This window comes from Hyposmocoma kahamanoa, unplaced genomic scaffold, assembly GCF_003589595.1.
Source record: "Hyposmocoma kahamanoa isolate Upper Pololo Valley unplaced genomic scaffold, ASM358959v1 62, whole genome shotgun sequence".
Classification (NCBI taxonomy): Eukaryota; Metazoa; Arthropoda; class Insecta; order Lepidoptera; family Cosmopterigidae; genus Hyposmocoma; species Hyposmocoma kahamanoa.
The window spans coordinates 14,098,601-14,155,543 of record NW_020653850.1 but is presented as its reverse complement, the minus strand read 5'-3'; the positions used below and the strand labels follow the sequence as shown (position 1 = coordinate 14,155,543).

The window sequence follows — 56,943 nt, the reverse complement described above, 5'->3', positions numbered from 1 at the left end:
ATATATATATATAAAATATGAATGTACTTGCATCTTTACAATTAAACATGCGGCACCATTTCTGTCTCAAACATATCATATCGATCGACAGTAACGATAGCCAATGTCGATCAAATCTGTAGGCGCCCAATCGACATTAACGATCGACAATGTCGAGTAAACCTGTAGGCACCTAAGTGATTTGATTATAGAGGCGAACTTATTGCATGCGTGCAGCGCGCGTGCAATGCGTGCAGCGCGCGTGCAACGCGTGCGCAACGCACGTGCAGTGCATTCGCGGTGCAGATCTGTACGCACACTTAGATTGTTTTAATAACGAAATTTTATGTTTATGGCAGAGAGTGAACTAATTGAACTGCATTGATCTAGGAGGATTGTAAGTGTAAAAAAGTGAATAGCTTCAGCTTAGCCATTTCATAGTTTTGTTTAGTGATCGTGTAACTTGACCTACTTGATTTCACGATAATACTTGACAACCATGCGAAATTTCGTTTAGACAATTGTTTGTTAAAATTGTTTTCGTTTGTTGTGTTTGATAGAAATAGTTATTTCTTATATTGTGAACTTTGTAATCTTCTATCATGGAACTCGTATCAGATTTGATTGGTGATTTGGGAAAATATCAAATCTGGATAAGTTTTTTAATATTATTGAATAAATTTGGAGCAGGATTCCATTTAATGGCGTTCGTTTACTTAGCTCCTCCAGTGAAATACTCGTGTCCGGGCAAAGCCGTTTGTTGCGATAATCCCATCTACAATAAAGAAAACTTCACTCGAACTATTGTTATGGAATTTAACCTGATCTGTGATAGAGCTTGGCTCAGAGACCTTTCAAATATACTTTTCCAGGTCGGGGTTATAATTGGATGCCTCGTATGTGGTATATTATCTGACAGGTAAGTGAAAGAAATTAATTGTTGAAATTCGATTAGCTGAAAGTATGTTCGTAAAGGATGAAAGACGATCGGGATCAAGTCTTTAAACCTATGTCATTCGTATAGGACCATACGCCAACCGCCTCGAGCGATGGTTGATCGGAACAAAGTGATTATTATGTCATCCATTAGTGTTCATTAGACATCAATTTGAATATAGCTTAGGGAATAAACTACCTACCTGCCGAATCATCTGTTATATTTTCATCTCTTAAAATAAAGTGAGGTATGAAACCGATAAAGCTTCGGTGTCATTAACATATTTATAATAATAAAAAAGAACGAATTATTATTATTAATATTTGTATATAATAACAAATATAGGTAATAATATAAGTTAACATACCTATATTAACATATTACATACCTATGTAGTAATCTACATACCTAATTAAATATTATATAATTAAATGTTCTTATTAATATTATACACGTATGTTCTTAGCATTTTTTATGTAAAATAGACGAATGTTTGGCCACGATCTCAAGGCCCACGATGTTATGAATTTGTGTAGCAAATGCCTTGCTCTACTGTATAACATAAATTGTAGCTTTCGGAGAACACATTGTAAATGTTGGTGACGGGAAACAAACGCGGTGTATTCCATTCATTTATCCTACACATCTGAAAAGATGAAGCAAAGCGCTTCTTGAAAATGGATGGTCTGTTAATGATAAAAGTATGGAGTATTCCGAACTTTCTAGTAGACCAAAGGAGGAACCGCGAGAGTGGAAACAAATTGTAACGTTTCTGCGCGCACTCTCCGAAATTTATTCGAGATTCTTGTGCAAATGCAATCTGTAATTCTATTTAATTTTGACCTCAGATTCGGGAGAAAACCAATTTTGATCGCCTGCGTGATAATTGAAGTGCTCACTGGACTGATGACTTCCTTCCTTCCTGATTACTGGAGTTTCACCATAATTCGAATGATCTTAGGATTTTCTATTGGGGGTATTTTAGCTATCGGATATGTCCTGATGATAGAATACATCGGATTAAATATCAGGCACGTTGCTGCCGCTCTCTTCCACGTACCTTTTACAGTTGCTCATTTATTGCTCGCTTTATTGGGATACTGGATAATCAAAGACTACGTATATTTTCAATTAGGAATATCCCTATCAACTGCAATTTTGTTACTTTACATTTGCTTTCTGCCGGAATCGCCAAGATGGCTAATAGCCGTAAATAAAACCAATGATGCCATAAAACTTTTGGAGAAAATAGCAAAAATGTAAGTCATCTTGGAGTATTTTGTGCCCTTGTACCTTGTGTGTTGATTGGTTATAGACGAATCTTGTTTGTGTATCTTTTTCAGAAATAATCGACCAGTAGATTTAGTCCGTCACAGAATAGATTTATATCTACTGACACAGAGGAATCAGACCCCAGGATCGTTTAAAAATCTATTCACTGAATCTAATTTGAGGAAGAACATATTAATAATGATATTTATGTGGTTAATTCATAGCTACAGTTTCTATGGAGTATCTCAATACATTTTTTACTTGACTGGCAACGTAAATATTAACGTGCTAGTGAGTGGCCTTGTGTGTTTGTTAGCTACTCTCCTTGCTATACCACTTCTGAAATTCTTTAAGAGAAAGATAATTATCATGGCTGCGTGTCTTATCTGCAGCCTATGTCTGCTGATAATTACATTTGTGCCCGATGGTTATGGATTGGTTGCGCTCGGATGCATTGGCCTTTTATGTGACTTTACTACGTTCGTTGTAATTTACCTGTATTGCTGTGAAATGTTCCCGACTATAGTACGGAATACAGCATTAGGCTTGTCGTTGATGATGGCCCGTATTGGTGCTGCAACAGCACCTCTAGTATTAGAGATACGGCCTCATTGTAAATGGTGTGTTTCAATTGTGTTCTGCTGCTTTCCTTTGATAGCTGCACTGATGTGTGTTTTTCTGCCAGAAACAAAAGACCACGATCTAATGACAACCATTGAAGAAGGTGAAGCTTTTGGAAAAACACCTCGACAACTCTCGTCAGATAATGCGACAACCACGTAGTTGATATTAATTAATAAAATATGAAATGTATATTATAATGTTGTTCAGAATTTCAAGTAGATTAGTAAAAAAAAAATAATGTAGATTCCTTGAAATATATAACATGTTAAAATAAAGCCTGTGATCCTAATTGTAGTAAATAATAATAATTTAACCGCATCCCTTCATATTACTTACATAAATAATGAAGGAAATTATGTATACAAAAATAAACGTACCTACTTCAACAATTACAAAAATTTGTCTAGGTTTTACTTGAATTAATATAATTAATCAATAACCATAAGTAAAATAATCGTTACCTGCAAAAGTAATAAATTCTAACTGCATATTTTAATAAGTAATAACGATGACAAATTATAATGATCAATGAAACTTATCACAATATAAGTATCTATTGATGACCGCAGTGACGAAGAGCAGGCCCTGACTGCAACGAGAGTCTCGTGAAAGCTGGAACTGAGAAAAAACTGTTGGAAGTATTTAGATCTTGTGCACGATATCACGAAATGCGAGATGTGACCTCCATTGAAATAGTTACTATTGTTTTGTTTGCAAATTAGTTAATCCCCGCCAGACACGCTATCAATTTGAGGCGGTTGCATTTCTATGGCATGTCCTTAGAAAGCGGTACTGCGGCACGTATCACTCGTAGGTTTTTGAACATCATTGAATACGCTTTATCTCGGCCGATGGCGTCATTTCCGGGAATGCCGCCTCCCTCATTTAAAATTATAAATTCATCTCTTATGCCGAAGGAGATACGAAAATCTAAATTACTTATAATTATACCCAAAATAAAAATGACAAATTATAATATATTAATAAGTAAATTTTTATAGGTCTCTTTGTACTAGTAACAGTAAGGCTGTAAAATAGTGAAGGTTTCAAAGACAGGCGTTGATTATACAACTAGAATTAAGCTTATGAGTCGATCATATGGATTCGCCTGGAGCGGCGGCGAATGACGCAAGGCGCATTGGTTAATAAGGCTTCGTGCAGTGTGAAACCGGAGCGCCATGGCGGCGGGGTTCCTTCTCTGTGTAGCCTGGTATTTCACTATTCTTGCTGGTAAGTGAAACGTCAATGTTAAGTATGGCCAAAATGACGAAAAATCACAAATACATGTTTTTAGTTCTTTGTTGTTAATGATCGATTTAGTGCGTTCATTATTTGAGATTTCCATTTCAGCAAGTTGGAAGATTATTTTCAACTATTATTTTCTACTGCGCTTGCTGAGGAACGACTCACTAAGCATAATCACGGGAGAAATGTAGCGATATCATATTTTAGTGTATTTAATCCATTTTGATTACGAGCTATTAATTACTCAAAAATTTATAATTTTTAACTATGAAAGATTTAGTCACATGGTCTATTATCTTGACAATACGTCTAAAAGTATACATGCATAATACATATTTCTCTTCAAAATACAGATAGTATTTCGCGACGTATTTTTTTACTACATTATAATATAAACACGTATTATACTTCATCAAAGTGCGTAACTGTACAGATCAAGAGCACGCCATATAACTCTATGCCACTTGCGATAGAACAGTCCAAAATCCAAAGTGTCAAGCTTGACGTGCTCTTGACTGTATAAGTTATGGCAATCGTAAATGTTGTTAGTTTTTGCAGGTTTTTATATTTTGTATTGTCCTGTTATATACTTAATGTTCTTAAACTACAAGCTGTATAGAACAATTGTTGACTCACTGTTTGCTTTGTGGGAGCTGTACCCAGTGGTAAGATAATGTGCATTTAAATAACTTATTTGTTTGTATGAGGACTGTTATCCAATTTGTAGATGTTTCAGGCGTTATTCCAATGTTGTTTTAATACGCATCTACACCACTCAGGCGATTATGTTGATCCCGATGAAAGTACTATTATTATAATTAATCATCGTACACGTGTTGATTGGAATTATGTATGGATGGCTCTGTATCATGCTACTCAACAACCGGAAAAATGTATTTGCAAGGAAAAAGTCAACGGTAAACAACACAGAACAGAAAGGGGTTTATTGGATGTTGGAGGAAAGTCAAAGACAAAGTTTGTCCTGAAGGAGGAGATTAAGAACATTCCTGGAATGGGTAATGAAATAATAAATAATGCAAAAATAATAAAGTAAGCGTACTTAGCAAGCGATGTTAAAAGACAATTTTCAACATTTTATATGCAAGGTTTTCTTTGCATTAAGTCGTATTTGTTCTATTCAATTTGAATCCAAATAATATTGTACAATAAATGAAATACTTGAACATTATCTGCAATTATACTAAAAAGTGTAATTTCCAAATTTGTGTACCGATATCTATAGTCTGTGTAACCGTCGCCCATTTTTACCGTTATATGTTTTTACAGGTTGGATAATGCAGCTAAACTATTGTCTGTACGTCAAGCGGGCGTGGCAGGAGGATCAGCTTGGTCTCTTTCAATTCGTGGATTATTATTCTCGAATGCGGTATCCATGCAGGATTGTACTTTTTCCAGAGGGTACTGATCTCAGTGAAGATAATCGCCGTAAAAGCCATAAATTTGCTGCAGTTAATAACTTGCCGGTAAGAATACATATTTTTGTTCTAGGACTTGGGCATAAATTCAAAATGGTATTTATATTTGTATACCGATTATTGTAAATAATATATAACATAGGACAGGTAACGTCACGAAATTATTAATGTGGTCGAAGTAGGTACGGCCACGATAGTATTGTATAGTATTAAACTACGGTATATACACAAGACATTAACGACACTGCAATTAAGACTAACTAGGTGACTCCAACAAGGAATAGTGCAAGTTAGCATGTGGCCGCCAAAACCAACTTATAAAACGTTTATTTAGTTTTATTACATTTTTATGATTAACTTGGCAGGTTTTAAGTATATTGAAACTAAAAATGTATTGGTTGAAATAAGTTTTATTGATTAATGAATGTCTGATTAATGATTATTCAATAATCGTTTTGTTTTCAAATTTAGAATAATTTAACTGAAATGTTTAAAATTATCTTATCTTTTGAATATCTTTGAATCGACTTATTTTAGACATTGAAAATCTTCTTCGTTGGCAATTCAACTGACTAGGGTAAGATTATACTCGTATTTTAATGAAAAAACATGGATCTATGAAACTAAATAAACTTGTCATAACTAACAATTTGGGATTCGCTTGGGGATACCATTAACCGACCAACACCTATCAATGAACGGGTAGGTGTTGGTTGATTAATTGGAACCTACAAAAGGAAACTGAAGCACATGAGACTGAAGTTATATACACAAGAAGGTATATATACACACTTTTCACTCGTTGAACAGCGCAAACCGAAAATGGCGCGTAACACAATACTTCTTTGATAACCATTGACTTACAATTATATGGACGTCGGGTCCGCTCTAAAAAGTGTCCGAACTTATAGGGCGTTAAAATCGTATACAGAGCGTCATTCACGCTTTAGTCTTCGTTTGTTTCTTCTGACAGCAAAGCAAGCAAAATTAGACAGTACTGCGATGACATTACAATTTAAATTCAACGTTTTAGCTTTTTCATATTCCTTTACATGTCACTACGTTTAAATAGGTTGACTTGGGACATTTTTTTCGTGGTTTTTGTATTAGACCCGTCGTCCATTTATTTGTAAGTCAATGTTGATAACCGTCAATGTTATGTCACATTGACATCTAGAATTTTATTTATTAATAATTTTGGCTTGGATACAAGTCCTTTGAGCCATGTCTTCGTTTAATTATGTTTCTGTAAATAGGGCCGCCACAAAGAGGGTAGGCAATTTGTGGCGGCGTGCTTGGATTGTCTCGGGATTCCTTAGAACGGGCCGATACGGGTATTTTAGTTCGAGATTCGTATAAGTTTTAATCTTCGATTAAGGCACAATAGCACTATCCTATTACATTTTAAACTAGATTTCACAAAATAATTGAAAGTCAAAATAAAAACGACACTTTTCCCTCCAAAAGGCCCAGAGCGAATTTGACATCTAGAATATTTGGTCATTACAATTCACGCAGTTAACCATGTATTTGATACAAGGTTTTATAAGAAAAAAATATTTAAACCAGTTTTATTCAAAGTTACAAGGAAATTTACGTTTGACGGTACTTTTAATTAGTTTGATTTATTTCGGCCATTAGTATACATAGAATTTATTTTGTAAGTTTATGCTTTAGTTTCATATATTGGGTAATTACGGTACCTGTATTAGTCGTTCTTGTTAATATTTCTGTATAAGCACTCACTTTAAACTTTTTAAATCAGAAATACGAATTCGTCCTCCATCCTCGCACGAAGGGGTGGGCAGCGCTGTGTTCGAGCCTCCGCTCTAACCTCACATCGATTTATGACGTTACTGTGGCCTACGACACTCCCGCGCAGACGGAAGCTGATCTACTGCGTAATAAAATCCCGAAGCATGTGTACTTTCATTTTAAACGGTTTGTATCTGAAAAATAATTTCTCGGTTGGTTCTCGTTTGGTTACAGAACAAACAACCATGTAGTGTAGAAAATGTCGAAATATATATATAGGCTGCGTCTGCGTGAAAATAAGGTATTTATTGTAATTTTAGTAGCAGTAGAGCGCCTTGTAGCAATCTTGCTAAAAAGGAGTAAAAAAAAAGGTAAAAAGGAGTGGAGGAGGCTACACCGACAAGAGTCTGGTTCATAGATAAGATGATGAGAGCTCCTTGTGAAAGAGTTCGTCCAGGGCAGTACTGTCACCTTACCTATTTCTGCCGCCAAGCAATAATGTTAGCATTACTGTGTTCCGGCTGTGGAGGGTAAGAGTGTTGGTATGCTTGTAGTACATGGGACTTGTCAACTCATGTCTCAGGGTGACGGGCGCAGTGACAGTGGCCCTCAGGTCTTAGTGATTTAAAGCTCTGAGTGGTACTGCAACTGTTATGAACAGGAGTGTAACTTACCATCTGGCGCATGACTTGTTCGTCCCGTCACTTGATAATAAAAAAAAGAATGAGAGAGTGAGAAAAAGAGTGTCTTTTTCGGCATTAGATTGCAGCTGTCATCGACATCAGAACTGTTGTGCGATTTAACAATATGAAAGTTGAATACTTTTGTCGCCGCTTTGCCTTAAAAATTCACCAAGAAACATTGCCAGACTATATAAAATAATGGCGGTCAGTGCTTCTTGAAATGGTCTATGCTCAGTAGTTAATTATTACAGCTAGTATCTCTTTCCATCCCGAATAACAAATGCATGGTTGGAAAAGTGGATCGTCGGTTAACTAGGGAAATGCTAGACGGGTATTGCGTCGTCGCAACTGCGCTATACTACATAAGTATAAATCAGAACGACATGCCACACGGTGCGTTGAAACAGCGCGCGTCCACGGAACAGCTCATGTGGAACTCAGTCAGTTGCAATCAACGCAGTTGCGACGATGCAATGCCGATGCGACGCCCGTGTGGAATCTCCTTAATATCTTCGCGATTAAAGATCGCCTCAAATTGTCGCAGGCAGGTGGCGCTACGCTGCAATGCATTAAAACGAGCAATTTAACATAAATTGATTCTTCTACAAAAAAAAAGAAGTAGCAACTGTAGCAAGCGGCGCACGGGCAGGGACAACGCAACCGGTCAATACAAGGTGTAACTTAGCATCTCAACGATAAGGTTTATTTCTTTGAAAGACAGTATTGGTGAACGAAAATCCCGCGCTGCGTTGCTTGGGTTACTCTTTGTGAAAAGAAATATAGTGTCCGTCAGGATGACTGAACCAAACGAGATATACAAATCAAACTGTGCTCATTATTTACTACCTATTTTCTACTATTTAGTACTTTTGTTGACATATTTTCTATCTTTGTGCTAACGTAAATATTAAAGAAATAAAGTGGTCAGCCATTCTGACGTCAGGATGGCAGGACCACTTTACGGGTCGTATTCCAGAACTCTACTCAATGCTCAAGTCAGGATTTGAGCAGACTTGAGTATGATTTCAAGCACTGGAAATACGACCCTAATGGCAAGGACTTGAGTATGATTTTCAGTGCTCACTGCAATACTCAAGTCCTGACTTGAGTATTTAGTAGAGTTCTGGAATACGACCCTAAGTTTTTCATGGTTCTAGCAGTATATAATTTACTTTTTTATATACCTATTTACCACCTAATATCTACCTAAACATACTTTTTTTTCCCTATTTTAGGAAGCTTCTATAAAAAGTTATTCAAAAAATAATAATAAAACGCCTTTGGAAAAATTATCATCTAAAAATGACAGTTTGTCTTGTCCGTATAATTGCTAATAACAGTTTAGCAGTAGCTTAGTCTATGCCAAGTTTGGTTTCTGGATTATCTTTGCAAGCTATATTTTATAACAATTATTATATAAATTATTACTTGAATTCATCATTACAAATGTAAATTCCATTTGTAGGTATTAAGGAATAGGAACGAATTATAATCAGTTATTTAATAATCGTTTCGTTTGATAATAAATATTCGAAACTACCCAAAATATTCATAATGGTGAAAATAATTGTGCAAAGTCCGCTTCCATAACGGCATTAATAATTACTATTTAGAGGTACTAAATAGTAGAAAATAGGTAGTAAGTAATGAGCACAGTTGATTTATATATCTCGCTTGGTCCAGCCATTCTGACGGACACGAAAAAATGTATACTTTATATCGTAGAGAACATTTTATATTATATAGCATTTAACAAAATGTGCGCCTGGCGCAAATCGATGTCGTCCACCGCCGCTTGCTGCATCTTCTTTTACATAGTTTGTTTAATTATAACCTTATCTAGTAGAAGACAATTTTATGTCGCATTGCTCATTTTAGCAACCCAATTGGCAGTGTAAAACAATGAATTGATTGGGTTGAAATCATATATGGTTGTAATGTGTAAATTGCAGAGTGGACATTTTGGACGCAATTCAATAACATGTTAATTTGTAAATATGTAATCAATGCACCAATAAAGTGACCAAAGTAGTAATTAAAAATCTACGTATCACTATTTATCCAAAGACTTAAAGTTTATTATACGCACGCACGCACGCACGCACGCACGCACGCACGCACGCACGCAAGCACGCACGCACGCACGCACGCACGCACGCACGCACGCACGCCCGAAGCACGCACGCACGAACGCACGCACGCACGCACGCACGCACGCACGCGCGCACGCACGCACGCACGCACGCACGCACGCAAGCACGCACGCAAGCACGCACGCACGCACGCACGCACGCACACACTTTTGTAGTACTGTGTTCAGAAGTAAACATTTCTGTTATACTTTTAATAATATTAAAAATTTGTTACAGATATTCCATTGATAACTTACCATTAGAAGAAGAACACCTAAAAACTTGGCTCAACGAGAGATGGAGTGAAAAAGAAGTAAACCTTAAGAAATTTCATACCGACGGGAATTTCACAGATCTTTCATCTAACAAATCATGTGCGGATAGAGAACCAAGAGCGCTACACGCTGCAAAACTAGCTTTTATTTTTTGGACACTAGTTGACATTTTGTTTATGTACTTGTTAATTTATAGTGCAGTGTTTCAGTTTTGGGTAATCTACAATTGTCTCTTGTTTGTCTCAGTCACATGGTACTTAGGAGGATTTCATAACATTCAATATAAATTATTACAAAAAAATAAGACTAAACATTAGAACAGCATAGTGCTAGGTAACTTATCATCAGTCTGTGAATGATGCCTATAATACATAAATAAGTAATAGTTCTGTTATTATTGGTTTTATATTATGGGTACATTTGTAGTATTGCTGTGTTATTTTATGACCATATTAGTGCAACAACGTTGCATGGTACCGCAAATAAAAAAATTTAGACGTTTTGTGTTTTATTCAAAACAAGAATTGTTTTTTAAATTTTTAACTGACTTAAAAAAAGGAGGAGGTTATACGTTCGGCTGTGTGTATTTTTCCGATTTTGAAAATAGTTTTTTCGTTTGAAAGGGTGCTCTCACGTGGAAGTCCCATTATCACCAAGTCAGAATCTGATGAGGGGTCCCAATGAAATCGAGGAAAATCCTCAAATTTTATAGGCTGACATGCCTATAAAATTTGAGGATTTTCCTACTGATTTCTCCGTCAATTGTGAACCGATTTTGAAAATTCCTTTTTTATTTCAAAGGGTATACTATCGAGGTGGTCCCTGGTCCCGACGATGCTGTTCCGGATTCGTTTCGGCTATCACAAATAAAAAAAATATTTTCCATAAATAAAAGTCGATTTTCACTTGACACAAAACAATCAACAAATCGCCGTCACCATGGCAATCAGAAAACAAGTTCAAAATGTACAAACGAGTCCGTAATAGTTCCATTGTCTCCAAGAAGTTAGAATCTGATGAGGGGATCCTATGGAAATCGAAAAAAGCCGACAAGCAAATTTTTGAGATCGGTTTTTTTTCCAATGAAAAAGTTACTATTATTATTATTATTATGTTTAAACAGTTTTTTAGACAAGTTTATGGAAACATTCATAGGTACTATTTGCTGCTGGTATCTATAGTTGTATCTATAGCTGGTATCTATTCATAATAGATAAAAATTTGACATTTGAAGAACATATCAATGCTCTCACTTCCGAAATGACGAGGTCAGCTTATGTCTTCAGACAGTTGAGGAATGTTCTTGAGACAAATCTCCTGATAAACTTTTGTGTTGTGCTTTGTGAGTCTATTCTTTTTTACTGCATAACAGCTTGGGGTGGGGCGTCAATGTCACACTTACTTCAATTGGAAAGGGCGCAACGACTAATATTAAGAATTGGTCTTCACAAACCACGTTTGTTTCCTACGGTCGAATTATACAAATTAGGTGAGGTGTTAACTGTTTGTCAGCTGTACATTGTTTCGACAGTATTAAGACGACATTCCGAAATTATTTTTACACCGGATCACTCAAATGCACAAATACGACGTCATTGCATGGTTTGCCCAACTCTCAAGACTAGAACTTCATTTATGCGAAGATTTTTCAGGTACCAGGGGAAAAGTTGTTTAACAAGGTAAATAAAAGTATTTCCCTCTGCAAGAGAGAATAAGTAAATGGTTATTATTACTTCATTATGTTGAACTGACTGACGTGATTGAACTGAAGTTGACTGAAGGTTTGCTTTACGCACGCACGTACGGACGCACGCATGCACGCGCGCAGGCACTAACACACTCCAACACAATTTGTTCCTCAAAGGGAGACCTGGTGTCTCATAACACTGGGTTTACGAGTGAATTTCACTTTCCGAATTTTAATGGCATTTTTTGGGTCATTTTTGTAAAACCCTTTTTCTTTTGGTTTTAAGGTCTTAAACGTACAAATAAGTTCAAGCAATGTCAATAATTATAAAATCACAGAAATATTTTAGGTCACACGAATGATATTGCGGTAACACGAATGATTATCTCGTAAACATAAATGAGAAAGACGGCACAGTAATGAGAAATTATTATTACAACACACATTTTATCGTTCACAAAAGAACATTTAACATCATTTAACATGTAACAAATGTTTTGATATAACTTCTTGTATCGAAATCCTTCTCATCCGTGTAAGACCATATATCTATCTAAAAAGTATTTTGTTAATGTTATATAAACTTTGTTGTACATCAATATATCATCATCACCACCATCAACATCTTCATCATGATCACCATTATCATCAGCATCATTACCATTCACATCGTCATCACAATCATCGTCATCATCACTACAATCATCACCGTCATCATCACCAGCATCATCATCGTCACCACCGTCAACACCATCACTATCACTATCTCATTGTTATATTTCAAGTAAATGTTTGGCTTAAAGTAACTATTTGACTAAAAAGAAGACAAGAATGAGAGCGACAATAATGATATTTGGATACATTTTTAATTGTCGAGTGTGTAAAATATGCTGCTGGACCCTTATAAAAGTGCATGGATGCTTTGTCTGATTGATGTACAATAAAGTTTATAAAAATATTACTTAATTATTATTTAGATAGATTGCTTTACATGAATGAGTACGATTTAGTCACTAGCGCTGAAATTGGTATTTAAGTCGATTTTCGGCCACGAAACATGAACATGAAGTAACCTGTCGAGACAGGTTACTGAAGTTGACTGAAGGTTAGCTTTACGCATGCACGCACACACGCACGAACGCACGCGCGCTCGCTCGCACGCACGCACGCACGCACGCACGCATGCACGGACACACGCACGAACAACCGTAACCGTAACCAGACGACAGTAACCTATCGAGACAGGTTACTTCACTGTGTACACTCCAATCCGACAGGAGCCCCCTCTCACGTGTGCAAAGGGCTTTTATTTGAAGTGACACTAATGATAAGAAAAATTGGAACACATTTTGTATTCCCAAGAAAAAATGTTTGTTTATAATAAATTGGAAAGTTAAGGTATGTATTCGACGTGAAAGCTATTAGAGTTTATCCTCGATGGGAAATATATCGTTTTCCACGAGTATTTAATTTTTTTCTTCTTTTCTTAAAATTAGGGCGGCGTAAATTAGGGGATTTTGATGATTCAGATTTTGATTATTTTGTGAACCGATTTCATTCATAAAGATTCATTTTTATAAATAGAACCTAAATTTTATTATAAGGAGCAATTATTTTAATGGTTGATTTTGCTATTCTCCAATTGAAGGCGTTTTTCTCTCTCAATATACTTTGACTAGTGAGAACCGAGATTTATTATCTTCTGTGTCAAGTTCCATATAGTGGCGAACCAGGGGATGAATCCGGGCAAAATTTGAGGTCGGTTTTTCAGTACTCTGTACTGAGATTATATTTCATGTACCTACTTGCATATAAGTTTCAATGTGGAAGAGAATAAATACATTATTAATAATATTATTATTATAGTTGCAAGTACTTTTAATTAACATGACAAGCAATCTTAAACATAATAAAATATAATATGAAAGTTAACCACAATTATAAAATTAAAGGCAAAGATTATCACGTATATCTACAGGGTGTAACAGCAAGGTGTAGTCATATTTGAAGGTCGGATTCAGTTAATGGTATGAAACTATTTAGCAAAGTTGTTTTAGTACAAACTACGTTATTTATGGAAATTTCGCCATGAACAGTTTCGATCAGCTGATGTCATTTAACGAAAATAAATAGTCACATCACATCTCTATTGAGTATCATAATACAACCAAATTACGTAACTTGAAAAAATTGTGAAATTCAGGCATGTTATTGTAAATGATAAAGTACTTAATGCCATATTCTTATTACTATGTTATAATTTACTAAATTTATTATTATTTTATTCATGTAATATGCGTGTGAACATTTAATGAAAAATAAATATTATCGATTACTTTGCCAAAATACACTAGTTCATAATAAAACTATTATTTAAAACTTAGTACATAATAACGTAATATGGTTTCGTTAACTTCATATCTTCAAACATACAAAATACACAAATTTCCATTTAATATCCATTAATAAAACTAATGTCCTCTAAAAAACACATATTTAAAGTTATCTCTGTTTCTTTTTAACATACGCATTCATCTATTATATTTTAATGAATGAAATTTGTCTCTTTCCATCCGTCGGTACTGTTCTAACGCATTATAGCGAATCAGTCGGTAGGTTTCTTCTAACGCATGACGCAATATGACGCAATTATCCGACTAATACTTCGCACCCTTACAATGAAAGCGACCCAAATCAAAAAATTAAAAAATGAGTTTATACCGTAAAACCATCTTAAAAAAATATTTTGTTACATTAGTCACACTGTGGTGAAGATGAAATTGTGCAATTAAAGCTCGAATAGCACTGATTCATAAAGGTCCCTTTCATTTTGTTCTTTCAGTTTAAAAATTCTACTCCCGCGTCGAAATATTAACGCCGCATTTATTGTTGAATCTGCATTTGCAAAGACAACACGCTGCCACTGACGGATTAGCATTTGAGCCATTTTCGTTCCGAAAATCATATTCAAAAATCACTAGTAGCAGTAGAGCTCCTTGTGAGTTCGTCCAGGGTAGTACTGCCACATTACCGTGGCTGGTGAAATTACAGGCACATGGGACTTGTCAACTATGTCTCGGAGAGATGGACGCCGTAGCAGTAGCCTTCGAGCGGCAGTGCTACTGTTATGGACAGGCGTGACGCTTTCCACCGGGTACACGACTTGTTCGACCCGTCGCTTAATATTTAAAAAAAAAATTTTTTAGTAACTTACTTTTTAAAGGGACTTACTTTTTTGTTTCGTGGACTTTCTTCTTTTTTAATTGTGAAACAGGGACCACAAAACATTATCAAGGGTTATGACATCTTGCTTAGCTGATGAACATTAAAAAGACTTAATTCTTAATACGTTAAATGATAACAAAAAATCGTTAAAAAAAAGACCTATTGGCGACTAGTTTTTGTAAATTATGTTTTTAAATTGTTGAACATTAAAATGATCAGAAACAATTTTCAGTTGTAAAGTTCCATTTTTCCTCATTATTTTCAAAGACTAATAAGGCCATCACCTTTAGTACTTCAAGAGTAGGTAATAAATAAAATAATATGAAAATATGAAAAAACTTGAAATCTTATTTTCTTTTTTATTCCCAAAAAGTTGAAATTTTGTATTGGGACACTTTCATCGTAAAGGTGCAACCTGAAGGTCGGTAAACGTCAAGAAATTAGTTTTGATCGTTGACCACGAATTAATTATTGTAATTTTAATTTAATTTAATTTTTTTTTATGATTGATTTAGTGTCTGTTTAAGTATATCTAAATGTTTTAAAATGAATGTTGAGCACAGTAATAATTGGGCACAGATATGCCTGTTGTATTAATTTTTAAGTGTTTTTATTTTCCTCACTTTCTGTATCTGATGTCTGTACATTGTGCCATAAATAAAAAATAAAAAATAAAAATAAAATAAATTTTCATCACTTGCTTGGAATGAAAATATCGTGAGAAAACTTGGATTTCGGAGATAATTGCCGAAATCTTCAAAGATGCGAGAATGTCAAGTTTCCAACCAGTACTTACTATGCAAGTGCAGTGGACTAAACCTTGTGCAAAAAATAGTACTTTACTAACTTACATACGTCTATTGCTGAGCGCACGTTTCTAACAACAGGCTTACACTTAATTTGACTTATCTACACACGACAACTTTCTGGGTATGGGTTTATTACATGGTGAAATTGAAATAATTAATATCCGTTGAACCTATTAAGGTTCTTACTTCCTAATAATATCTACTCATCTAAAGAAATATTTTAGAATAGTTTAAATTAGCAATAGTGTAAAACCATAAAAAATCTTACCTAAATAAACAAAGTATCAAGATTAGTCGCCTTGCGTACGCGATACGTAATCGTAGCGAAGTCGCAAGCCTTTGGCGGCAACTTTGGCGGCAAAAATATCACCTTTGATTTTCGCCGCCAGCATTTGATTTTATACATGGTGATGTGGATTAGTGGTTAATGTTAGACTCGTTTCGGAGGTCGTGGATTCGATTCTCATAGTTGACTGGCTCTATGGGGTAGTTGTTAGAGTGTTAGGTTTTCTTTGCGGATGTCGTAGATTTGATTCCCATAGTTGACTGCCTCCATAGTCTAGTGGTTAGAGCGTTAGGCTTTCTTTTCGGAAGTCGTGGATTTGATTCCCATAGTCGACTGCCTCTATGGTGTAGTGGTTGGTTAGAGTGTTAGGCTTTCGTTTCGGCGGTTGTGGATTTGATTCCCATAGTCGACTGCCTCCATGGTGTAGTGGTTAGTGTTAGGCTTTGTTTTCGGAGGTCGTGGATTTGATTCCTATAGTCGACTGCCTCCATGGTGTAGTGGTTAGAGTGTTAGGCTTTCGTTTCGGAGGTCGTGGATTTGATTCCTATAGTCGACTGCCTCCATGGTGTAGTGGTTAGTGTGTTAGGCTTTCGTTTCGGACGTCGTGAGTTTCCGATGGGTGACTGCCTCCTTAGTGCAGTATATCCGTAATCACTCAGTCAGTTCTTGCATTATGTGGAAGTGGTACGGGTGATGGTCAGAGCTTGTTTACAAACAAAGGCGTATGCAGTGCAACGTTGAAGGTCGTAGACGTAGGATATAGGTATTCGTTTAATGTGTATGTAATGATGTAATTTGTATCAGGAGAAGGGTCTTATTTCAAAAGGATGGTAATAATTTTAATTTCACCCTGTAGGTACATTATGAAAACGTTACCCTATATTCCAAAATTTGCGTTTCAGTCGGCGTCCTTTGATGTGCCGCCGCTGAGGCAGAGGTGCTATTTTTTAATTTTTTGTAACAGTCTGTAATTGCCGTTTGCGTTGTGAGGACTAAATAGGTGTCATCGTTTTGTTTGTGTCTTGTTTTTGTGTTTATTTAAACTATGTCACGCTTAAGCGATAGTGATTACTAAGAGATGATGTTGTGCGTAGGCGCAGCCGATGGGAGCTTGCGCCAGCCTCGCCAAATTTATTGGGCAAAGTTTATTGATGGCGTCCCAGAAAATCGACGTCGACCATTTCCTGCTGTGGAATGCTTCAGGAAGATGGTTATGAGACTTCATAATAGTGGATCGTTCCGTGGTTCCAGTTCTGAAGGCCGGCCGAGTTCACGAGACCCAGAATTCGAGGCAGATGTTTTGGAACATTTTCTCGGCAATCCAAAGACAAGTACTCGTCGTGCTGCGGCAGCCTTTGGTGGTGTGAACCATATGAGTGTGTGGCGTGTGCTACGGGATGATGGCCAGCACCCATACCATTTTCAAAGAACGCAGGAGCTGTTACAAGCGGACTATGATCTACGTTTGGCATTTTGCCGCTGGTACCGCGACCAGGTTGGGAGGTCTCCCGACTTCGCTTCGTCGGTACTGTGGACAGACGAGGCGTCATTTACGCGTGCGGGCATTATCAATATGCATAATGAACATTTTTGGACTCATTTGAATCCCCGCGTATCAAGGGAATCAAATTTTCAACACCAGTGGCGGATTAACGTGTGGGCTGGTATAATAGGTTGTGCCGTCATCGGTCCAGTGTTTTTGCCGGCAAGTCTGAATGGGGCCAATTATTTAAGATTCCTAACAGAAGACTTGGGTGACGTTCTGATGGCCCTGCCAGTGACACAATACGTGAGACTCGTGATGGAACATGGGATGACTTTCTAGCACGATGGAGCACCCGCACATTTTGCTCGAAATGTACGTTCCCATCTGAACGACCGTCTCCCGCAGTGGATTGGGCGGGGAGGTCCTGTACCCTGGCCAGCGTGGTCCCCAGACTTGACACCGCTCGATTTTTTTTGTGGGGTCATATAAAAATATTGTTTATGCGGAGTCCTGTGAAAGCGCAGAAGAAATGAGGCAGCGGATCGAAATGGCGTTTAGTCAAATCACTCGGCAGATGCTTCAAAGAGTAGAGCAGTCTCTGTACCGACGCACGGAAATATGCATATTGCATGGAGGTCGGCATTTTGAACCTTACCTGTAAATGTGTGAAATGTGCCAGCAGTGCGTGTAGTGATTGTACTTATTATTCAAAATTATCGTAAACAAGTCAATATTTCGTACATTGTACAACAGTGAATTACAATTCGTAGGAAATTCATTAAAACGTGTATGAATTGCACAGTAGGTAAGTACCAATTAAAAAAGTATCCACTATTGTAAAATTGTCGTAAATAAATGTATTAATACAAAATTATGTAGAATGTGTATACGATGAAGGCGTGCGTAACTACGGGCTTAATAAGTAAATAAATATCCTTTAAATTGTATGTAAATAAGTACGTACCTAGGTATGGTATAAAATAATATTGTTAGAAATAATTCGATTTTTCTAGGTATTTAAAGATTTTGTTACTTAATATTAACGTGTTATCAACATATTCAAATCATGTTTTTACAGTGGCATTTCAATTGTAGTCAGCTGTTCTTTCGCCGCTCCGCCCAGGTTTCATTAATGAATTTGTGAAGTCGTAGTAACGTAACTAGCAATAGAGTTGTGACGCAGTGGTTGTTTCGGACAATCACTATTTATACAAACATAATTAAAGTTATATCAACATTAAAAGTCACTTATTTTTATTTGATATTTTGCACAGAGGGTCTAGATCAAGTATAGGTTTGGCTCCTTTAATATGACTACACCTTGCGGTTACACCCTGTATAACAACAACAACAGTTCAACGTCGTCTTCAGCTTTACACTTCGAGATTTTGGACCGCCCTTATCATAAGTGGCATAGAATTCGATTTTATATTCGAGGTTTAAAGCTGAGCGTGCTTTTGATTGTACATATACAACTTAAATTAGATAAGATCGGAAACTATTTCAAAAACATAATTATGTCCAATTATTATTTTATTGATCTATCTATTGGAATATCTTTCCGGTTTTCTGTTTGTTCTATTGTATTTAAGAGAGTTGTGTCCTTAGTTTCTGGTAAGCAATAACACATAATGGCTGCTAATAAAGCAAAGCCGCTAAATATTAAAATAGACACCCACTCAATACCTATGTTGACTACAAAAGGAGCGATGAAACCGCCAAATCTCGCAAACATTGAAGCTAGACCCATTGCTGAGTTTCTAATTACTGTAGGAAATACTTCCGCCGTGTACAAGTAAACTAAAACAAATGAATAATGTGATCCTGTCGAACCTATTAAAGCAAATGTTAAAGTAACAGCTTGCCACTCGCTGGGGATCACTATAAAAAGGAGTAGAGATACCGCTACCACGCAGAAATAGGTGATCACGCACAGTTTTCGTTTTATATATATTGCCGCCAAAACGGTTATGGTGTTGCCAGGCAAATGGCTGGCCGCAGATAGCATCACATTCATATATAAGTTACCCTGCAGACGGCCGACGTACTGGTTGATGCCGAAGTAAGTGTGAGCACAGAACATCCACACTAATACGTTGATCATGGTATAGAATCTTATTTTTGGTGTCCTTACGACATCTATATAGGAACCACGTTGGTCTTTCGGTGCACTTTCGATGTTATTGATTATGTTTTCGATATCTTCAGTAGAACGATTGTTTCTGAAACAATTTACAATATTATGAACCGCTTTCAATTACATAAGAAATGAAACTGTTTTTTTCGGTTCTTTATCACGTATATTTGTTTTTTCCTAACAAACCACGGGCACTTTACAAGAGGAGCTACTAAGCGGCTACTTTTGTTTGGATACCATAGCAATGAACCACACACACACACACTTCTTGTTTTTCAGGTTTCCTATAAAACTTTCGCCGTATCTTGATGAAGAACAGGTGACATAAACGTAGATTGTGGACTATTATGAACATTATGATATTCTTTTCTTTTATAACTTCTTTTATTATTGGCCCACAGGCTATTTATTATCAGTCACGTCGCTTTCGATTTATTTTGAGTTGAAGGGGCCCTTTACAGGCCCTGTGTCACGGCTGTAAAGGGCAAGATACATTGGTTTGTTTGAAAAATAAATATATGCTATTTAGATCCGAAAAAAACACACTAGTAATTTCCTACATATACAAATTGCGACAACCTAGGAACTGTTTTATTTGCTTTTCGCTCATAATGTAACAATTAGTATCACTTATTGTATTTGATCAATTTATATAAATGTGGGAGATAACAGTGACTATGCATTACGTATATTTATTACTTCAGACAACTAAGTACCTATTTAATTTGCCAGGTGCTAAGAACATAGCGTTAAACATGATTTACCTTTTGGCAATACGCGTTAATAGGACAATTGCTTCTTTCTTTCTTCCAACAGTTATAAGCCAGCGAGGCGATTCTGGTAAAATCCAGAAGTATATGATTACAAATACCCAGGGCACAGATGTAACCAGTTGCAAATACCGCCACTCTCTGACAAAATATGCGATAACAGCCAGTGAAAAGTAACTAGATATGTAAGACATTTCATGCAAACCAGTCGCTTGTGATCTGAAAGACTTTCCACTGAATTCAATAATGTAAATGTAAGAGCAGAGCATAGTGCCCCCGACGCCTGCTCCTATCAAGCATCGACAGATAATAAACATCCATAATTGTTTTCCTGTTGCAGATAGCGCCACAAATGTTACGGTGCTTAGTTGTGCAGTTATTAATGTAATCTTTCTTCCATAACTGAAATCAAAAGAAAAATTAAATTAAAAATGCAAGTTCTTTCCGGTTATATGTTTGGCATAATCTTTAAAGATTATTGAACTAAGATGCATGAAAACTAAACTAAACAGGTGAAGCTGTCAGGATACGTACACTTTTTAAAGGCACCTTTTTGTATTGTATACTATTAGTTTTGGATATGCGTTTAACTTAAACTTACCGGTCTGATATATATCCGAAGAATAGGCTACCTAGTAGTATGCCTACTTGGAGTATCGATTGGGATAAACTTGCAAGTGATTGCCTATTGCATATCAAATTGAACTCACTTGTAATTGAGCTAACAATATCGTCCGTTACGTACAGAGGATTGTCACATGGACAGTAATTGGTATTATTATTGGCACCCTCGTCTAGACAGATGTAATTTACACTTGGTAGGATAAAGACAACATTCGTCAATTGGTATTCTATTGGGTATTTTGAAGCTATACACAGCACCAATATCCATGATTGATATCTACCAAATCTACCAATGATTTTTTCTATGGCGTCTTCTACAGACATTGTACACCTGTAAAAGAATCAATGTACTAATTTATACAGATATTACTGAGTTTTGTGCGATATTGTAAGTAGATAATAATGTATTTAAAGACTAAAAAAGTTATGGTGTTCTAGCTGGGTTCTAAGAACTGCTGGTTTGAGCTAACTCTATGTAAATATGAAATTAAAAACTCACCTTTTTTATGAATTATATGAAATAAAAGAGTGTCTACCACTCGCGCTCTGCGCGAAAAATATTAAATGACAATATTACTCTACTTCCTCAAGCCTGCATTTACGTCTGATAAGATGGTATATTTTATCACGTACTGACACAGAAGACAGACACATAAAGGGTTATAAAAAAAGGCATATTTTATCATGAACTGTCACCGAAGACAGACACATAAAGGGTGATAAAAAACACTATCTATTTTTATTTTAAATGTTTCATAAATATAAATAAGTTACGACGTCTCAAAGTTTTCTCAAAAATACCCAATTTGATTGGCAACGGGTTTACCATAGTGTAATAAGATCAAGGGCAAGTCCAGCTTGTTGCGCGCATCAATGCCTACACTTCCCTTGGAGGGAATGGTTGTCACATTTTTAGTTGTACCTGCAGGTTGTAAACATAAATTTATGAAAACATTTCAACAATATAGGTATTTGTGTTACTTCACTAAATATGCATTCTCAAGTTGTTTATGAAAAAGATGACACGCTTCGGCCGTTTGAAAAAGTGCATCATCGCCGTTCTATCTGAATTTATTTCTGTGATCCAGAAGACCCAGGTCAAAATTTAGAAAAGGTCGTTTCAGGAACTCCTCATCTAACGCCCATAGTGCTAACTGCTGTGCCGACAAAGTCGTCTAAAAAATGTAACTTGCCTCTCATGTTCATTAAATATCTAGAACAACGACAATTGGACGTAGTTAAACAAAAAGGATACAATTCACATCCATTCACTTCCGAGATACGGCAGTTTGAAGTTTAAAAGTGTTTCTCCCTCTTGTTTTATTTTCAAAACTTATAATGTCATGTAACTCCAGATATTTATACATGGATTTTTTTTGTTGATCTAAGAGGTTAGACTTTAGTAAATATAACTCATTTTTTGATAATTTTGCGCATTGGAACCTTTTTGCTTAACTACGTCCAATTCTGAATTTGTGGCACTCCAGTTCAAACAACCATAAACGCTACAATAACCACATTACTATTTGATGTCATTTTTTAAACAACGAGCAAACGTTTCAAGTCTATAGTGATTAGTGAATGGTGTGTTGGGACATCGACGCTATACCTGCTAAACGGGGCTAAGTGACAAAATATTTTCTTGAGATATCATAAAAAACCACAACTCAGTTTTAGAATATTGAAATTATTTAATGATTTTTCAGCTATGCATCGTTAGGGTAGGTTCCGATAAGTCGAACACGTTAACTAATTTTAACTGTTTTCAAAAGAGAATTTTGTGTTTTATTTTGTTTTAATTAACTCGGACGGATATTTGTCACTTAGTGGACGGCAGATACAATGCGAGTGCACTGTGAGATTATACGAATGTCTGCCTCCGTAGATGACTCATAGAGTTGAACCTAAATCTTAAGTATCAAGCTTGATGCGCTCATTAAGAGTTTGCACATAGCATACAATGTTAGAAATAGTTTAATCAGTGAAAGTGTATTCGATAACGCGTCTAGCACGTTTAATAACGTTCTTTTTTAGTGTTATTAGCACTGTATCTTTACTTTTCATAGCGTCATATACGCTTAATAATATAAATTTACTTTTATGCTCGTCACGGCTTAGAGCTTCAGTACAATAAACAACAAAGTAAGCAGAAAATTTTCATTTAGTATGTAGGTACTCACGATTGGACTACATGTTAGCGCGCTTGGGATGACACAGCTGTACCGGGCGATTGCAGACACAGCGGCTGCAGTGACTTTAGAACCTTCCTCTTCACGTTCGCTTTTCGACAATGGGGCATTATTTAATACCAAAGATCTCTAGGCACAGTATATTTACCTAAACTTAAACAACCTTTTAAAACTTTAAACATGCATTAGGTAATAAACATCTTCAAAAAAATTAAAAACAGTTTTTTTATTTAAAAAGAAACTGACCTCAAAAGTTAGCTTAGCGGTTTTTCTTGGAATGGATGGAGATGGAATTACATCTATTTACCAAATTTTATTGTAATCGGTTAACAGAAAGTGCGCGAAACTGGTTTCATCCCCTAGTTTGTCACCCTTGAGAGGTGGAATATTTTATTCAAATTTAAATTGGACCAATACGGAGTTACTCTCTTTCCAACAAAAATCGTCAAATCATCAAAATCGGTTCACAAATACCGGAGTAATCGCGTTACATACACAAAAAAAATAGTTGAATCGAGAACCTCCTCCTTTTTTGAAGTTGGTTAAAAACGGGTATATTAAAAATAAATAATTACAAAACTTTTATTCTAAATACACTGTTGTAGTTTACTACGACTAATTGCTAGTAAGACTTTAAAAATATAAAACAAAACACTGGAATAATTCCGGTGTACACTTATAGAGGGAATGTTAATCCATTTCATGTGTATCGCTTCCTTTAAGTTAAGGTACCCATCGATTACTTCCTACGCCAATAAACGTAAGCCCAAATTCACAACTTTACGGGGAGTATTTTAATATATTGAAAGGACTAAAATGAGCATAATACTTGCGATTCTGGAGAGATTACAATTCTTGACATTATTATAATTTTCCTGCTGAGTATAATAGAACTACATTAAAAATAAAGTGATTTACAAAAAATACACCTTACGATAGATTACGTAGTAGATATTTACTCTGCCTACTATAATATCTGATTACAAGTATTTTCGTGAGTGTCAGTGACATACAAACAAGTGGTCCGGACACGTGCCCTAAAGCCGTAGGCGGCGTGGGCGCACCCGTCAACTTTATCGACATTTTATAAATAATATAATAATAATATGCAATATGTCTTAACAATAAAAAACATTTTTTTTCCAAGTATTTTTTATTACTCAGAAGACAATTTAGACACGTATACGCTTAGTTATGTATGTATATTCATGTTACGTGTTAAGCGATAGAATTATGTGGTTGATTATTAAACTTAGTTTCGAATTATTTCATGAGAATCACGAATTAGAAATGATAGTCATATAACGAATAAAAAATGATACCATATTTCAATTTTCGTTCCTCCGATTGAGTTACCTAAGAGGGGTCGTTCAGAACCTTACGATGACGCAGTCCACCAATTTATTTTAATTTTTATTCATAACACCCGAACCGAACGTCAAACTGTCGTATTTGAAACCGAACCGAAATGACGTCACACCCGTACGATTACTCGAACTTCTCGACCGGCAAACGCTATATGGCTACAAACGTTATTCAGAACACAGTTATCGAATGAAAGTTACCGAACGTCCTATTGTTTACAAAGCAAGAATGTAATATGGACATATCGACGCCGCGCACCGGAAAGCGATCTTGTCGTATCTCGAAAAATAGGAGGTTACACCGGGGCCGAAAAACTATTTCAAAAAATTATTTCTCTTTAATTTGCATTAGTAGAAAGTCAATTTTAAAGAATGATGTATATAATTAAACTATACAAATGGTTTAATAATTATATGACCCGTTTACTGGCAACCAATAAAATTGAAACAGAAAAGTAAGTGTCACTCTTACGCGTAATGAAAACTTAATTATCACAGCCTAAATCTATGTACTTACACGTATATGGATAGTTTTGTCATACTCTGATGGCAATAATATTTTTTTTTAAATTAAACATAATTCAGAATAATCTCATAATAAAAGTACTTCATCCATAAATAATCCATCATACCAACTTATACTCAAATCCCAACTCACACCTTCACTTGTTTTAAATTCACACAAGGCACATTGAATACTTAATTTGATAATAAACTCAGTTAGCTTATCACGAGATCAGATTAGGATTCACGCTTCTCCTTCTTCTAGAGTGTCAGGTAGTTTCTTTCCACGAGTGTCAGGAAGAATTATGCAGAGCCCAGCGCCAACCAAAGGAATTATACCAAAAGCAAGAGGCGGCAGCCAAGGTGTAGATTGACCAAGAGTCGCGACAAAGGGTGCTACCATAGACCCTATTCTGGCTACAGTTGACGATAGTCCTACACCAGAGTTTCTCACAATTGTGGGGAAGAGTTCTCCTGCGTATAAGTAAACGGTGGCAAACGATATGCTCATTCCCCATAATCCAATGCAACCGAGTGTCAAGTGACTGACTCCGGAATGAGGAATGACGATTATAAGCAGGCAACTAAAGCCGGTTACGCAATTGGAACTGATTAGAGTTATCTTGCGGCCGAGAACTCGGTTCGCATAGATTGATATGAGGGTGCCGGGGACCTGAAATAAACAAAAATACACTTAGGTAAATAGTTATGATTTCTTGGGAAAATTTCTAAGGATTTTCTTAATTTGAAAAGTCTTACTCAGTTGCTTATTATTATTAAAGCACGGAGCCACTTAATACATATAAAGAAAAGTGTATTAAAAATAAATGTTATCATGCCGTGTTCGATAGTTACCTATTGTAACAATCAAGTTATAGTTTTTATTCTCTACAATTAACCGGTACGACAATGTTAAAGGTCAGGTTATGTATTCATTAAATTTTAAACAAAATTAAAATGTTATGATTTTGAACTATTTATAAATGGAAATATTATCTCATGACTCATGACATTATAATTACTGTATTCACTTTAACATTTTTTTTTTATTTGAAAGCTAATAAGCAAAATGTTTGTAAGACTACTTACATACCTATGATAGTATGATTGGAATTCATGAAACTAAGTAAAGTACGTTTATAATTTTGATAGTTTGATCTTGTCTCAAAAATTGTTATCATTTCTCAATGAACTACCAAATGGTTTCAAACAAATCCTTATAGTAAATAATTAGGTACGGGGTTATTGACTATGTGGGCACACCAATGGGAATTACTTAAACGTGACGGATTGTATCTATTTTTGTAAATCATTTATTTTTTGTGACATGACTCCACCAACTTGTAATAATTATTAACGGACTTTTGCGGTAGTGCCATCTGCGACAAATCTACGAAAGTTTTTCTTCGCTCAATCTTATAGCTATAGGTTGACAAACGATGTTGCTTTGATATATTGTAATATTGATTGTAATGAATATTAGATTACTGAATATTAATTATGATTAAGATTTATGTTCGATCTTTGTATTATAACAAACTAAGTAGTGCAGTAATTTCTCAAAAAATAAATTAATGTCACTGTAGTAAAACATTATAATATTCGTTACGATCAATAATAAAAAATATTACCTGAATTGCAGCAGAAATTGCGACATTTGTAAAAATGTTTCCAGAAACGTGTCCAATGTACTGGGAGACACCGAAGAAGCAGAGCCCACACACGAACCAGTTGAAACAGATGGCTAGGGTGCGTGCGCGCAGTCGGGGCGTCCGGAATAGAGCTATGAATGAAGCGTGTTCTTCAGTCTTACTGCCCACGTCCACTACTATCTTCTGGGTAAATGACGCAAGTCCATCCGTAGAGAGGCCGTTCCTGAAATGAAGATAGTTATTAAATAGTTATTTAATCATCTACTTATTTATCATTTAATTTTTTTTTTAATAAGAAGTGTCGGGACGAACAAGTCATGCGCTTGGCAGTAAGCGATATGCTTGTTCATAGCGTTTGTACTGCCACTCAGAGCTTTAAATCGCGAAAATCTGAGGGGCACTGGTACTGCGGCCGTCACCCTGAGACATAAGTCGACAAGTCCCATGTGCCTGTAATTTCACCAGCACCTTTTAAAACCGGAACGCAGTAATTCTCATGTTACTGCTTGGTGGCAGAAATCAGGCAATATAATGTTTTATGTAATTATCTTGATACACACATTTTCTATTGACTTAGCCATATTAAGTTGCAAAATGTTATTTGCAAGTTGTGCGCATTGTTGTTGAGCTACAAATTTGATGTTTCTGGTCAGTGTCATAGTTTTACTTGCAATAAATAATTTGTATTTTGTAATTGTGCCCAAATAAATAAAAAAAGGTACGAACTCTTTCACAAGAAGCTTTAAAAAAAATTACTGTTCATTAATAAAAAATATTTCATTTTAATTTACCGTTTAGCAGCGGTTTCCATAATTTTGATAGCTTCTTGCGTTTTCCCTGCTGTTAACAACCACCTCGGAGATTCAGGTAATAAATAGTAGTAGCTCAAAAATAACACTGACGGTAGTGATATTGCTAGCTGGAACATGTTCCAATCGCGGAGGTAATAGCCGAAGACTGGTAAAGTTAGATGTCCAAGGTTAAAGGGAATTTGGTAAATAATTCCTACACTTTCTCTGTATTTAGCACCAATAAGTTCCATAGTAAGGACGAAGCTGGTAACCATTGTGCCTCCAGTGGCAACAGCAAGAAGAAATCGAAGAGTGGTGAACATGTACCAATTCACCGAATATGCTGTTGTTACTCCTGATATAAGTTGCAGGAACACGGCTGCCAAAAACGGCATTCGCCTTCCGTATCTGCAAAAAATTGTAAGGCAATAATCAATGTTAATGCAGCTAAATGTCATAAGTAGAGAACAGATTCTGCGAAGTGCCATGCGTGTAAGTACGATTAGCCACCCTGCAGCGAATCGCAGCAGTCGCCACAAATCTCTTTTGTATATATTTTATAGTCCCTTTAAGTTTTAGTTTTATAATTAAATTCTAAATTTAAATGTGATTGTTTTTGGCGCCTTGTTTTGGATTGATAAGCTGTACGTGTTTTTGTCTTAGAGGATGGAAAAAAATAAAGGAAAGGAGATGCCTTATCTACGGAATAAACATCCCTACCTAAACCAAAAATGTCCACCACAAATGGTGAATTTAGTGTTGTACCATATTCATAGATAAGTCAATATCGACATGCAAATGTATGGCTTGAATGTTGAAACTGTTGTTACTATGTTTTATGTTTGCAAATTTGTGTAGTTTACTGTAATCAAAATTTTGATTAAAATGGCTCATTACTTGCCTAGTAATATTAGCCTAATATTATGATTAATATTAGGCTATTATTACTAGGCAAGTAATGAGCCATTTTAATCAAAATAATATATAAAGTTATTTACCAATAATTGTAACGATGGAATTGCATTAACATGCAATCTAGTTACATTTAAAGTTCTATTTAAATTTGAATGGAACAAACAAACGAAGATGGTATTTGATCCAATATTTATGTTCGGCAGTCCTATAATTTCCAACCATTCTTTCTTCCTTTTTTCATTTGTAGGTAAACTTTAAAAATAATAATAATGTAATAATCAAAACCTCGTAGTGAATTGTTTTAATAACAGAATATCGATAATATGTCTGCTTACTAGAACAGCACTATCTCAAAATAATCGTTATCAACAATCATCAAAATATACTAATAAACAGGCAATCTAAAGTAATCAAAGCAAAATTCGGCAATACTTATGAATAAACTACTTAAATGAGTCTAATTACATGAGATATTTCGGCTATTGTATGATTTATAGGCAGAAAAATAATACATGCCTGTGTAATGTAACATTCGGTTGATTTCCGCTTTTTCTACTGCCGCATCCCTTAATGCTGCAGCGACGCATTTTTATCAATACTTAATTGTTCTCACTGTCAATATTTTTGTCAATTTCATTACAATTAATACGAATAATTCACTAAAACATTTGGCCAAACATTGGTTTTGACATTTGATGTACTTCCCTTTGACAACCGGATACGGATGTCAAAGGGTATTCCGAAAATGGTAAATTGAGGACTGTTGACATTTAAGATGACGTTACGTATTTTCGATTCCCGTGTTTACATAATTCAATGTAATGCTATCTCTTTTGGCTTACGACAGCACGCAATAGTTAAACAAGATAATAAAATGTTTATGTTTTCATCGTCTAAATGCATCATATAAATATAACGTCTGATTTATATATGTCGATATAACATGTCCTTTGGTTTCCATAGTATAAGGTTTTTGTAGTAAATTAATAAACTGTAAGTACATTTGCTTTAGTCTTGCTCACTCTTTGTTAGCACCCATCCGAACTCATTGATACAGTCCGCTACAACCCCTAAAGACATACATTCTGTCGAAATTCGTTCTTACAACATTTTTCCCTTACGTCGTTCATAGCATTTGTTTAAAAATTGACAATTTGTACAGCTTGGGATTGAATGGAAGCAAAGCAACAAATAATGACGCATAGTCCATTTTGTTCTGATAATCGGCTCGTGTATGTAGGGTTATCGGTAAAGTTTTAACGCAATTACAAGACGTCATCAAAACACATTCTAATAAAATTTCAAAGCTTTGAAAACAATATATTTATAAAAATTGCGCACGAAAGCCAATCCTGTCGTAACTCAAAATTGTGGAATTGAGAAAACAAGATTTGAAAATTTAGTCTTGTAATCACATTATTCTCAATAAGATGCATTCAGTATTATTTTTTCACTGGTGTTCAATGAATTTACAAATTGTGACGTAAATTAATTATTTTCTCAAAAGTTTAAGTTACATCTTTCCGTGTTAAATGGAGCAAAAATATTTAAAGTGTATCTAGTGCACTTTAGCTTGTTTATAAATAGGCCCGACACCCATCCAGCAATTTACTAAAGTAATTACATCCGGAATCCATACGCGAATCATAAGACTAATCTTACAATAACTACCAGGATATACCAATTTATTCTGGACGACCGGACCAATAATTTACATATTTAAAGCCAAAGAAAACGAATGCACCAACCTATCAGAGAGATGTCCGAATACCATGTTGCCTACAAGAATGCCCAGCATGAAGACTGTTTGAGTTAAATTTTTCAGCCACTGTCGGTCGCATACTAGATCCCATTGCGATACGATTGTTTCTTTGAAGATGCTGTGGTCATATTTGTAACTGCTGCAGTTGGCATAACACTGATTATCGAAGGCTTCAGTAGCGTGATCTGCGCAAGTGAAATTCACTGGTGGTGCGAGGAATATAATGCTCATCTGGTGCCAAGCCACGGGGAACTTAACGAGGAACACGACGAAACATATCCATATCTGCCATTTTCCAATGGATCCGATTGCTTTCGTCAATGGGTCTTCTTTAACTTTCTGGCTTTCAACGTCTTTTGTTTCGTTCTCCAACACTGAAAAAAAAGATGTCAAAAATTAACCTACAAGTATATTTCTACATGTGACGTAAAATTTATTAATTATAAAGATGCTGTGCTTTAAAAAGCCTTCAATCTACGCATAATTTATTAATACGTGTATTGTATAAAAAAAGCATAATTCTTCTTTTTTAAAATACTCGTATACACCGTAAAAAATTATATTCGTTTTAACGATATCACAGTTTCATGCAGAATCTTTAATTTATCAGTAACATCAAAAGTTTTGATATAAGATTAAGTTTGCTGTAACTACAATAGGAATTTACCTATAACATAACCTAAAACACTTTGGACTTTTAGTAGTGGCAATCGATGCAAAAGTCTATGAAAATATTTTCCGTTCCACACAATAACAATTGTGAACAATAAAGTGTTAGGTTAATGTGTTAACATGTAGAGTTGCTTTTGGCCGTTTTGTAGTTAAGTAATTTTAAATAAAAACTGTTGTTTACATCGTTTTGCACAATAAAAATTTAGCTGTGTATATGTAACCCTAATAACGCTGTAAATATGTAACACTATTTATTTAAATACTTTGAAAGAAAATTAAAACTTACGCATTTTTTGGTGGCCTTTAAAATTAATTTCATTTGCCATTTTTTTACCTCAATTTTAGGTATCACACCTAATTGTAACTATACACATAGTTACAATTAGGTGTGATACATATACTTATGCCTTAAAAAAATAAGACTGCAACCCGGTCGCAACTCAGGCGCGGAGTGGTTTGAAGGACTTCCTTGAATGTTACGAAATCTCCCGCGACTATTATCACTTATACGTACGACTATCTCCATGTGACGCAGTATTCAATAATATTTGAAGAAATGTAATAATGGCGCCTTCAACTGCATTGTACTGCGTTTTAACATCATGTACGAATGCTACTAGAAAAATATATAATTTGAACCGTATTTATTCCATTATTATATTCGTAATAATCCAATGACGATGCGAAGAGTTGCTATCGAATGACGATCGTATCGTGACGTTTGATGTGAGTATCGCAGTTAGATTATTGTCTGCTAGCGCAAAAACAATTTATGTTCATAATGAACCCTAAAAGAATCGTATACTTGCAAATTCAAATAAAGAAAGAAAAAAGAACGGATCCAACTCAGCATATGTGACGACACTTCGACTGCTGTAACGCTGGGCTCTAACTGAAGTTAGAGCCGCTGGATAATTGTTAAGGTGTAATATGGTTAATGGATAAAATAAAGAAAGAAGAAACAAAAGAAAACAAGAAACTTTGTGAAAAAGTAAATCTTGGTATCAATAATAAGAAAACACATTATTACATCGAGGCCCGACACTACATAAAAACAAGAAAATGCAATACAAGATTGCGCTTGTGTATAGGTTCACTTAGTGCTTTAAATGTTTTTGTTTAACTTTCGTCATTTCCCGGTTCGTGTTTATTTCGTCATGTAATATTGGATGACGGGAAACATTATTAGTGGCGATTAAATACGTACGTATCAACTATTATCATGTGTTTGCTCGTGATATCCTACAAATACTTATAAATCTAGTCGACGTAGTCAACAATTCAATTGACAAATAAAAATCTTTAGTGCGTAGGTACTTAGGTGTTCTTTATAAATTACCCACCGTGTGGTCTTCGTATTTACATATTTAAACAAAATCATTTCGGATAATTTTGATAGTCTGTTTCTTACAACTATTAAGCAAGCAAAACAAATACATAAAAGGAAAAAACATACCGCTTCTAAGAAAATGTAAATACCTATTTGTAGATTTTGGAGTAACCCAAACGTTGCGGATGATAATGTAGTATTGATAAACTTTTTCAATTGATCTCTGACCTGGTACTCCGATAATAAAACAAATATGTTAAGGTAAAGTTACAAATTGTGATGATTTGTATTATTACTTTCAAATACATGACTTGCTAGCATTGTGGCTTTATTTTAGTAATTCTTAATGAATGTACGATGAAAGGTTTACATTATATTAATGTTGTTTCTCCGACTGAACTTGATGAATCTTGTGTAGACATAACGTCTGCCGGTCGTGGCCATGTCATGGCTAAGTCGTCGCTAGACGAGCCCCCAGTAGATAACGTACACAAGGTTTTAATTATTTTTACAATATCCTCAATAATTAAATTAAGAATTATCTTCCCAAATTTTGAAGTTTAAGTATAATAGCATGCTGATAGGTACGTTTGAATTATATTCTTATCAAAACAGTGTTCTAGTATCAAAATTGACGTCGACAAAGAGTTATAATGCCGTCTATCAAATAACAGTGAGGGTTTCATCGCTGCACTAGGTTCATTCGCGTTTGGATACCACTTTCCACTAAACATCAGGTGGAGTGGAGTCATTTGCCTGTCATGTATAAAAAAAACATTATGTCCCAAAAAAATGACGAATAGTAGAAATTACTAAAAATGTAAAAATTGCAAGAAATTAGTTTGATCTCTAGTATATTCGAGAACCATTTCGGTGACAGAGAGTTAGTTGGTTAGTTATCATTATTAAATTTTCTTGCAGAAAAATAATGTAGAACCTCTAGAGGATACCAATAGAATTACTTATTACTGTTTATTATAATTACATTTCTTGAGTCAGTGGTACAATAAAAGATACAGGCTATTTGGATAATAAATTTATTTGCACAATGAAAATAGCATATGAATTTTTTACTTCACTATTTTCTGTAAAATAGTGAAGTCTGTGGGGCGTTCACCCTGTACTCTCATTACATGCAATTTCGTTTCAAATTACTTTTCTCAATAAATCATTATGATCAACGAAGTTCGCAAAATTCTTTTGTTTGGTTTATAAGATTATTGATGGCTATTTTAGGAAATTAAAACTTTAGCGCAATTCATTAAAAATATTTATCTCATACCAACGGTATATACAATATTGTGTTGAAATAGTGATATGGAGGCGTTTATGAAGAATGGACCTTGTCCACGCATGGGTTCAAGTATGAGAGATGGTCCCTCGTGTATTCATAGATAACATTCTGACGAAACTTTGTCAGTTAATTACGTGTCGTGACACTGTTAGGTCAAAATATGCCTGTTTCATTGCTCCAAAGAGAGCAACAAATGAGGAAGTTGCAATAGGGCGGAAGCTGCCTCAATATTTGTGGGACCGTTTCTTGGGATATGCAAGGCCTTGTTACCTTTACTAATATTTCTTTTTAATTCGTACACGGTCATTAATTTCATTCGTCTTGACTTTTATGCATTTTGTAATCGTACTATTATTATGTATTATCGTACAATTTTTGATTGCAACTTGGTTATTTCGATGTAAGACTTTGATTTTCAGTTATCGACGTAACTCTATTTTAAAAATACTCTGAAATCCTGCTTACAATGTAAAAAGGTTACGGGTCAATAATAAAATGGAAACGTAATTACCAAGTAATGTTCGACTACATCTGTTTGGAGAAATTATAGCTAATTATTTGATTATATATTCTAGCTTTTACGATATTAATATTATATTTAAGGTACACGTGCATAGAAAAAGATGGATGGAAAGATTTTCTGTCTTAGTTTTTATACTTTAATATTTTTCACTGTTGTAGTTTCATATGATGCATATCGTTGCATATTCTCTCTCAGCTTCAGATACGATATTAATGAAAGTCTTATATTTTAACTATTATTTTTGCAACATTGTACACATTTAAATAAAATAAGTGAAGGCACCGAAGGTAAAGAACACCTCTGTTAATATGCAGTGATGCATGATTTTTATTATTCAATAGTAGTATAAAGTTAACTGTTATCTTCTCTTTCTATTAGATCTAAGTGATATTGTAAACATTTGTATGAAATAAAATTATTATTACTAAATTTGGTAAAAATGAAGGAAACAATTCTAATTAGAAAAAGATAAAAAAATCAAAACTTACTTTTTAGTTATTCTAGATTTACAACACGTCAACAGAATAACACAAAAATGGCTAGAAACGTTACTTGTGTAACAAAAGTCGTGTGCCACAGCGATGTCACCGCGCTCTACCACGACCGCCATACATCTACATGGCCGGTAACTGCATCGCTCGGTATATACGCGACCATCACCAATTCTTTCCGATAAACTGACGCAGCGAAACCTTGAGGAAATCCTATCAAATGCTCGTTTGAAAACATGCTGTAGTATTTATATAGGTAATAATGTCTTGCTACATAAAGGTGCTCGAATTTTTTTCAAACCTTGACACGCGCCTTTAAGAACATGATTTGTTTATTTATTTATTTTTTATCGACATAAGCCATAATAAACTTTACTGTCTATGGAATAAAAATCAATTTCGTGGTTACAGTTTCAGTGAATGTTTGATATGTAATTTTTGAGCAATTGAAGCACCACGTAAATATGGGTGAAGTCAGAGATATTCCTTGGATAATTTAACGGGTAAAGAACCGTCTATAATTTGCGGTGTTTCCCCAAAAAATCATCTGGTGGTTAAGTAATTTTATTTAGCACTTTAACGCATTTAATAGTACATAGTCAAGAGCACGCCAAGCTTGACACTTTGTACTTTGAACCGTTCTTATAGTAAGCAGCATATAGTTGGACTTAAATCTTAAGTGTCAAGCTTGACGTGCTCTTGACCCTGTACCCTTTTTACAAGAAATAAATGATAATAATAATAATTTTACTATATAGTTTATTGTTATCTAGAAATCACTACTTACCTCAAACATTAATTTTATAAGCAATTCAAAAAGTAAAAAAGTGAAGGGTTCTTGTTGCTTGGGTTACAAAATTTAACCAGTTTCTGTAATAAGGAAATTCGTAGTTTATTGTCTGCATCTAATGCAAAAACAGACGAGAAATTCACAGCGTTGCAGTCGGCTATGGCTGAGGTTATCGCTCAAAATACAGAAATAAAAGACGCAATTGCCTTTACTTCGAAGCAATATGACGATATGATGGTACAATTACATCAATTAGAATCTGAGCGTAAGTCTGATCGTGTCCATATTCAACAGTTGGAAGAAAAAGTAGAGAACTTGGAACGGATGCTGTATTCAACTAAGATAGAAATCAGGAATATACCCAAGAAGCCGGGCGAAAACAAGGATGATTTATGCACTATTATAACTAGAGTTGGTAATGTACTTGAAACACCGATTCAACGTCAAGACATTAAAGATGTTTTTCGAGTGAATTATAAGGACAGCAAGTCATCAGCAATAATTGTAGATCTCAGCAGCGTCATTTTAAAAGAGAACTTATTAAAAAAAGGTCGTCATTTCAACAACAAAAACAAGCAAAACAAAGTTAACTCGACTCACCTCAATATTGAAGGACCTCCGAAACCGGTTTATTTGTCTGAAAGACTGGCACCTAAAACACAAGGACTCTTCCATATCACTCGTAACTTCGCCAAAGACAATGGCTACAAGTACTGCTGGACGTCATACGGAAGAGTATTCTTACGCCAAGATGACGGAAAACAACAGTTTCTTATAAAAAGCGAGGGTGATTTGAATAATTTACTACAAGAAAAATGACTAGTATTCGTTTTTAAGTTTTATTCCTGTAACGTTTTTCTTTGGATTTTTGTATTAATACCCTTTCTAAATATTGTTAAAAAATTCTACACACATACTCACCCATACTACACAAAACAAATTTATTCACACAAAGCTCTCACTCAAATTCGCCTCACAAAAAAAACATATACCCATACCAAAATAAATTTACATTCGCACCGAAACCACATACATTCGCTACAAAGAATAATCACATTAAATAAGTTATACAATAAAAAGGTTGCATCTTGGTATATGACACTATTTATTTACACTAAAACCTACAATTTTGCAATTTATTATAAAAAAAATTACAATGATTGATACAAATCATAACAATACAGTGGAACTAGATAATATTTCTGTGGCGTCAGCCTATTATTGTGATACCACGACGTGCAACTCACTTTTGCTAAACACTGTTGATTCGTTTAATATAATCACCCAAAATATTCGAAGTATTCATAAAAACTTTAATAGCTTATTAGCACAATTGGCTACATTCACAATTAATATTGACGTTATAATTTTGACTGAATGCTGGCTGAAAGACCACAAACCTATACCCCAACTATACAATTATATTGCATTTTCTAATAGTAAGCATCTTAATCATAGTGACGGTATCGTTATATACGTTAAAAAATATATTAAGTGTTCAGTTACGGAGCCAGAATCGATAGGAGCTAGTTACCTATTATTAAAACTTGAACCAGATACTCACATTCTGGCAATTTATAGATCGCCGTCTATGCTAAACACAGACACGTTTCTAAACACGATAGACAGCATTATACGTCCTTTACACTCCAGACAAAATATTATATTAACAGGTGATATTAACATTGACATTAACCAAACAACAATGACAGACATAGTGCTGCTTACTTGGACCTATCTGCTGAACTAGGAATGTTACCGGGTCATCAATATCCTACCAGGTTGCTAAACTGTTTGGATCATGTGATGTTAAAGACGGCTTTCCCTGCAGCCGTATTTGTAATTGACTCCACGGTAACAGACCACGCTCTAGTGTTGCTAAATCTTCCTCTGACCAAATTTAATCAATGTTTAGTAAACTATGTCAAAAAAACTGATTTCAATGCGGCTGTTAGATACCTCCAATCGGTTGACTTTTCTTTTATAACGCCTACCTCTGACGCCAACGTAATCGCTTCACTTTTTGTTGAGAAACTATCGTTTGCAATAATGTCTAATACCAAGTCATACAAAGTACCTAACAGGAGGAAAATTCTGAAACCCTGGTTAACGTCTGGTCTACTTCGCTGCATTCATCATAGGGATAGGCTTCATAGAAATTTAAAAAAAGACCCAAGTAATGAAATCCTTCAAATTACTTATAGGCGATACCGTAACTTTTGCAATTTCTTGTTGCGAAAGCTAAAGAGAAACTATGAAAAGTCTTTATTACAATCGTCGAACTCAAATAAGGACACCTGGAATGCAATCAAATCGATACTTGATATTTCGAAATCGAAAACCTCTGCAAATGATTTATTACGTTCAGATAATGGTAAAAATATTCAGGACATTAATAGATATTTTTCTAATATAGGTAAGGAGCTAGCTGATTTGATAATTTCTTCAAATTGTAATAACAAAAGTGAATACAGTTTAGATATACCTCCAGTAGTAAATTCTATTGTGCTACTACCACCAGACGAAGCCGAGATTGAATCAATAATAATTAACCTTAAAAATAACTGTGCCGTTGGGTGGGACTCCATACCCGTTAAATTTTTAAAACTTTCAAAAAATATAATAGTTCCCCCTTACCAAAATTATTGAACTTTGCCTATCCCAGGGAGTTTTCCCACAGGCTTTTAAGAAGTCGCTCATTACCCCAATCCACAAGTGTGGGCCTCGAGACAGTATCTCCAATTATAGGCCGATATCGATACTCAGCTCACTTTCTAAGGTGCTTGAAAAGGCACTTAACAACTGCCTTATGAACTTTTTGGAACATAATAAGATACTATCAAAATCGCAATATGGATTTAGGACTAATATAAGCGCCGAAGATGCGGTTAGCCAACTAGTAGATTATGTAACCTCAGAAAGTGACGCTAAACAGAAATGCATAGGAATTTTTCTCGACCTAGCAAAAGCTTTCGATGCTGTCTCGATTCCCGTGCTTGTGAATAAGCTAAATCGTGCCGGTGTCCGAGGTAATGCCCTCAAAATAATGGAGGACTTCCTATGCCATCGTACTCAACAAGTTAAAATTGAAGAGATAGTAAGTGCAGAATGTCCGGTCCTATATGGAGTCCCGCAAGGAAGCATCCTCGGACCAAGTCTCTTCTTAATATATATAAATGACTTGTGTCAAATATCGTTACAAAATGGCAAAATATTTATTTATGCCGATGACACAGCCTTGGTTTTCACTGGAGCAACCTGGGAAGAGGTTTGCGATAGTGCTGAACGCGGTTTACATAAAGTAAGCTGCTGGCTGCGAGAAAACCTACTGACTTTAAATCTATCTAAATCTACTCTTGTCCAATTTACCCTGCCGAACAATAAACAGGAAAATGTTCAAATCAAACTCCACTCATGTTATTCTCCTCGCAGTTCTGACTGTTCCTGTCTTACTGTTGCCAAATCTACCAATGTAAAATATTTAGGAGTGATGCTTGACGACAGACTCAGTTGGCGTGCACACATAGACCTCACGACGTCACGCTGTAGAAAACTAATACACGTTTTCAAAAAACGGAGATATGTGGCTAATCTTGAGCTACTGCGTCCAATATACTACGCCCTTGCGCAGTCGGTGATGAGTTACTGTGTTGGAGTCTGGGGTGGTGCCTGTAAGACTCACTTATTGACTTTAGAAAGAGCACAAAGATCCATACTTAAAGTTATGACTTTTAGTCCGTACAGATTTCCTACTACATCGTTGTATGACAAATGCCAAGTATTGAATATAAGACAGTTGTACGTTTTGCAACTAGTAATCAAGCAGCACAAAAACACTCCATATTGCAAAGACAATTACCCGCACTAATGTGTGTTTTTCCATTAAATGTCGCACAGCTTGGGCAAGACGTCAGTTACTATTTATGGCTCCGTATCTGTATAATAAAATTAATAAAACTTTAAACATACATCCGTTAGCTGCTCGTGAAGCTAAACTTAAAACTAAGAACTGGCTATTAACCTTAGATTACCATAAAACTGAAGCCTTATTGTAACAACTGAGATAGAAAAATAAAGTATTTGCAGGTAATAACAATGTAATAGACTCTATACTACTAACGCGCGAATGTATATTGTCACACAAAAACGCAGGCACACACACACACCTACACCCGCGCACATGCACGTTCACACACACACACACACACACTCACACGTTGAGTGTGTACTCAGTAAAACATATAATATGTAATTTATTTGATAATGTTTCCTATTAAAATTGTTAAGAAATAGCTAATGTAAGGTCAATGTTTGAGAGAGGACACTGACTCCTGTAACACAGGTTATACCTTTTTTTTTTTGTTAATCCGGGGGAATCTGCAAAGTCAAAGTCAAAGTCAAAGATTATTTATTCCATAGGTAAAATAAATTTACACTTGAAAACGTCACATTTAAGCTACTGCTCGTTCACTACGCTGACCTCCCTGAGAAGAACGAGCAAGAAACTCTAGGGATTGCTCTTTTCAAATAAACTTAAATGCTATGGAATACACTTTGAATCAAATTTGTGTGGATTCTGGAGCCATGTCGTCTTTCCATACATCTTTATCTAACACGTAGTCTTCAACTTTGTAATATGATTTTTCGATCAAAATATTTTTAATGTAGTTTTTAAACTTAGGAAATGATAAACTTAATATATGCTCCGGAATCTTATTGTAAAAACGTATACAGTTCCCCATAAAAGAGTTGTTTACCTTGGTTAAACGAATTCGTGGTACCATGAGTTTGGACTTAGCTCTAAGGTTAATATTATGGATATCTTCTTTCTTATTGAAATTATGTATATTTTTACGGGCATATAAAATATTTGAGTAAATGTACTGTGATGCCACAGTCATGATACCAGTCTCCTTAAACTTTTCTCTGAGAGATACCCGAGAGCCTAGACGGTACACAGAACGAATCGCTCGTTTTTGCAATACAAATATGGTTTGAATATCTGCCGCTTTACCCCACATGAGAATCCCGTAGGACATTATACTATGGAAGTAACTAAAGTAAACTAGTCTAGCAGTACTAACATCGGTAAGCTCACGTATTCTGCGGACTGCGTATGCAGCGGAGCTTAATCTGCTGGCCAGGGACGATATATGTGGAAACCACTGAAGTTTACTATCTAAGGTCACTCCCAAGAAGACTGCTTTATTAACAAGGTCTAACTTTTCTCCGTTTATTTCTATGCTTGGACTAGTCGATTTTACGTTAGGTAATTCAAATTTAACACATTTTGTCTTCTTGGCATTAAGCAATAAATTATTAGCATTAAACCAATAAACTACCTTAGAGAGGGTATCATTAATACGGTCATGGTTAATGTCATGTCTGTCTGTTTTAAAAATCAAGGATGTGTCATCAGCAAACAACACTATTTCGCAATGGTCCTTAACAAAGAATGGCAGATCATTAATATAAATCAGAAATAAGAAAGGTCCAAGTATTGAGCCCTGCGGAACACCCATTTTTACTGGAGAACCCAAAGAAGTTACTCCATTTATGTCTACTTTCTGAATTCTACCGTTGAGATATGACGAGACAAGTTTCGACGCCTTGCCATTTACACCGTAATGTTCCAGCTTCCTAATAAGAGTATTATGATCAACGCAATCAAATGCCTTTGAGAGGTCACAGAAAACACCAATAGCGTTCTGGGACCTTTCCCAAGCATCAAAGATGTGTTTTAGTAACGCTACCCCCGCATCGCTAGTCGATCTACCACTAGTAAACCCGTATTGTTCACTATGAAAAATATGATTCCTACCGAAAAAGGACAGTAATTGAGTTAGCATAACCTTTTCGAATATTTTACTTAAAGCTGGTAAAATTGAAATGGGCCTATAGTTGCTAGGATCAACTTTCCTACCGCTTTTGAATAAGGGAATAACCTTGCTGTATTTCATTAAATCGGGAAAAACACCTTCGTCAACGCACCTATTGAAAGCTACAGCTAACTGTGGGGAAATGAGATTAATAACTGAGTCTATAACTTTAGTTGATATGCCCCAGAGATCTTCAGTTTTTTTAACATGTATTGACTTAAAAGCTTTTATGATGTCTTGTGGATTAACATGACGAAAATTAAATAAACTGCCACAAACGTTAACATTTTCCTTTAGGAGATCAATAGCAAGTGAAGGGGAGGAATTTAATGATTTTGTAGTGTTCACAGCAATTTCCGAAAAGAACGATTCAAAAGCTTGGGCTACTTTATCTTTAGATTTTATAAGTTTGCTGTCTAATTCTAAAACTATATCTCTATCGTGTAGTTTAACCCTGCCTGACTCTTTATTTATTATGCTCCAAGTAGTTTTAGATTTATTTATCGATTGTCTAATTTTGTCGCTGTGAAACTTAACCTTAGCAGCTACACAAACTTTTTTAAATATTTTTGAATAAATTCTAACATATTCTATAAAATTCGAATTGTATTATAAGTTTTCATAGCATATAGCTCATACAAACGAGACCTACTCTTATGAATACCTACTGTTGCCCAGTCGTTGAATTTAGTCTCTCTATGGAAAGTTAATGATTTCGATTTAAATATATTGTCAAATTCATTTTTAATTAAACCAAATATCGTGTTATATACAGTATTTGGATCCTCCGGTATATGGGATAGGGAATTTAAACTATTGCCGATATTATTTTGAAATCTAATTATTCGTTCTGTGGTAATCGGTCTGCAGAGAAATTGGTCTACCTTCTTGCTCATTTTACAATTAAAAGAAGCCAATTGGCCACTATGGTCGGATCTTAAGCAATTAATTATTGATTTAGACACTGCGTCTGTGTTACAAAAGATGTTATCAATACAAGTAGAAGAGGAGGCAGTAATGCGAGTTGGTTCTAAAAAAAGATTAATCAAGTTAAAACTTTGAAATAAATTAATGAGTCTTACAGAAGTAGAACAGTTTTCCAACAGGTTTACATTGAAATCTCCACATATTACTACGTTTTTTTTGGTTGGAAAAATCCGCTTTAAACTGTCTTCCATAATTAATTCAAACTCGTTAAAATTAGCAGAGGGGGGCCTGTATACACATAAGACGACAAACAGATCCAATTCCACACATGAAATCTCAATAGTTCGTTCAGTAGAAAGATTTGTGATATCCTTACGCTCTTTAAATTTTAAGTTACGCTTAATAATAATCATGGATCCGCCTCTACTTAAGCTCTTTCTTATGAACGAACTGACTATTACATAATTTTCTATATTGTTAATGGCTTCGTAATCTTTCAGCCAGTGTTCTGTAACACAAAACACGTCAACGGAAATATCGTGCAAAAAAAGACTTATTTCTAATGTTTTGCCAGAAAAGCCTTGAATATTTTGATGTACTACATGGAAACGATTAGACTTTTCTGTTGTCGTGTTTTTCAGTTTAAATTATGCTTATTAAAAAGTATACTGTTGCTACTTAAAGTAGGAGCATTGTCGTGGGACTGTGTTATATCTTCTATAACAGCGTCCTTAATATTAAAAGATAGCAAACTAACTATATGTCTTAGATACCTTAGGGGTAAAAGTAAATTATCCTCAAAAAGTTTGAAGTTCCTTACGAACTTATTAATATCAAAACAAAATATAACGTCACTATGACGGCAAGTCAAATTATGAATGTGCGAATTTATGTTGTATATATACTTATTACGAGCGATGCCTAGGTAAGAGCAGTAAGGGAATGCACTTAGTATGAATGCTTACAGATACCCCGGCCCCGCGGGGGCAGAGCCGGGGTTATGTGGGACTGGGCTGAACCCTGAAGGGGAGCAGCCCGACCGCACTAAACTCCCGGAGTGTTCCTCCTCTCCGCTGTAGGTGGGGGTACGGGTACGCTGTTGCACTCGTCCGCGCCCCCACCAGCGGCTGGCCGCGCCCTGCGCAGCCCCTCCTCGAGAAGGGAGACACATCGGTCCCCCGACTCCGAATGTGAGGCTCGCCGAACACCAGACGAGCCTTCCATCCCGGGCCCCTTTATGCTGGGCAACGAACTCCCCCGAGTCCGCTACCCAGGGGCCATGGGGGGCCAGGACAGCATCCACTCAACTGTGAAGTTCAGTGGCTGCTCCCCCAGCCCCCGCGGCGGATCTGATGACAGGCTCCGCCGCAACACCTAACGCGCTTCCGCGCGGACTCTCCGAAGAGAGTCCCTTGGAGCGCCCACCACGGGCCAACCGCCCACATTCGGCCGCGGAGGACAGGACGAGCGGCAACGACACACCGACACGTCTCTTCCCCCGCGGCCCCGCCGCCACTGCATCATTGAAAGCGGTGCAGCCCCGCTAGGGTCGCGGAGGACAGGACGAGCGGCAACGACACACCGACACGTCTCTCCCCCCGCGACCCTCCTCCTCGCGAATCCGCGCGGTCTCCCGCTGACCAAACGAGCCCCGCGCGGAACGCCCTCCTCCTCGGGCCAGCCTAGCACCATCGGCCGGCCCCGTGGGTTCCTCTTAGCTTCACCGTGGGATGAAATCGATCACGGCTACTAGAGCGCCCCCGCCACGACAAGGCGGGAACCCCTTCGGGGGGGAACACAGGTTATACCTAGCTCAGGTGTCAGGGACTTCACTATTGTGTTGTAACTATTTTGTAACAATAAATATTATTATTATTATTATTATTATTATTTAATAGTACATAGTCAAGAGTACGCCAAGCTTGACACTTTGTACTTTGAACCGTTCTTATAGTAAGCAGCATATAGTTGGACTTAAATCTTAAGTGTCAAGCTTGACGTGCTCTTGACCCTGTACCCTTTTTTAAAGAAATAAATAATAATAATAATAATTTTACTATATAGTTTATTGTTATCTAGAAATCACTACTTACCTCAAATATTAATTTTATAAGCAATTCAAAAAGTAAAAAAGTGAAGGGTTCTTGTTGCTTGGGTTACAAAATTTAACCAGTTTCTGTAATGTATTCTATGAAATCACACTACTACTTCACTTGGTGCAACCTACTTACAAGAAAAAAAATGTCAAATCAATTTTATACTTTTTAAGACGATGCGGCACGTCAAACACGTTACATTTTTCTTTTTGAAGTACCTATATACGAGATTCTAGCTCAACCACTACGAATATATTCATTAAACAACTAGGTAAAGCATAAGTATAATAATTAGATTGTGAACATTGTATGCAATGTATACTGCGTTTGCATTAATCATTGTTTCAACGGCGAGTAAAAAATGATCAAACTATATATACATAATTATGTCTAATTTTTAAGTTTATCGAATGTCACGAAGTTTGACCACCACGGTAGTCAAATATTTGTGTGAAATTACTCCACTAATTCGTAATAATTTATTAATACAAAGATCGAAAACTTATTGCATTACTTTGAGAGTCCTAAGTTTCTATTGAACGCTGGAAACGATGGATATTGGATAAGCTTTGGAGATTATGAGAAAAAATTATAAGAGGAACGGTGGCTTGGTGGAATATCCAGTAAGAATTTATAAAAGATCTTTTCGTTGTTATCGTTGGCCCTTAATGGACTCTGGCCTAATAAAACATTATGTATACTATAATGCTAGAAATTGTAAATTTACCCCCCGTTAACACGCCAGTGTACTGCACGCTTTTTTTGCAGTATAAATCTTACAAGCGGCATCTGGTATCTTTCGGAAGGATGTATAATTTTATTAATGAAAAATATTCGGCGAATCTTCTGTGGACAACGATTAACTGATATCTTTAGTGGAACGAAGACCCGTTTTTTTCATCATTTTTCAAATGTGTGTACGCGCTACTTCTTGATTCATTGTTTTGGATCCATCATAGATGTGTTCTCAGGGCTATTGCTGTGTGAATACTGCGGCTATCCGTCTTTTAAACGCATGAAAATATATCGTGTGAACAGTAAACTCCGCGCTGTCTATCTGTTTATAATCGTGCAGGACAATGTCGTGTGAACGAAGATATAGCTAATTACACGACGACACGACACGATGATGCATGCACTCATAGCCCCGTACTAGGGAAACCCTGTATCGCGGATGCTATGGACACACACATAGGTAGACAGCCACAAATTACACCCATATTCACGAGAAAAATAAGTTTAGGCCATACAAATATTTTTCCCGGCCCGAGAATCGAACCCGAGACTTCTGCGTGGCAGTCCAGCATGGTAACCGTTCGGTCATGAAGGCAAATAAATGTTCTATTAATTTCATGATATTCGTGGGCAGTATGGTAATAGACCGACTAAAGGTTTACATTTATTGAATGAGGTGTTACTGCAGTTAAAGTCACAGATAATAGCAGTCTGATCGGATTTGTTTCTACGAGTGGCGGCAAACAATAATTCACATAAAACTGTATCTCTTGTTAAATACACTACCTCCGCCAAGTCTTTCTGATGAAATAACGCAGCGAAACTTTGAGGAAATCCTATCAAACGCTACTTTAAAAACATAGAATTACTTCACAGATTCAAATTCGACGCTATAATTTTTTTCAAATCGTGTCACACGCCTTGATGAGGATAATTTGTTGCATACCGTAAAAACCCATTATAAACTTTGCATTATATGGAATAAAAATAACTTCTATTTGTTGATTACTGTTTCAATGGATGTTTGATATTTAATTTTTGAGCGTTTGAAACACGACGTAAATATGAGTGACGCCAGAGATATTCATTGGCTAATTTAACGGGTAAAGAAACAAAAAAACATCTTACGATTAATAGTTTTATTTAGCATTATGTTATTAATTACGCATTTAATAGCTTATTGTTATCTGGAAATCAGTACCTCAAACCCAAACATTAATTCTATAAAGAAGTAGATAAAAAGTGTCAAAGCAAATTTTCCTTGAGCATAAGGGGTTTGCCTCAGGTTTTCCTTATTGCTTGGGTTACAAAATTTAATCAGTTTCTGTAATGTATAGGTATGCTAAGTAATCATCGTCATGATTATAAACCATATAAACACATTATACAAGGATGTAATTCATATGAATTAGATACATTGAATGAGTGTACGAATGTTAGTTGCAAATTTTGTAAAATAATTAAATGCGTATTATTTGAAGTAATAAAAATATGAACAAAAAGTGTTTGTGACAAGAACGGCTTGCAATTTAAAAATTTATAACTGTAAAATATTATTTGGTTGGAAACGGCAAACGGGCGAGCAAGTACGAAAGTTTTCTTAGTGGATTGTTTAATCTTTGTCGTAACGTGACTAAATGTATTTATTACAGTGCTAAATAGATTTACTTAGCACTCCACAAAATTTTAAATTTTGTGGAAAGTAAAACCGTTAACTAACAAATCAACAAATTGAACTTTAGACTATACCACAGACCACATAAATACTAGTAATAGACTGGTTAGTTGGCGGGATCCGCGTTACCTAGCTTATCACCAGACGGGCACATGAGTGTCAACAGCACGTTTGCCGTCGTTCAAATGTGATACATGATTATTTTGTGGAAAAAATAGAAATATTATAAATAAAATTGTGCCATTATAATATGTCGCGTAAGAAGTCAAAGTATAAAAAATACTCCGGGAGTGATTTCATTTCATCGGTAAGTAGTAAAACTCAGTATTTTCTAATATTTTGAACAATACAATACTAAAATTTCGAAACAAAATTATTTTCTTGCAATTCGGTAATAACAATATATATTGGTTGCTAGCCATCGCCTCCGTCAAAACAACAATTTGAATGACGCTCAATGAATTGCTTGCGCTAGTGTCGTATTACACTTGGTACTGGGTCCGCGTGTTGTAATCAAATTATCGATATGTAGAAACTCTGTATCTAGAAACCCGGTTTTGGTTTAGTTCAACATTTTTTTTATTATAGCGGTACCAATGTGTAAACATAAATTGTTTACATGTATTTAAAAGCTAACAATTTTGATTACTTAAATGTTAGGTCCCAACACTCGCAATAGTTTATTTAAATTTTCAATTTAAGTAAAAACGATATACTAATGGAAAAAAAGGAAATATAGATAGAAGAGGTACAGAGTCGATAATTTTACGATGCACGTAAGTTCGTGGAGTATCAAATGAAGACTTTATGAGATTGTAGATTTTCTTTCCGTTATCTACATGATTCCTATGTCCCTACTTGCTTAATAAACGTCACCTTCATCCTCTTGAGTTCTTAGTTTTATCACATGCATGATTTACATTTGCAGTTTTTGTATTGATTTTTTTTAGTTTCCCGCCGGATGCTTTTTAAAAGAGAAATGGGCTGAAGAAGCCAGGCAGTAAAAGCTGGGTACCTACTAAATGTAGCACTATTTGCTATAGGCATTTCATGACATCACATTAAATTATATACATATGAATAACAACCGAAAAATTCATTAAGAAATAAATCATTTGGTTAATCAGGTAATATATGACATGAAACTCAGAGTCGCATTCATAAATTAGAGACCACATCTAAATGTGAAAACAGAAGTTTCTGAAGCATTGCCAGTTATTTTTCGTCAAGTTTTCATGAAACAAATGATTCTTTCTTCGCCTTCGGAAATAAGTATCTTCATTTTTTTGACAAGCTCGTCGACGCTATAGGTAGCTATAGGCAAATTCAGTCAGTTCAGAAAGAGGTAATTGTTGAACAAATATATCGTATTTCAGGGAGAATAAAGATTTTTATGATGACTGTGTTTTAATATTTCAACCCTTCCAGTGATCCAATTGACTTGAAATCTAGTAGGTTAATGAAAGTACGATGACAGTATAATAAATCATTAATACTGTGATTGTAGCATGTAGCTACGTATACGCACTCGCCTTAGTAGTTAATATCAATTAATATTTGCGTGTAGTAAAACCTTATGCGTTGGTAACAAATGTGTGCGTGTAAAAGTCAGTTATGCTAGTTCTCGAAGAAATTGCTTTAAATGCTGTTTCCATATACTCCGTGGTTAACCCTAATTATAGCAAGTTTATAGCAATACCTAGTTCAATATTCCGCTAGTTATGAAACGTAACATTGAAATCAATTAAATGTCACATCCCTATCTGTAGATTGTCAACTTTTTGCTTTTGTTCCAAGGAGTTTATGTTCATAGGATTCTTAGCTTTTATGTGACTTATAATAATAAAACCTGATTAGATCCAAATAAGTTTCAATTTTTGTTACCAAAAGTTTTTTATTATTGTCTATTTTCGTTTGATAATTTATAAGCAATCAAAATTATGTTATCTTAGTACTAATGTAAGATTACGTTTTCAAATATGTGCGTGCGGCGACACCGGTTTTGATACAAAAGTTGCTTTATGCCATTTCCATTCTTTTCTTTTACAGACATACAGAATTATATATTTACACTGCACTACATACATATATATTATTTTCCTTGTGATTTTTTATATTAAATTAATATAAAAAATACGTGTTTTCTACTTTTTTTTGTAGTGGTGGGCGTTGAAATTTTTTTATCTTGCCTAGGTGGGCGATGAGCTTAAAAGTTTGGGAACCTATGATCTACATCAACATATAAATGAACCAACAGGGTAACGGTTAGGAGTTCTGCATGTATTATTGATTTAATTTTTTTAAATTTCGGAAAACAAACTCTCACCATCAATGTTATAGATTATGGTTTCTCAGATCACAAGGAAATTATATTAATACTTACAAATAAAATGACTGAAAATAAAAAAAATTGGTTCTGAGAAAAAAGATACTATAATGAAAATAATGTACAACATTTTAGTCAGTTTCACGGAAAATAGACTGGAATATCATACTAAGTTACTTAACTTATTTTTAAAAACAGTACAAAATATACTACTATATATAAATATAAATATACACTTTTGCATTCCTATAAAAAAATTAAAATTAAAAATAAACCTAAGAAAACGTGGTTCACATAGGGCTTGAAAATATCATGTAAACATAAACGGTTGTTAAAACTTTTAGTCTCGCAAACAGAAAATCCTATTTTACAAAATCATTATAAAAATGCGAGAAATCACAAAAAAACTGTGTTAAAGTTAAAAAGAATAAATTATATACAAAAAATAATGAATTCTGATAATAAAACAAAAACTATGTGGGACATAGTGAAAGAAAAAACCAATAAAATACAGAAAAAAACCTAAGAAAAATATTCAGTTAAAACTCCTTAACACTTTAGTAGCGGATCCTATTTCTGTATCTAATACATTTAATAAATACTTCGTATCAGTAGGAAATTAAGCGGAGTTGATTGTCGATGGTTTGCCTTCGCTTCCAAATGGATGACCAGTAGTCAACCCGACTCAAAACTCAATGTATATGCCGCCTGTGGAACCAACAGAAATGCACAAAATTATCCACAATCTAAAAAACAAAAAAGTTTTGGCGTAGACGAATTACCACTAACATTAATTAAAAAATGTAGAGATGAACTAGTTCTCTCTTACATTTTTAATAAATCAGTCCTTTTCAGAAGGCACTGTGCCTGACTCTTTAAAAATAACAATCATCAAGCCAATTTTAAGCAGGGTGATACCACGGACTCCAACAACTATCGACTAATAGCACTTCTTCCAAAATTTATTAAAAATATTTGAATCAGCAATGACACAAAGACTCTATTTGTTCTGTGAAAAATATAACATCTTGGATGAGAGTCAACATGGATTCAGGAAAAACAGGTCAATGACATTGGCGGTATACAAATACATTCAGAAAATATTAAACTTGCTTAATGATAGAAAATATGTGGTAGGTATTCTTTTGGATATGAGCAAGGTTAATGACAGAGTGTCTCACAAATTATTGTTACAAAAGCTTTATGGCATTGGTGTGAGAGGAACGGCATATGAGTGGTTTAAGTCATATCTTACGGGTCGCGTTCACTACGTTGAGGTTGAATACCATAACCCCAACTCTGGTATCATATCTAATGTGAGATCGCATGTGGTTAATGTGACCCAGTCCATACCACAGGGGAGCGTGATTGGATGCATATTGTTTCTAATATACATTAATGATCTACCCAAAGTACTAAACTCAACAAGCATTTTATTTGTGGATGACCTGTCGGTGGTCTTTTCATGTACAGATGGAAAAGATTCAAATGTTAATACTAATGATATACTCAGTAATGCAAATAGCTAGCTTAAGGATCACAATTTAATTATCAATTATGCAAAATCAAAATTTATACATCAAACTCACATACAAGACTCCACTGCATATAAATTTTACAATGAATAACACTCCAATAGAAACAGTGAATACTTTTAACTTATCGAGTTCTTAGGTTTTCGCGATTGTTACACATAGGAAATGAAACTATTTTTCCGGATTAAAATCACGTATATTTGTTGTTTCAAACAAACCGACGTTTTGGGCCCTTTACAGGTCCCATGACCATGGTCAACCGTGACCATGGGACCTGTAAAGGGCCCGAAACGTTGGTTTGTTTGAAAAAACAAATATATACTTTTAACTAACTTGGAATAACAATTGACACAAATATAAATTGGAAACAACACATTAATAATATCTCAGGTAAACTCAGTAGATTTACTTATGCATTGCTACAACTGAAGAAAACCACCGACAGAAGAACAGCAACAGCTGCTTGCTATGCTTATGCTCATGCTTGGCTGAGCTACGGTGTGATTCTGTGGGGAAATAGCACAGATGCTTTGCGCTTGTTCACTCTAGAAAAAAAAATGTATAAGAATATTAGTAACCATCGACCTATTGGAAGGCTGCAGGCCACATTTCATTAAAATGAATATTTTAACTTTACCATCTCTTTACATTTTCGAAATATGCAAATTCGTCAACAAAAACAAACATTTCTTCACTAAAGCAAGGGACACCCACACTAAGCCGTTAAACCTCATGAACATGAAGATAGACTGGCACTACCTAGCTCAAAATTAAAAATGCACAGCACAGGACCATTTGAAATGGCAATTAAAATCTTTAACGGAATCCCAAAGGAAATTTCATTCCAAGTACAGACTAATTTATTTACCAAAGAGCTTAAAGCACGTCTGATAAAAAAAATGTTATTACAGCCTACAAGAGTTTTTTGAAGAACAATGACTATAATTTGAATAATGTAATTTGAAGAATTTGAATTTTGGAATTTAATTTGAAAAATAATTAAATACCTATATAATAATTGTTTTTATTGGTAGTTTTATATTTTTATTTTATTACTTTTACGTTCTTATTGTTTATTTTTAATTATTATAATTTTAATTGCGGCGCCCTAACAGGGTCATATTGGTACTATTTAAATTTTAAGATCTGTGTCACACATGGAAGCAATAAATACTTTGACTTTGACTTTGACTTTACATTCAATAACTTAGCTAAGTTTGTTTTAGCTTCGCCTTGTTAAGTAAGTATGAGAACATAGTTTATTTCAAGCCGTTAGACCTATATTGAGCCTTTTCATATATTGAAGGATGCTGAAGTAAAAGAGAAAAAATAATTGAGTAACATTATTTATTAGAATTTTCTATTTCTTCTTATTAAAAATCACTACTTAACGAAAAACGTAGTTAATTTTTACAAATTTATAAAAGATAGAAAGAAAGAAATACATTTATTTGTTTACCATACATGACACCGCCAAAGAAAAAAACAAAACAGAACAAAAACGAAACATAATCAAAACATTCGCACGTGAAACATAAGGAAGTAATTAATTAAGAAACAACACAAAAAATATAAAAATAAAATTAATTAAAACACAAACTATTCTCATAAACAAGGATACTAAAGATATTTTCTGTGGTTCCAGCTGCGGTAACAAAAGGTTCACTAACTCAGTATTGGCTGGAAAACGCATTGCGTTCCCGGCACTGATTTTCGATTAAGACCGTAAGTATTTTTTTAATAATACTACGTGACGGGACGAAGAAGTCGTGTGCCTGGTGGTAAGCGACACGAAGCCTATTTATAACAGTTGCACTGCCTCTCAGAGCTTTAAATTGCAAATTGAACTCTACTAAATACTAATTTAAATACCTTGTCATGACACAATGTATAAAATGTTTAGACTATAGCATAATAAAGTTTATGCAGTATACCTGTTTTTAAGTTTTGAATAACCTAAAAATAAATCTAAGCCTGTGTGAATTTAGCTATCCGGTAATATAACTAATGTCCATCAAAAATATAGACGAAATATTTTCAGAGGTTGGTTGAAAGAGAGGATGTCCAGGATCAGACGGCCACAGAGACGAATTGGAGTAATTAAGACAGCATAAGCATGAAAGAGATTATGGAAGAGCTGAGGAGCAGGAAATCAGGGGAATGTGTGTGATTCGATAGAATTTCCATTCAAATTCAAGTGACAACTTGAAAAAATGTCAGGTCACCGGTGCAAGACGGTCAGGATATGGGTCGCAGCAAGACTGCAGTTCTTGGCTTAGGTTTACAAGGGATAGAAATGATGAAAATGGTAATGAAAAGAAAGTGAACACAGCTAATAGAGTGAATTACATTACTCATCGCTGTTGGCTATTCTATGCAAAGGTATTGATTGAGAAAGTGATGAAACGGAAAAAAAGTTCAGCCGTGCAACAGAGGTTTAGAAGATGAATAGTACGTATAGAAGAAGTCTTTTCTTTGCAAAACATTCAATATTGTTGAATATTCAAGCAGTGAAAGAATATTCGATTTGGCAAAAAGAAGCACAAAAGTAAAATAAATTCATTGGATATTAGAGAGAAATAGTGCTCGGGTGACTCTAGTGAATAAATTACGGAAAAGCGTGTGTATATAATAACAGAGCGTAGTAGTTTGGAAGAAGATGTAGCGACAAAGATAGAGGAAGGGATGCTTAGGTGGTTCGGATTTGTAGAGAGGACGAATGAAAGAACATTGACTAATCGATATAAGGCGAGTGTAGGCGGTCAAGTTGGTAAAGGCAGACCAAGGCCAACGACCAAATAGAGGACGTCCTAAAGAAAGGACAAGTCAAGGCCTACAACCTCCGAGCGCGTATGAAATTATTGATTCTTGTTGATGTGGCGAAAGATATTTGTTTGTCAGGCTGCAGCAAGTGGAAGGCTATGGTTTCTGCCTATAAAAAAGGGCGTAAAGTGTATGTATGTATCGAGTTTTCGCGATTATTACACATAGGGAATGAAACTATATTTCCGGATTTAAATCACGTATATTTGTTTTGTCAAAAAACCCGACATTTCAGTCAACCGTGACCATGGGACTGTAAAGGGCCCAAAACGTCGGTTTGTTTGAAAAAACAAATATACGCGATTTAAATCCGGAAAAATAGTTTCATTTCCTATATATAAATGTAATTTATAAACACTGATTAATTACGTTGTCTTGCGATTTTATTTACAATTCCAGTAAGCATGGAATATTTTATTGCAGACTATAATAAGTAGGTAATAAATAATATTAATTAATTATAATAAAGATAATATTTCTAATAATGGGTGGCTGTAAATAAATAATAAATAATGGGTGGCTGTTCCATTCAGTGGTGTGAGAAAAACAGCAATACATCTGATTACAAAACAAACGGAATCACATTTCATCGGTAATAAAATTTTTCAATTTTCGTCCATTATAGCAAAGCTCAAGTTAAACTGGTCGATTTGAATGATTTGAAAATGTGAAACAGGCGTCTTGCTTCTTTCACCTATGCAATTTCCATTGCGTCATCTTATTCGTCTTTTTTTTGTTTTTTTTCTGGCACTTCGCGGTTTGCGATTGTCCCACTGCAAAACGGGGAAACTTATTCACGGAAAACAATGGAAAGGGAAAATAATTTGGAAAAAAGAATCAGGGAAGTGCGATTAAGGTTAAATAGGAATACATAATCATAAGATTTTATGATTATGTATCATGTATTATGTATTGTACGTAATGTATAGCTATATATTTATAATTTGATACAATTGAAAGTTATAAACGAAGCGAAACATTTATAGATAATAAGACTATTAGATGACAAAGCCAGTATTAGGAAGAGGGAATCTAATGGAGATGAGGACATGGAACAAAAAGGAATGATCGTTTATAGTTGAGTACAATATGATTTAGGTCACCATCTATCCACACTCGCAAAGGTCACTGTTTATAATTTTAAACTTGGCTAAGCGGGCCGGAGCACACACGTGCCCCAGTCTTATGCGAATCAGTACACTTGTGGCTAACTTTCCAAATTTCATTTTGGAAAACCAAGGCTTAGTAGGAATAGATGGTTGTATACTCGCATAAACAGATCCCTTCATACTGCTGCTAAGACTCCAAAATTCCTGCCAGGAATTCCGGAGAGAAATCGCGGGCAGTACCCCAAATCGTGACAGTAATTAATAAAAAATGCTTCATCACTGCAATCAATCGCCTCACCCGCCAGTCGGTCTGCGCGTTCATTGCCTGGGATGCGGCAATGACTCGGCACCCAAGCAAACACTGCAGAATAACCTTTTATTGTACACTGATAAAGTAAATTTCTAGTTTCTAATATAATGGGGCAAATCAGTTTAGAACTAAACGGAAACTTGGATAATGATTGCAATGCGCTCATACAGTCAGAAAATATTATACTGTTGTTTAACTTAGCTATTAGAATAAACTCTACACTTTTAAACAAACCATAAACTAAACGAATATCTGGTGTTAAAGTTAGAACCTCGTAAATATAACAAAATAAAGGATAGTGTAGTGAGAATATTGATAAGTGGGGGTTCGAAGAGCAAGGTATTTGTGAAAACTAATGACAAGACAGGGTAGAGATTTTCGAGTCCAGTATGAAGAAGATGTTATTTCAAGAGAGTGACATTGTAGTTTGTATACAAGAGGATGATTTAAAAGTTGCAAGTATTGAAGGAATTACCTGTCAGACAAAAACTGACGTCGTAATCGAGCTGGAGGATCTACACACTCGAACTGCAATGCATTTATAGGGCTAGACTTCATAGCATCTGACAGAATTCTCAAAGAACTCTCAAATTTTTTTGATTGAATATTGTCTAACTTTTTAAATACCGTAGTACTACTTGGCTCTAAACGAAAGGTGGCGTAGTCCAATATACTCCTTATTAAGGCATTATAAACAAGTTTAAGAGAGAAAGGATGCAGGAGGCAAGACATTTAGAATATTTAGCTGTAATATATTCACAGTGAGGAATATCAGTGAGTTTAGAGTCCAGTACAATACCTAGAAATTTATTTAGAAGTCTAACTGGAATAGGAATGGAAACATATAAATTTCAAGATCCGGTGGGTAGCACATCCTAGAGAACAAGACTATTACACTTTTTGAAGCAGACAGACAAAGTCTTAAAAAATTAATAATGTCAGTGCGCTCATATTTTCTTATATTCAGATACCGAGGCTGAGTGGAAGCAATTTGAGTAGAAGGTTTGTTAGAAACAGTGACGTTCGTTAATTTATCCTGAGATAGAGATGAAACAAATTCCGTATACTTAATATTTGCATTATATTCTGTAATATCATCATGAGAGCTTTCGACAAAGTCACCCTTACTATCTTTCCTTTTTTAACCGACCGAAAAAAGGAGGAGGTTCTCAATTCGACTGTATTTTCTTTTTTTTTTGTATAATGGTTACGCGATAACTCCGGTATTTGTGAACCGATTTTCATGAATCTTTTTTTGTTGGAAAGGGGGTACTTTCATAGTGGTCCCATTTCATTTTGAAGAAAATCATCCACCTCTAAGGGTGGCTGTTCACGCATGAAGATTCATTTTTATAAATAGCGCCTAACTTTAATTTAGGATTTATTATTTTAATGGCTGATTTTGCTATTTCTCCAATTCAAGGAGTTTTTCTCTCAATATACTTTGAGTAGTGAGAACCGATTATTATTATTATCTCCAGTTTCAAGTCCTATATAGTGGCGAACTAGGGGATATTTCAATAAAACTTAGCAAATAGACGTAATTCCACGTACTTTTGAGGTCGGTTTTTTTAGTACTCTGTACTGAGATTATTTCTCAGAATGTCTAAGGATGTTTTAAAGCGTTTCCTGTTTTTGCGCCCATCTGCGGACACTATCTTCCGTATCTACTGCACTCGCTTCAAGCGAAGATATTTCTATATTTAGGCCTACTGAAGGGATTGTTCCTCCAGGGACATCGGGGGGCTCGTCGCCCATGTTAAAAAATTAAAAACTTACCCGAAGCGGAAAATATATACAATATAAATATTTACACAGGTACTAAATTGAATACAAACACAAACACAATTAAATACAAACAGAATTCTTCTGGTCCCGCAAAACAATAA

At 35.2% G+C, this 56,943-nt stretch overlaps 5 protein-coding genes across 6 annotated transcripts; 3 read left to right on the top strand and 2 right to left on the bottom strand.

Annotated features, from left to right (window-relative positions):
* The first annotated feature begins 566 nt into the window (after positions 1-566).
* Positions 567-3,097, top strand: LOC113229609 (organic cation transporter protein-like). Its single transcript, XM_026463269.1, has 3 exons — positions 567-898; positions 1,765-2,175; positions 2,260-3,097. Exons 1-3 carry the CDS (start codon positions 582-584, stop codon positions 2,969-2,971), a joined length of 1,440 nt encoding a protein of 479 aa, XP_026319054.1. The 5' UTR covers positions 567-581; the 3' UTR covers positions 2,972-3,097.
* Positions 3,098-3,919: 822 nt separating this feature from the next.
* On the top strand, positions 3,920-10,764 carry LOC113229685 (lysocardiolipin acyltransferase 1-like). The gene is made up of 6 exons (XM_026463366.1): positions 3,920-4,042; positions 4,616-4,722; positions 4,794-5,073; positions 5,345-5,541; positions 7,259-7,434; positions 10,301-10,764. Exons 1-6 carry the CDS (start codon positions 3,991-3,993, stop codon positions 10,653-10,655), a joined length of 1,167 nt encoding a protein of 388 aa, XP_026319151.1. The 5' UTR covers positions 3,920-3,990; the 3' UTR covers positions 10,656-10,764.
* Positions 10,765-19,244: 8,480 nt separating this feature from the next.
* Positions 19,245-22,522, bottom strand: LOC113229560 (organic cation transporter protein-like). The gene is made up of 3 exons (XM_026463205.1): positions 21,340-22,522; positions 20,733-21,140; positions 19,245-20,053 (listed from the first exon to the last, which is right to left on the bottom strand). Exons 1-3 carry the CDS (start codon positions 21,684-21,686, stop codon positions 19,360-19,362), a joined length of 1,449 nt encoding a protein of 482 aa, XP_026318990.1. The 5' UTR covers positions 21,687-22,522; the 3' UTR covers positions 19,245-19,359.
* A 2,739-nt stretch (positions 22,523-25,261) lies between these two features.
* On the bottom strand, positions 25,262-34,984 carry LOC113229469 (organic cation transporter protein-like). 2 transcript variants are annotated; one of them, XM_026463068.1, is made up of 5 exons: positions 34,847-34,984; positions 30,526-30,913; positions 27,863-28,270; positions 27,051-27,294; positions 25,262-26,092 (listed from the first exon to the last, which is right to left on the bottom strand). In XM_026463068.1, coding segments are annotated over exons 1-5 (1,470 nt in total). In that variant the 5' UTR covers positions 34,848-34,984; the 3' UTR covers positions 25,262-25,663. The 2 variants fall into 2 exon arrangements, with proteins under 2 accessions (XP_026318853.1, XP_026318851.1); XM_026463066.1 differs by lacking the exon at positions 34,847-34,984 and adding an exon at positions 31,498-31,508.
* Positions 34,985-35,798: 814 nt separating this feature from the next.
* Positions 35,799-36,458, top strand: LOC113229787. The gene has a single exon (XM_026463469.1). The coding sequence runs from the start codon at positions 35,799-35,801 to the stop codon at positions 36,456-36,458; it is 660 nt and encodes a 219-aa protein (XP_026319254.1).
* The last annotated feature ends 20,485 nt before the right edge of the window (positions 36,459-56,943 follow it).

Bases quoted from the DNA above. Each gene is read 5' to 3' on its own strand.
- LOC113229469 (XM_026463066.1), bottom strand. The intron at 27,295-27,862 runs GTAAATTAAAAT...TCTTCATTTCAG, and splicing joins ATGGAAACCGCTGCTAAACG to GAACGGCCTCTCTACGGATG. The intron at 26,093-27,050 runs GTAATATTTTTT...TGTTTATTTCAG, and splicing joins CAATTTCTGCTGCAATTCAG to GTCCCCGGCACCCTCATATC.
- LOC113229560 (XM_026463205.1), bottom strand. From the start codon at position 21,686: ATGTCTGTAGAAGACGCCATAGAAAAAATCATTGGTAGATTTGGTAGA. The intron at 21,141-21,339 runs GTAAGTTTAAGT...TTTTGATTTCAG, and splicing joins TTCGGATATATATCAGACCG to TTATGGAAGAAAGATTACAT. The intron at 20,054-20,732 runs GTAAATCATGTT...AAATTGTTTCAG, and splicing joins TTAACGCGTATTGCCAAAAG to AAACAATCGTTCTACTGAAG.
- LOC113229609 (XM_026463269.1), top strand. From the start codon at position 582: ATGGAACTCGTATCAGATTTGATTGGTGATTTGGGAAAATATCAAATC. The intron at 899-1,764 runs GTAAGTGAAAGA...TTTTGACCTCAG, and splicing joins TGTGGTATATTATCTGACAG to ATTCGGGAGAAAACCAATTT. The intron at 2,176-2,259 runs GTAAGTCATCTT...TATCTTTTTCAG, and splicing joins TTGGAGAAAATAGCAAAAAT to AAATAATCGACCAGTAGATT.
- LOC113229787 (XM_026463469.1), top strand. From the start codon at position 35,799: ATGGCTGAGGTTATCGCTCAAAATACAGAAATAAAAGACGCAATTGCC.
- LOC113229685 (XM_026463366.1), top strand. From the start codon at position 3,991: ATGGCGGCGGGGTTCCTTCTCTGTGTAGCCTGGTATTTCACTATTCTT. The intron at 4,723-4,793 runs GTAAGATAATGT...TAGATGTTTCAG, and splicing joins TGTGGGAGCTGTACCCAGTG to GCGTTATTCCAATGTTGTTT. The intron at 5,074-5,344 runs GTAATGAAATAA...ATGTTTTTACAG, and splicing joins TAAGAACATTCCTGGAATGG to GTTGGATAATGCAGCTAAAC.